The sequence below is a fragment of the Haematobia irritans genome, chromosome 3 (assembly GCF_050003625.1).
Source record: "Haematobia irritans isolate KBUSLIRL chromosome 3, ASM5000362v1, whole genome shotgun sequence".
NCBI lineage: Eukaryota > Metazoa > Arthropoda > Insecta > Diptera > Muscidae > Haematobia > Haematobia irritans.
Genome location: NC_134399.1, coordinates 132,560,001 through 132,632,089, shown reverse-complemented (window position 1 = coordinate 132,632,089; position 72,089 = coordinate 132,560,001). Strand labels below are relative to the sequence as shown.

General features: G+C 30.9%; 1 protein-coding gene across 1 annotated transcript; it reads right to left on the bottom strand.

The window, feature by feature from the left end:
• Positions 1-23,169: 23,169 nt before the first annotated feature.
• On the bottom strand, positions 23,170-61,071 carry LOC142228008 (putative cytochrome P450 313a4). The gene is made up of 8 exons (XM_075298276.1): positions 60,870-61,071; positions 44,098-44,298; positions 43,847-44,035; positions 33,129-33,198; positions 24,434-24,566; positions 24,177-24,329; positions 23,673-24,108; positions 23,170-23,590 (listed from the first exon to the last, which is right to left on the bottom strand). The coding sequence occupies exons 1-8, from the start codon at positions 61,021-61,023 to the stop codon at positions 23,421-23,423; spliced, it is 1,506 nt and encodes a 501-aa protein (XP_075154391.1). The 5' UTR covers positions 61,024-61,071; the 3' UTR covers positions 23,170-23,420.
• Positions 61,072-72,089: the final 11,018 nt, after the last annotated feature.

Here is a 72,089-nt window from a genome sequence, read left to right as displayed (position 1 = left end):
TGAAATTTTTATATGAAAAACTTCTTTTGCCCATATCTCCTAAACTAAGCGTCCTAGAGCGAAAAGGACTTTAATTCGTGACCACCCCCAAAAAATTGAAAAATCCACCCAAAACCAAAAAAATTTTAGATTTCGATTTGAAACTTGGCACAAATAGTTGTTATTGATGTAGGTCGGATGGTATTGCAAATGGACCATATCGGACCACATTTACGTATAGCCCCCATATAAACCGACCCCCAGATTTGCTTGCGGAACCCCTTCGCAAAATTCAACCGATCCGGCTGAAATTTGGTACGTGGTGTTGGTATATAGTTTCTAACAACTGTGCACAAATTGGTCCATATCGGTCCATAATTATATATAGCCCCCATGTAAACCAATCCCCATATTTGAACTCCGGAGCCTCTAAGAGAAGAAAATTTCATCCGACCCGGTTGAAATTTGGTACGTAGTGTTAGTATATGGTCTCTGACAACCATGCCAAATAGCCGATCCCCAATCACACAAAAGTTTATCCATATCTGTTCATAATCATGGTTGCCACTCGAGCCAAAAATAATCTACCATTTCTATAGAAAATTTTGTCAAAATTTTATTTCTGTAGAAAATTTTGTCAAAATGTTATTTCTATAGAAAATTTTGTCAAAATTTTATTGCTATAGAAGATTTTGTCAAAATTTTATTTCTATAGAAAATGTTGTCAAAATTTTATTTCTGTAGAATATTTTTCAAAATTTTATTTCTATAGCAAATTTTGTCAAAATTTTATTGCTATAGAAAATTTTGTAAAAATTTTATTTCTATAGAAAATTTTGTCAAAATTTTATTTCTATAGAAAATGTTGCCAAAATTTTATTGCTATAGAAAATTTTATCAAAATTTTATTTCTCTAGCAAATTTTGTCAAAATTTTAATTCTACAGAAAATTTTGTCAAAATTTTATTGCTATAGAAAATTTTATCAAAATTTTATTTCTATTGAAAATTTTGTCAAAATTTTATTGCTGTAGAAAATTTTGTCAAAATTTTATTGCTATAAAAATTTTTGTCAAACTGAATTATATACGTATACAACGTATGGACTACCTTGCAATTTAGAAGACGGTGTTAGGAAGTTTTAAGATACCTTGCCATCTGCAAGTGTTACCGCAACCCAAGCAATCCGATTGTGGATAACAGTCTTCAGTAGAAGTTTCTACGCAATCCATGGTGGAGGGTACATCAGCTTCGGCCTGGCCGTACTTACAGCCGTATATAATTGTTTTTATTTAGTTTTGTGATTTAATGATTAGAAATAATAATACAATGAAATTGAATTCTTGATTTTTATTTACGTTTTGCTTTTATGTATATCCATGGAAATATTTCAATAAAACTATTTAATAAAAATGTTAAACAGTTTAGAAAAAAAATACATTTGATTTCAAGAAAGCAAAAAACGAATACTTTTGTGAGTCACTGTACTTGTTTTCATTCATCTTCCTCCTCTCTGTTGTACCATTTGGATTTGGAATTCCATTTTGACTACAAAAATATATAAATTGATGAGTTAAATAACCTAACCGTTAAAATATAAAATTCATTCATAACATCGATCGTTCACATTAAAAAAATCAGGTTTGGAAGATATTGTCATACGCTAGAATTTGTTATGTTGTTGGGAATGTCTGGTGGGGGGAATCACTTAAAATTCGGTCTAGAGACTCATTTACAATAAATTTAGAAAAATAAAATCGCATATATATGTATACAATTTTTATTGTTTTTTTATTGCTTAGATGTTATTAAAAATATTGGAAATATTTAAATCAAATGACCTTGCGTGAAATTTTGCAAATATGCATTTATTATTTATCGGTCAATAGATATGTATTAAAGGTATAAGACATTTTGAGTCATTTTTACAAGTTTTTGAATTGGCATTGACAACAGCGTGGTCAGAATTGTTTCACCAAAAACCGCTAGATTTTCCCAAAAAATAGCTTAAAAAAGCTAAAAAAGCTAGGAAAAGGCTAGATTATTTTGTATCAAATGTCACATTTTTCATTGAAATTTAACAGATTTATTTCACTTAAAATGAATATTAATTTAATTGTATTTATTTTGATTCTACTTCTGTGAGACTGCAACAATATCTAAGTTATATCATTAGAAAATATTAATATGTTTCTTAGAATGGTGATGGGGGTATAATAAGTTTGTCATTCCGTTTGTAGCACATAGAAATGTCGATTTCCGTCTATATAAAGTATATATATTCTTGATCAGGGAGAAATTCTAAGACGATATAAGCATGTCCGTCTGTCTGTCTGTTGTAATCACGCTAAAGCCTTCAATAATGGCGCTACCATCCTAAAATTTGGCACAGATTCGTTTTTTGTTTGCAGGCAGATCAAGTTCGAAGATGGGCTATATCGGTCCAAGTTTTGATATAGTCCCCATATAAACCGATTTCCCGATTTGGGGTCTTGGGCTTATAAAAACCGCAGTTTTTATCCAATTTACCTGAAATTGAAAATGTAGAGGTATTCTAGGACCTTAAAGAAGTGTGCCGAAAATGGAGAGTATCGGTCCATGTTTTGATATAGCCCCCATATAAACCGATCTCCCGATTTTACTTCTTGGGCTTCTAAAATCCGTAGTTTTTACCCAATTTGCCTAAAATTGGAAATCTGGAGGTATTCTAGGACCTTAAAGAAGTGTGCCGAAAATGGTGAGTATCGGTCCATGTTTTGATATAGCCCCCATACAGACCGATCTCCCGATTTTACTTCTTGGGCTTCTAGAATCCGTAGTTTTTATCCAATTTGCCTGAAATTGAAAATCTAGAGGTATTCTAGGACCTTAAAGTGGTGTGCCGAAAATGGTGAGTATCGGTCCATGTTTTGATATAGCTCCCATATAGACCGATCTCCCGATTTTATTTCTAGGGCTTCTAGAATCCGTAGTTTTTACCCAATTTACATAAAATTGGAAATCTGTAGGTATTCTAAGACCTTAAAGAAGTGTGCCGAAATTGGTGATTATCGAACCATGTTTTGATATAGCCCCTATATAAACCGATCTCCCCGATTTTACTTCTTGGGCTTCTAGAATCCTTAGTTTGCCTGAAATCGGAAATCTAGTGGTATTCCAGGACCATAAAGGGGTGTGCCGAATATATTGAGTATCGGTACAGTTTTTGATGTAGCCCTCTTATAAACCGGCCCTCCGATTTGGGGTCTACATTCTAGAACAGAGCTTCCCAAATTGGGGTACCACACACACAAAAATTTTTTTTTCTGATTCAATCACGAAATTAATTGATCCAATTAATTTTTTAATTGAAATGTCTTCAATCACGAAAATGATAGTATCAATCACAGTTTTAATTGGGCATAGAAAAAATTCTTGATTAAAATATTAATTGATGTCATTAGCAATTTTCAATTAATTTTTTAATTGATTCAATTAAAAATTTAATTGATTTTGAATGCAAACCCCAATTAATTTTTTATTTAAAAAGGTAACTATTTTCAATTACTTTCTGAATTGGTTTAGAGTTTTTATTTGGATTAAGAAATGTTCATCACTTTTTTTAACTGACTTAGTCTTCCGAATTTGATTAAAAAGTTAATTGTATCAATTAATTTTTTAATTAAAAATTTTAAAATTTTCAATCATTGACTTAATTAACTTTATGTTCTATCTTGATTAAAAAGTTAATTGTATCAATTAATTTATTAATTGAAAAAATATTCAACTTCAATTAACTTTTTAATTGGAAATATTTTGGTGATATTTTTTTCTGTGCATGGTTCCAGGGGGGGGGGGGGCTTACCAAAATTGATAAGTTTTTATACCCTCCATCATAGGATGGGGGTTTTATTAACTTTGTCATTCCGTTTGTAACACATCGAAATATTGTTCTAAGACCCCATAAAGTATATATATTCTGGGTCGTGGTGAAATTCTGAGTCGATCTAAGCATGTCCGTCCGTCCGTCCGTCCGTCTGTTGAAATCACGCTAACTTCCGAACGAAACAAGCTATTGACTTGAAACTTGGCACAAGTAGTTGTTATCGATGTAGGTCGGATGGTATTGAAAATGGGTCATATCGGTCCACTTTTACGTATAGCCCCCATATAAAGGGACCCTCAGATTTGGCTTGTGGAGCCTCTAACAGAAGCATATTTCATCCGATCCGGTATATGGTATATGGTGTTGGTATACGGTCTCTAACAATCATGGAAAAATTGGTCCACATCGGTCCATAATTATATATAGCCCCCATATAAACCGATCCCCAGATTTGGCTTGCGGAGCCTCAAAGAGAAGAAAATTTCATCCGATCCGGCTGAAATTTGGTACATGATGTTGGTATATGGTCTCTAACAACCGTGCAAAAATTGGTCCACATCGGTCTATAATTATATATGGCGCCCATATAAACCGATCCCCAGATTTGGGTTGCGGAGCCTCAAAGAGAAGCAAATTTCATACGATCCGCCTGAAATTTGGTACATGATATTGGTATATGGTCTCTAACAACCATGCAAAAATTGGTTCATATCCGTTCATAATTATATATAGCCCCCATATAAACCGATCCCCAGATTTGGCTTGCAAAGTCTCCAAGAGAAGCAAATTTCATCCAATCCGGTTGTAATTTGGAACATGGTGTTAGTATAGGATCTTTAACAACCGTGCCAGAATTGGTCCATATCGGTCCATTATTATATATAGCCCCCATATAAAACATTCTCCAGATTTGATCTCCGGAGCCTCTTGGAGGAGCAAAAATCATCCGATCCGGTTCAAATTAGGCACGTGGTGTTAGTATATGGTCGCTAACAACCATACCAAAATTGGTCCAATCACTCAAAAATTGGCCCATATCGGTTCATAATCATGGTTGCCACTAGAGCCAAAAATAATCTACCAAAATTTTATTTCTATAGAAAATTTTGTCAAAATTTTATTTCTTTAGAAAATTTTGTCAAAATTTTATTTCTAGAGAAAATTTTGTTAAAATTTTATTCGGTTCATAATAGAATTTTCATCATTGTAAAAATTTTATTTCTATAGAAAATTTTATCAAAATTTTATTTCTATAGAAAATTTTGTTCAAATTTTATTCGGTACATAATCATGGTTGCCACTCGAGCCAAAAATAACCTACCAAGATTTTATTTCTATAGAAAATTTTGTCAAAAGTTTATTTCTATAGAAAATATTGTGAAAATTTTATTTCTATAGAAAATTTTGTTAAAATTTTATTTCTGTAGAAAATGTTGTCAAAATTGTATGTCTACTTTGTCAAACTGAATTATATACGTATTGGATCGATCTTTTTTGATTTAATATATACCACGTATGGACTTACATCCAATTTAGAAGATGGTGTTAGGAGGTTTTATGATACCTTGCCATCGGCAAGCGTTACCGCAACTTAAGTAATTCGATTGTGGATGGCAGTGTTTAGATGACGTTTCTACGCAATCCATGATGGAGGGTACAAAAGCTTCGGCCTGGCCGAACTTACGGCCGTATATACTTGTTTTTTTTTTTTTTTTTGGGAGGGGGGCGAGGCAACTTGGGTTTGGAAGCTCTGTTCTAGATCTACAATTAAATGTTCTGAATACTGTGTGTATCCTTCCATGTTTTGCTATAGCCCCCATTACACCGAACTCCCGTTTTAACTCTTAGGGTTTCTAGAAATTGTAGTTTTTTTCCGATTTGCCACAAATTGCAAATATACTGGCATTTTACACCCATAACAAGTGTATATGATTCAATTTTATCGGTCCATTTGGTAAGGCCTCCATATAGACCGATTTCACTTATTGAGGGTATAGAAGGCGCACTGATCATAAAAATTGCTTGAAACTGAATGCAAAATTTCCAGATTTTACTTCTCTTAATCATTTAAATAATTGGGATGAAAATCTACCGATTTTAGATTTCAAATCTAGGCGTTATTTCATAATTTTCTTGCACACTTACACGAGATGTTTATGATTCCTCTAAAATCCAAACATAAATGTTTGTTATAAATCCAGAATCTTATGTAGACTTCATAGGTAGAATTTTTCTGCAATTTATCTTCGGACGAAAGATATATATGGGAGCTGTATCTAAATCTAAACGGCTGATATTTTGCACATTTTACGAGAGCCGCAAACCATTTGGCTGTACGAAATTTTAAGATAATAAATTGATAAATACGTCAATTATGACCAGATCGGTGATAAATAAATATATCTAAATCTGAACCGATTTTTTTCAAAATCAATAGCGATTGTCTTTGAGCCAAACTAAAACTCTGTGCCAAATTTGAGGACGATCGGACTTAAACTACGACCTGTACTTTGTACACAAAGTTACATATACAGACAGACGGAAAGACAGACAGACGGGCAACGCTAAATCGACTGACAATTTATTTCTAAGACGAACGGTATACTAAACAATGGGTCTCAGATTTTTTCTTCTTGGCGTTACATACAAATGTACAAACATATTATACCCTGTACCACAGTAGTTGTGAAGGGTATAAACAAATCAAACGAAAATCATATATGTAATTGCATGTATGCGTTTTCGGTAATGACAGCAAAAAACAAAGTCACACACAAAAAGCTAAGAAATAGTTCTCACTTATAAACATAAATTTGCAAGCCGAAAAACACAACCCCAACAATGTAAACCTAACAGTGTATGTGTGCCACTTACGTTGATAAATACGATTACTTAGGTGAAAAGGGAGAGGAATCCAAATCTCCACTCGAAACTCTCACCCTCTCTTTCGACAAAAAAGTTTGAGAGAATTTGTAATTTTTTGTTTGCAAAAACTCAAACCCAACAATATAAATCGAACAGTGTTTGTGTGCCACCATCGTTGATTGATGCCAGGGATGGAAAATGCAGTACTATAGTACTATTTTCAATACTTTTTCACCCTGCTCAGTACCGTAGTACCCCCGCGAATGATGTAGTACCTTTTGTGTAGACATTTTTGAGCCGATATCAGATTTATGGTACAATAGTTTTGGCAAAATATTTTAATATTTTGAGAAAGTCTTTAACAAAGTCTAAGGCTATGGTCACACTTGACCAAAATGAGTGTCAAACATTTTTCTAGAAATATTTTCAAAATAGCTGGATACGGTTTTTGGAAAATAATCCAACCGAGATGTAATATATCCAATATGAGCTAAAAATGTTTGCTGGTTTTTCTGTGGCGACGGATTCTTTTTTGATTTCGGTCAAATATTTGCCCAGTGTGACCAAAGCATAATAGTCTCTTACAAATTTTGCAAAACAGACAAGTTCATGCGGGAAGAAAATCTCGATTTTGTAAACGCCATAGAACGATATTTCTTGAATTTGAAGAATGTTTTAGTAGAAAAAAGCATTTGATTCTATATTACGCTTCCACACGAACACTTTCTAGATAAGAAGTTATCGATCGCGTACTAAAATAATGCAAACCATTACAGTCACGGTCGAAACTTGAGACAAAAATAATCTACCAACACTTGCAGAAAATCTTATCAAATACTACCAAAAAATATTATTTTCCAAAAATATATTTCTTCAGAAAGTTTTATGAAAATTGTATTTCTACAGAAAAATTTTCAAAATTTTATATCTATCGAAAATTTTGTCAAAATTTATTTCTATAGAAAATTTTGTCAAGATTTTATATCCATAGAAAATTTTGTCAAAATTTAGTTCTATAGAAAATTTTGTCAAAATTTTATTTTTATAGAAATTTTTTTGTCAAAATTTTATTTTTATTGAAATTTTTTTCAAAATTTTATTTTTATTGAAATTTTTTTCAAAATTTTATTTTTATTAAAAATGTTGTCAAAAAAATTTTTTATAGAAGATTTTGTCAAAATTTTATTTTTATTGAAAATTTTGTCAACATTTTATATCTATCGAATTTTTGTCAAAATTTAATATCTATAGAAATTTTCTTCAAAATTTTATCTCTATAGAAAATTTTGTCGAAATTTTATTTCTATGGAAAATTTTGTCAAAATGTTATTTTTATAAAAAAAATTGTCAACATTTTATTTCTATAGAAATAAAAATTCTACCAATCTACCAAACAGTAGAATTCTACTAACAATGCTACGGTAGTCTTTGTAGGCGGATATAAAACTAAAACAAAAAAATATTTAAAATTGGGGTAAACTCAACAAAATTTTATTTTCTTTATAATTCAGTCTAAGGGAGCTCTTGTTAATAATCTTCCAATGGAATTTTAGTTGATTTTGGTGAAAAGTACTTTTTCTCTCAAAAAAATACCTTTTTGGTACTTTCTTTAAAATTGTATTTTCCATCCCTGATTGATGCAATTACTTAGGTGAAGAGAGAGAGGGATCCAAATCTCCACGCGAAACTCTCTTCCTCTCTTTCGAAAAAAAAAAGTTTGAGAGAATTTATAATTTTTTGTTTGCAAAAACACAAACCCAACAATATAAATCGAACAGTGATTGTGTGCCACCTTCGTTGATTGATGCAATTACTTAGGTGAAGAGAGAGGGATCCAAATCTCCACGCGAAACTCTCTACCTCTCTTTCGACAAAAAAGTTTGAGAGAATTTGTAACTTTTTGTTTGCAAAAACACAAATCCAACAATACAAATCGAACACTGTATGTGTGCCACCAATTTTACTTAGGTGAAAAGAGAGGGATCCAAATCTCCACGCGAAACTCACTACCTCTCTTTCGACAAAAAAGTTTGAGAGAATTTGTAATTTTTTTTGCGAAAGCAATATCAATTAAATAGCCACTTCTTTTTAAATATAATTCATAAAAATATAAATTGAAAGAGAGCTAGATGAATTGAATACAATCTTAACTCAGGTATTCATTTCCTCAAATATCCCTTCACCAAATGCAAATCAAAATAAAACTAACAGTTTGTGTGCTACCAACAATGTTATGTACATTTACCTGTAAGAAAAGGGAAAGGGGATCTATATCACCTTTAGTTAACAGGATTGTCTTTGGTTTTAGTTTTTTGTTTGTATTGTTGTATTTGGTTTGAGTGTTCTTAAGAGCAATCATTCTAAATAAAAATAACAACAATTTGTTTCAAAGCCACGACAACAGAATTTAATGAAATGAGTTTCATAGGAAGGAAAAAGGAAAAAAGTGGTACAAAGCCAGAGTATTAAAAAAGACACACATGTCAATTAATTTAAATAAATAAAAGACTTACCCAAAAGTCTGCTGAAGGTTTTAGCTTTCACATGTGCAATATTTATTATTATGTTATTTCATGTGTTCCCACTGGTATCGTATGTAATACGTTCTTTTTAAAATAGGCAATGGCTATTACAGTTTAATATCCCGCTCTTGTTTATCTTTACCACTAACTTTATTTATTAATAATTTTTTTAAACACAACAACAAAAACCACATATTTTTTTCTTTTAAACTCAAAATATAAAAATACATATACTACGAATTTTTCCTCAATAAAATTTTTTGGCATTTATGAAAACATTTCACCGATCACTAACGCACGAGTAAACCGAATTATGCGATTGAAAAAACCGTACTGACAATGCAATTACATTTTTCGTTCTTGGATACCACGAAAAACCCACCCTACATAGTAAAAACAAAGAGTGAGAGAGAGAAGGGGGACAAAATCACTATTGAGGTAAATCTGTCTTTTCTCCAAAAATGCCTTGCCCAAATGGCGATTCTAATTTGCTCTTGCTCTCTTTACTTTGCAAATTGGTTATTTCATGGTATCCAATAGCGAAAAATTCTTTGCATCATCAGTTCGGTTTTTTACATTGCGTTGCTCGGTTCGCTCGTGTCGTGGTGATCCGGGATATGTTTTCATATTTGAGTTTAAGTGTCAAAAGAGATATTGCTATTGAGTGGACAATCGTTATCAAATAGAATTTACAAACTCACCAAATGTTTTTAATCGTAAGGGGGGTAGAGAGAGTCTTCGTGTTTATTATTTGAATGAATGAGATTGGGATCCCCTTTCCGTCTTCACTATTGTTATTATGGAAGACAACAGACACACACACACACTGTTAGTTTTGTATTGTTGCGATTGTGTTTTTAGGCATGCAAATTGATTTGGTTTCTTGTCATTTCTTATTTTATGTGAGTTTGGTTTTAAGCTATACATGTGTAATTACATACATGCATACACAAATATGATATTCGCTTAAAACAAGTCTAGTACATTGTGGAAACTGTACTCGCAAAGGTGAAAAAAGTGTTTTTTATTTATATCGGATTGTACTCCACGAAAGGTAGTGACTTTTAAATGTGTGAATGTATTTTTCCAAGTATATTTGCGTCGTATGCTCTTCGTTGGTATACATATTAACTATTAGAATTTGCTCAAGTATATTTTTGATTATAGACCATTGGTGAACGGCTATTATCATTGCATTGAGCAGACATATGGGTAAGTCTTTGATTTATTTTAATTTCTTCCATTTGAATTAATTTACATGTGTATCTTTTTTAATATTCTGACTTACTACCGTTTTTTTTCCTGGTCTCCTATGAAACTTACTTCATTGAATACCGTTGTAGTTGTATGGTATTGAGTTTGTTGTTATTCAAAATGATTTTTCATAATAAAACCTTATAACTAAAACCAAATCACAGTTGCTCCTCGAGCCAAAAATAATCTACCAAAATTTAGAGAAAAATTTTCCAAAATACTACCAAACAAAAAAATCTTATTTTGCAAAATTTTATTTCAATAGAAAATTTTTTAAAAATTTTATTTCTATAGAAAATTTTGTCAAAATTGTATTTCTATAGAAAAATGTTGTCAAAATTGTATTTCTATTGAAAATTATGTTAAAATTTTATTTCTATAGAAAATTTTGTCAAAATTTCATTTCTATAGAAAATTTTGTCAACATTTCAGTTCTATAGAAAATTTGGTCAAAATTTTATTTCTTTAGAAAATGTTGTCAAAATTTTATTGCTATTGACAATTTTGTAAAAATTTTCTTTCTACAGAAAATTTTGTCAAAATTTTATTTCTATAGAAAATTTTGTCAAAATTTCATTTCTATAGAAAATTTTGTCAACATTTAATATCTATAGAAAATTTGGTCAAAATTTTATTTCTTTGGAAAATGTTGTCAAGATTTTATTTCTTTAGAAAATTTTGTCAAAATTTTATTTCTATAGAAAATTTCGTCAAAATGTTATTTCTATAGAAAATTTTGTCCAAATTTTTCTTCTATAAATCTTGTTTTGCACAATTTTATTTCAATAGAATTTTTTTTTTAAATTTTATTTCTATAGAAAATTTTGTCAAAATTGTATTTCTATAGAAAATGTTGTCAAAATTGTATTTCTATAGAAAATTTTGTCAGAATTTTATTTCTATCTAAAATTTAGTCAAAATGATATTTCTATAGAAAATTTTGTCAAAATTTTTTTCTATAGAAAAATTTTCAAGATTTTATTTCTATAGAAAATTTTGTCAAAATTTTATTTCTATGGAAAATTTTGTCAAAATTTTATTTCTATAGAAAATTTGGTCAAAATTTTATTTCTTTAGAAAATGTTGTCAATATTTTATTTCTTTAGAAAATGTTGTCAAAATTTTATTTCTTTAGAAAATGTTGTCAAAATTTTATTTCTTTAGAAAATTTTGTCAAAATTTTATTTCTATAGAAAATTTCGTCAAAATTTTGACAAAATTTTTTTCTATAGAAAATTTTGCCAAAATTTTATTTCTATAAATTTTATTGCTATTGACAAATTTGTAAAAATTTTCTTTCTACACAAAATTTTGTCAAAATTTTAGTGCTATAGAAAATTTTGTCAAAATTTTCTTTCTATAGAAAATTTTTTTCACAATTTTATTTCTATAGAAAATTGTTTCATAACCTTATTTCTATAGAAAATTTTTTCATAACCTTATTTCTATAGAAAATTTTGTCAAAATTGTATTTCTATAGAAAATGTTGTCAAAATGTTATTTCTATAGAAAATGTTGTCCAATTTTTTCTTCAATACATCTTGTTTTGAAAAATTTTATTTCAATGGAATTTTTTTCTTCAAAATTTTATTTCTATAGAAAATTTTGTCAAAATTGTATTCCTATAGAAAATGTTGTCAAAATTGTATTTCTATAGAAAATTTTGTCAGAATTTTATTTCTATATAAAATTTTGTCAAAATGATATTTTTATAGAAAATTTTGTCAAAATTTTATTTCTGTAGAAAATTTTGTCTAAATTTTATTTCTATAGAAAATTTCGTCAAAATTTTGACAAAATTTTGTTCTATAGAAAATTTTGCCAAAATTGTATTTCTATAAATTTTATTGCTATTGACAATTTTGAAAAATTTTCTTTCTACAGAAAATATTGTCAAAATTTTATTACTATACAAAATTTTGTCAAAATTTTCTTTCTGTAGAAAATTTTTTTCACAATTTTATTTCTATAGAAAATTTTATTGACAAAATTTTATTTCTATAGAAAATTTTTTCATAACCTTATTTCTATAGGAAATTTTTTCAAAATTTTATTTCTATAGAAAATTTTGTCAAAATGTTATTTCTATAGAAAATGTTGTCCAAATTTTTCTTCTATAAATCTTGTTTTGCAAAATTTTACTTCAATAGATTTTTTTTCAAAATTTTATTTCTATAGAAAATTTTGTCAAAAGTGTATTTCTATAGAAAATGTTGTCAAAATTGTATTTCTATAGAAAATTTTGTCAGAATTTTATTTCTATATAAAATTTTGTCAAAATGATATTTCTATAGAAAATTTTGTCAAAATTTTATTTCTGTAGAAAATTTTGTCTAAATTTTCTTTCTATAGAAAATTTTGTCAAAATTTTCTTTATATAGAAAATTTTTTCAAAGTTTTATTTCTATAGAAAATTTTGTCAAAAATTTTATTTCTATAGAAAATTTTGTCAAAATTTCAGTTCTATAGAAAATTTGGTCAAAATTTTATTTCTTTAGAAAATTTTGTCAAAATTTTATTTCTATAGAAAATTTCGTCAAAATGTTATTTCTATAGAAAATTTCGTCAAAATTCTTTTTCTATAGAAAATTTTGCCAAAGTTTTATTTCTATAAATTTTATTGCTATTGACAATTTTGTAAAAATTTTCTTTCTACAGAAAATTTTGTAAAAATTTTCTTTCTACAGAAAATTTTGTCAAAATTTTATTGCTATAGAAAATTTTGTCAAAATTTTCTTTCTATAGAAATTTTTTTTTTCAAAATTTTGTTGACAAAATTTTATTTCTATAGAAAATTTTTTCATAACTTTATTTCTATGGAAAATTTTTTCAAAACTTTATTTTTATTGAAAATTTTGCCAAACTTTTAACTCTATAGAAGATTTTGCCAAATTGCTTTTCTATAAAAAATTTAAAAATCTACCAAAACTTTATGGATTCTACCAAACAGTGAAACATCTACCATTTGTAGTAGAATTCTACCAAACGTGGTTTCAAGCCGCTTCTTTCTGCATGTTATATAAAAATGAAGAAACTTATAACTCTTACAAGTACTAACGTATTTGAATATATGTAGTCGAATAACGGCAAATTAGTAATTGGGGAAAAGCTAAAAAAATGCTAAACAAAAGTATTGCGGCTAAATCCAGAAAATAAATACTAAATCTAGGTGCAGATATGTTAAAATGACCACACTGCACCCAACATAGTAAAGAGATAGAGAAATAGGACAGAATCACTATTGCAGTAAATCTGCCTTTTCTCCAAACATCCATTCCCCAAATGGCGATTGTGACCACTTGCTCTCTTTCCATTGCAGATTTTCATGGTATCCAAGAGCGAACAATTCTTTGCATCGTCAGTTTGTGTTTTTACATTGCGATGTTCGGTCGACTCGTGCCGTGGTGATCCGGGAAATAATTTCATATTTCAGTTTAAGTGCCAAAAGGGATATTGTTATTGAGGAAAAATTCATTATCAAATAGAATTTACAAATTCTCCTAATGTTTTTTATTTTTTTTTATCGAAAGAGAGAGAGAGAAAGAATTTCCGTGTTTATTATTTCAATTGAAGAAGATTGGGATCCCCTTTCCCTCTTCTCTATTGTTATTATGTCAGGCAACGATGGAGACACACACACACGCTGTTCGTTTTGTATTATTGCGATTGTGTTTTTAGGCATGCAAATTGATTACTCGTCTTTTCTGATTTGTATGTGAGTTTGGTTTTAAGCTATCGTTTACATACACAATACATGCATACACAAATATGATTTTCGCTCAAAACAAGTCTAGTACATTGTGGAAACTGTACTCGCTATAGTGGAAGTGTGTTTTTATTTTTATCGGATTTTACTCCATTAAAGGTAGTGACCTTTAAATGTGCGAAGGCATTTATCCAAGTGCAGTATTTGCGGCGTATGCATGCTATTCGTTGGTATACATATTTACTATTAGGAATTGTTCAAGTATGATTATTTACCATAGGTGAACGGCAACAGTCAATGCATTGAGCAGACATTTGGGTAAGTCTTTGATATATTTTAATTTGTTTTATTTGAATTAATTTACATGTGTGTCTTTTTTAATACTCTTACACTGAAAAAATAGTGAACCCGCCAGGAAAGAAAATTTCAGTTAATTTTAGAAAAAATTGATTAATTGTAGACAATTTTAACTAAACTGTATTATAAACGCAGATGTCACGCCGATTTCACAAAAATAAGCAATCCATTTTCGACAAATTCAGGAACATTAGAACAAAATATTATTTTTCACTTATTAACGAAAATTTGATAGTTTGAAGAAAAAAAATTGGAGTCCAAAATTGCAAAAATGTCGTTAGTGTCATACGAAGTTCATGATGGGCGCATTTTTGATAAAATTTACAAATATTAAGGAATTCTGAACTATTTTGTGGGAGATACGAATTTAGTTCATCTTTATACTTTATTTGTGTATAATTTTTTCCTCTGCTTTAGTTAAGTTAACTTAGGTACCCCAAAAAATTATTAAATCAGCTTTAGTGAAATATAGGGCTCACTTTTTTGTGAGTGCGCTCAGTCCGTTTTTGTCAAAATTTTATTTCTATAGTAGCTTTTGAAAAAAAACCAGTAAGGAAAGTCTAAAGTCGGGCGGGGCCGACTATATTATACCCTGCACCACTTTGTAGATCTAAATTTTCGATACCATATCACATCCGTCAAATGTGTTGTGGGCTACATATAAAGGTTTGTCCCAAATACATACATTTAAATATCACTCGATCTGGACAGAATTTGATAGACTTCTACAAAATCTATAGACTCAAAATTTAAGTCGGCTAATGCACTAGGATGGAACACAATGTTAGTAAAAAATAAATATGGGAAACATTTAAATCTGAAGCAATTTTAAGGAAACTTCGAAAAAGTTTATTTATGATTTATCGCTCGATATATATGTATTAGAAGTTTAGGAAAATTAGAGTCATTTTTACAACTTTTCGACTAAGCAGTGGCGATTTTACAAGGAAAATTTTGGTATTTTCACCATTTTTGTCGAAATCAGAAAAACATATATATGGGAGCTATATCTAAATCTGAACCGATTTCAACCAAATTTGGCACGCATAGCTACAATGCTAATTCTACTCCCTGTGCAAAATTTCAACTAAATCGGAGTTAAAAATTGGCCTCTGTGGTCATATGAGTGTAAATCGTGCGAAAGCTATATATGGGAGATATATCTAAATCTGAACCGATGTCAACCAAATTTGGGACGCATAGCTATAATGCTAATTCTACTCCCTGTGCAAAATTTCAACTAAATCGGAGTTAAAAATTGTCCTCTGTGGTCATATGAGTGTAAATCGGGCGAAAGCTATATATGGGAGATATATCTAAATCTGAACCGATTTCAACCAAATTTGGCACGTATAGCTACAATGCTAATTCTACTCCCTGTGCAAAATTTCAACTAAATCGGAGCAAAAAATTTGCCTCTGTGGGCAAATGAGTGTAAATCGGGCGAAAGCTATATATGGGAGCTATATCTAAATCTGAACCGATTTGGCTGATATTTTGCAAGTTTTTCGAGACTCATAAAATATTCGGATCTACGGAATTTGAGGAAGATCGGTTGATATACACGCCAATTATGACCAGATCGGTGAAAAATATATATGGCAGCTATATCTAAATCTGAACCGATTTTTTCCAAAATCAATAGGGATCGTCCTTGAGCCGACACAGGATCCTATACCAAATTTTGGGACAATCGGACTAAAACTGCGAGCTGTACTTTGCACACAAAAATACATCAACAGACAGACAGACAGACAGACAGACGGACAGACAGACAGACAGACAGACAGACGGACATCGCTAAATCGACTCAGAATTTAATTCTAAGACGATCGGTATACTAAACGATGGGTCTCAGACTTTTCCTTCTTGGCGTTACATACAAATGCACAAACTTATTATACCCTGTACCACAGTAGTGGTGAAGGGTATAAAAATTCTATAGAAACTTTTGTAAAGATGTTATTTCTATAGAAAATTTTGTCAAAATGTTATTTCTAAAGAATATTTTGTTGAAAGTTTATTTTTATAGAAAAATTTGTTAAAATTTTATTTCTATAGAAAAATTCTATAGAAAATTTTATTTCTATAGAAAATTTTGCAAATTTTTTTTTTTGCTATAGAAAATTTTGCAAATTTTCTTTTTCTGTAGAAAATTTTGCAAACATGTTATTACTATAGAAAATATTAGTTCGATTGGATTTTATTTTTATAGAAAATTTTGTCAAAATTTTATTTCTAAAGAAAATGTCAAAGATTTATTTCCATAGAAAATGTTGCCAAAGTTTTATTTCTATATACAATTTTATCAAAATTTTATTTCTAAAGAAAATTTTGTCAATATTTTATTTCTAAAGAAAATTTTGTCAAATTTTTTTTTCTATAGAAAATTTTGTTGAAATTTTATTTCCATAAAAATTTTTAGTTCTATTGGATTTTATTTCCATAAAAAATTTTGTCAAAATTTTATTTCTAGAAAATGTTGTCAAAGTTTTATTTTTATAGAAAATGTTGTGAAAATTTTATTTCTGTGGAAAATTTTATCAAAATTTTATTTCTATGGAAAATTTTGTCAAAATTGTATTTCTATAGAAAATTGTGCCAAAATTTTGTCAAAATTTTATTTCGAAAGAAAATTTTGTCAATATTTTATTTCTATAAAAAGTTTGTTTTTATAGAAAATTTTGTTGAAATTTTATTTTTATAAAAAATTTTAGTTCTATTGGATTTTATTTCCATAGAAAATTTTGTCAAAATTTTATTTCTAGAAAATTTTGTCAAAGTTTTATTTTTATAGAAAATGTTGTGAAAGTTTTATTTCTGTAGAAAATTTTATCAAAATTTTATGTCTATAGAAAATTTTGTCAAAATAGTATTTCTATAGAAAATTGTGCCAAAATTTTATTTCTATAGAAAATTTTGCCAACATTTTATTTCTGTAGAAAATTTTGTCGAAAGTTTATTTCTATAGAATCGATTGTTGTTTTGTTGTTTCTATAGAAAATTTATTTCTATGGAAAATTTTGTTAAAATTAAATTTTAATTCTATAGAAAATTTTGTCAAAATGTTATTTCTATCGCAAATTTCGTCAACATTTTATTTCTCTAGAAAATTTTGTCAAAATTTTATTTCCATAGTAAATTTTGTCAAAATTTTATTTCTGTAGAAAATTGTGCCAAAATTTTATTTCTATACAAAATATACAAAATAGAAAATCTTGACAAAATTTTATTTCTATAGAACATCTTGCCAAAATTTTATTTCAATAGACAATTTTGCCAAAATTTTAGTTCTCTAGAAAATTTTGTCAAAATTTTATTTCCATAGCAAATTTTGTCAAAAATTTATTTCTATATAAAATCTTGACAAAATTTTATTTCTATAGAAAATTTTGTCAAAATTTTGTTTCAATAGACAATTTTGTCGAAATTGTATTTCTATAGAAACTTTTCTCAAAATTTTATTTCTATGGAAAATTTTCTCAAAATTTTATTCTATAGAAAATTTTGTTTCTATAGAAAATTTATTTCTATGGAAAATTTTGTTAAAATTAAATTTTATTTCTATAGAAAATTTTGTCAAAATTTTATTTCTATCGCAAATTTCGTCAACATTTTATTTCTCTACAAAATGTTGTCAAAATTATATTTCCATAGCAAATTTTGTCAAAATTTTATTTCTATAGAAAATTGTGCCAAAATTTTATTTCTATAGAAAATTTTGTCAAAATTTTATTTCTATCGCAAATTTCGTTAACATTTTATTTCTCTACCAAATGTTGTCAAAATTATATTTCCATAGCAAATTTTGTCAAAATTTTATTTCTATAGAAAATTGTGCCAAAATTTTATTTCTATAGAAAATTTTGTCAAAATTTTATTTCTATCGCAAATTTCGTCAACATTTTATTTCTCTACAAAATGTTGTCAAAATTTTATTTCCATAGCAAATTTTGTCAAAATTTTATTTGTATAGAAAATTGTGCCAAAATTTTATTTCTATAGAAAATTTTGTCAAAATTTTATTTCTATAGAAAATTTTGTCAAAATTTTATTTCTCTAGAAAATTTTGTCAAAATTTTATTTCCATAGCAAATTATGTCAAAATTTTATTTCTATAGAAAATTGTGCCAACATTTTATTTCTATAGAAAATGTTGTCAAAATTTTATTTCTATCGCAAATCTCGTCAACATTTTATTTCTCTAGAAAATTTTGTCAAAATTTTATTTCCATAGCAAATTTTGTCAAAATTTTATTTCTATAGAAAATTGTGCCAACATTTTATTTCTATAGAAAATTTTGTCAAAATTTTACTTCTATCGCAAATTTCGTCAACATTTTATTTCTCTAGAAAATTTTGTCAAAATTTTATTTCCATAGCAAATTTTGTCAAAATTTTATTTCTATAGAAAATTGTGCCAACATTTTATTTCTATAGAAAATTGTGCCAAAATTTTATCTCTATAGAAAATTTTGCCTAAATTTTATTTCTATAGAAAATTTCGTCAAAATTTTATTTCTATAGAAAATGTTGTCAAAATTGTATTTCTATAGAAAATGTTGTCAAAATTGCATTTCTATAGAAAATTGTGCCAATATTTATTTCTATAGAAAATTGTGCAAAATTTTATTTCTATACAAAATATTGCCAACATTTTATTTCAATAGATAATTTTGCCAAAATTTTATTTCTATAGAAAATCTTGACAAAATTTTATTTCTATAGAAAATTTTGCCAAAATTTTGTTTCTATAGACAATTTTGTCGAAATGATATTTCTATAGAAAATTTTGCCAAAATTTTATATCTATACAAAAATTTTGAAGTACCTCTTAGCAAGAGAGAATATTTTGTAAAATCTACTAAATCATCAGAAACTCTACCAAACTACCAAACAGAATAAAAATTGCCATTTTTGGTAGAATTCTACTAAATCGTGGCAACCGTGATTCCAATTTGTATTTCTATATCTTCAATGTTAAAAGAGGACATTTAATTTATAATACTTTTGCAATATAATTTATCAACACTCCCAAACTATTTTGTTATATATACCCATCAAAACAATAACTAACTCTGTATGTTGTCAAGTGTATGTATGTTGTCAAGTGATGGAGAGATATAGTTGTTAGATACCATATACTAACACCATGTACCAAATTTCAGCCGGATCGGATGAAATTTGCTTCTCTTAGAGGCTCCGCAAGCCAAATCGTGATATCGGTTTATATGGGGGCTATATATTATTATGGACCGATATGGACCAATTTTTGTATGGTTGTTAGAGACCACACCCTTACAAAAAATCGCTTCTGTAACATATACTCCCAAACATATTTTGCTTCAAGCATATACATTTTTGGGTATTGCCCAAACATTTATATGTTTGATCTCTTCCAATATATAATATGTTTGAAAGCATATTGGTCTAAACAATATATGTTTAGATAGTCTAAGTTCCAAACATTTTGTATTTTTGCATCCAAATTCAATAATGTTGTCTTCCAAAAAACAATATGTTATTATCTGACCATATAATATGTTTGGAAGCATTTTGCACCCAAAAATATTATATGCTTAAAAAAATTCTCCCAAACAATATTGTGCTCAAAATTTTATTTATTTATTTATATATTTACAATCATAATGAATTATGAAAATAAACAGGTAATATAGGTGCTAACAACATAGGTTTTCGACCTGAATGCTCAAAATTTTGTTTCTGCCTAATTGTATATTCCCCCACATCTTTCTCACTTCCACGAGATTTTTTAGTTCTTAGCACTTTTTTCTGTAATACAAACATTGTAGAAGGAATTATTCAATTTTATGATTTTTTTTATTTTAATTTTACCTTTTGCCGGACGGGGATTCGAACAGCGGACCACACAGTTTGTAAGGATCAAAGAAGTAGTAGATCAATTGCCCAAGGAAAAATAAAATGTTAATTTTGTAATAACAAGCAACAACCACCAACTTAATTCAATATCGCTCCCTGTCAAATAGCGCTCCAAGCTACTAAACACATATATGTTTATAGGCTATTTCTAAATTAATATATGTTTGCATCCAAGCATATTATATTTACAAACATTTTATGTCCCAAACATAATATGTTCTAACATATTAACATATATGTCCCAAACATGTTATGCTAGTTTATGAACATTATATGCTTGCACTCAAAAATGTTGTGTTTAAAAATTTGTGTTCCAAATATATAATGTTTATAGCCAAACATATGAAAAACAGTATTTTTCAACCGTGCATATACTAACACCATGTACTAAATTTCAGCTGGATCGGATGAAATTTGCTTCTCTTAGAGGCCTCGCAAGCCAAATTTGGGGGTCCGTTTATATGGAGGCTATACGAAAAAGTGGACCGATATGGCCCATTTGCAATACCATCCGACCTACATCAATAACAACTACTTGTGCCAAGTTTCAAGTCGATTGCTTGTTTCGTTCGGAAGTTAGCGTGATTTCAACAGACGGACGGACGGACATGCTCAGATCGACTCAGAATTTCACCACGACCCAGAATATATACACTTTATGGGGTCTTAGAGCAATATTTCGATGTGTTACAAACGGAATGACAAAGTTAATATACCCCCCATCCTATGGTGGAGGGTATAAAAATATTTTTAAAAAACTAACTATTCTCTTTCATTGATAGGCTCCTCCAAGAGGCTACGCAAACCAAGTCAGGACAATAAGGTGGGTGGTCAAGCAACTCGTATTTTAATTCGTTGATTTTAGCCATTGTTAAAACACTCTTGTGCGCTGGTGCATTGTCTTGATGAAAAAATATTTTTTTTGTTTTGTAAGCCAGGACGTTTTTCTCGAATTTGTACATTTAATTGATCCCAAATGTTGCAATAGTACGCTGAATTTATTGTTTTACCCTTTTGCAGATACTCAATCAATAAAAACCCTTTGAAGTCCCAAAAAACCGTTGCCTTAACCTTACCACACGCTCACAAAAAATCGCTTCTGTAACATATACTCCCAAACATATTTTGCTTCAAGCATATATATTTTTGGGTATTGCCCAAACATTTATATGTTTGATCTCTTCCAATATATAATATGTTTGAAAGCATATTGGTCTAAACAATATATGTTTGGGTAGTCTAAGTTCCAAACATTTTGTATTTTTGCATCCAAATTCAATAATGTTGTCTTCCAAAAAACAATATGTTATTATCTGACCATATAATATGTTTGGAAGCATTTTGCACCCAAAAATATTATATGCTTAAAAAAATTCTCCCAAACAATATTGTGCTCAAAATTTTATTTATTTATTTATATATTTACAATCATAATGAATTATGAAAATAAACAGGTAATATAGGTGCTAACAACATAGGTTTTCGACCTGAATGCTCAAAATTTTGTTTCTGCCCAATTGTATATTCCCCGAAATCTTTCTCACTTCCACGAGATTTTTTAGTTCTTAGCACCTTTTTCTCTAATACAAACATTGTAGAAGAAATTATTCAATTTTATGATTTTTTTTATTTTAATTTTACCTTTTGCCGGACGGGGATTCGAACAGCGGACCACACAGTTTGTAAGGATCAAAGAAGTAGCTGATCAAGTGCCCAAGGAAAAATAAAATGGTAATTTTGTAATAACAAGCAACAACCACCAATTTAATTCAATATCGCTCCCTGTTAAATAGCGCTCCAAGCTACTAAACACATATATGTTTATAGGCTATTTCTAAATTAATATATGTTTGCATCCAAGCATATTATATTTACAAACATTTTATGTCCCAAACATAATATGTTCTAACATATTAACATATATGTCCCAAACATGTTATGCTAGTTTATGAACATTATATGCTTGCACTCAAAAATATTGTGTTTAAAAAATTGTGTTCCAAACATATAATGTTTATAGCCAAACATATGAAAAACAGTCTTTTTCATCCGTGCAGACGATTGAATTGGTTTTGCCTTCTTTTGGGCACTTCCTGCAGCTTCAGTCCATTGTTTGGATTGTTCTTTTGTCTCTGGAGTATAGTCCAAATCTCATCAACAGTTATGAAACGACGCTTAAAATCCATTTTGTTTCGCTTAAAACGATCCAAACAAGCTTGAGAAATGTTCATTCTTATGCGTTTTTGATCGACTGTAGTTCTTCATGCAAAATTAAATGGACTCGATCATTTGAGATGCCCATGATATTAGCTATTTCACGCACTTTTATTCGTCGATCATTCAATACCATATAATGCACTTTGGCTACAATTTCTGTTGTTGTTGCTGTTTTTGGACGTCCACTACGTGGATCACGCTTAAATTCAGCAACCCATTTTTTTTACTGTTGCATATGAAGGAACACTTTCACCTAACACATTCACCATATCATTATGAATTTCTTGTCCGGATAAACCTTTTGTATGTAAATATTTAATGACAGCACGCATTTCTAATTTTTTTTCCATTGTAAAAAAATTGCGGATGTGTCTTTTGCTAGAAAAGCGTTGGACTAAGTGTATTGAAGTTTCAGGAGATTATATTGAAAAATAAAAATATTTTTGAAAAACTTCTCTTTCGTTGATAGGCTAAGAAGTTTCCGAACCGCCCTCGTACTTTGAATTTTATATATGTATATAGATGAAGGTTATTGTATTTGGCTATGGAAATTATCATTAGTTTACATATTATTTAATAAATAAAAGTCTTAAATATAATAATGAAATATAATCGTATATAAATTCTCGTTTGGGGACTAATGCGATGAGATTTGAGTTTCACAGTTTATGTTTTCATTATCGTCCTTGGAACAAAAGAGTCGACAAGACAGATCACAAGAATGAATTATTTCGATTTATTTTACTTAAAGGGTCTTAAGTTTTTCTTCCTCTTCTCTGTACTGTCACAACTGGATGATTCAGTAATTGTAATACAACATGATTTTCAAAATGGATATCTTCCAGTTTTGCTGTGGTGGAAAATTTATAGCGCTTCAGTAATCTGGCCAATGTGACCTTAATATTAATTTCGGCATATTTCATTCCTAAAACACACACATACACACAAAATAGAAAATCAATTATTTCCCATTAGAATAGTGGTGGTTTACTTTAAATCGCATTTACCTATGCAAAAACGATTGCCTTTTGTAAATGGTAAAAAAGCATAAGGATGTCTCGTCTCATTATTGCCGGGCAAAAAATGATCTGGATTAAATTTATCCGCATCATCACCCCATATCTCTTTGTTATGGTGGAGGTTGTAGATGTCGAGCATAATATTAAGACCTTCGGGCAATGTAACACCACTACTAAGTTTCAGGTTTCCACCTTCTACCTTGCGACCTACTTGTGGTATCACTGGCCAAAGTCGCATGGCCTCATTTGCAATCATCCCCAGGTATGGAAATTTATTTAAGTGATCATAGGTCACCATAAAGTCTCCTTCGTCATCATCGGGAAATACTTCACAAATTTCCTCATAGGCTTGTTGCTGGATCTCCGGATGCATTGCTAGTAAAAGTAAAATATTATAAGTGGTGGATGAGCTCGTTTCGAAGGCCTACAAAATAAAATCATCGAAAAAATTAGGAGAATTTTGAAAATATCTCGGAACGTTATTCAACCTACACCAAATAAACAATGTCGTAGCACTCCCAACCCTTCATTTTCGCTGAGTTTTTTTTCTTTTATGGCTCCATCTATGGTTTGTAACAAAATATTTGGTATATTATTCACGAAACTGGGATCTCTTCCACGACGTTCTTTGTAATGGTGAATGCTCTGAAATTTCATAAAAAATTTTTTTATCAAAAAAAAAAAACAAAACAAAGCCAATCAGATAGAAATATATTCAATTTTTTTTTTTTATAAATCATTGTACTTACCTCCATCAAATAGCCGTTCAAATACTCTAGGAAGGCCCAACATTCTTTGTATATCGTCGTTTGCGCCAATACTCGTGAAATTCGTAGTAAATAAATAAAATTGCTGGTAAATTCCGAAGAGTATTCCAATGCACTGTCCAAGAAGAAAACACAGATGTACATTTACAAAAAAAACAAAAATGGTTCATTAAAAGTTTCCTAAGATTAAATTCGGCCGGGCCGAATATTAAATATCCACCACAATGAATCAAAGACAAAAGTTTACTTTGCAAACTCTTCGTCGTAGCGGGTTGTTAAAAAATTTATAGAATTTCAAATAGATTTAATGACAGATACTCTCCCAAGCAGATAGATTCAAATGGTAAATTTAAAGTTTCTACATCGTATGCTAGATGTATACGAACCATTTGTGCTTGAATTTTAGTGTAATCTTAAACATTTCGTCTAATCGTGTGAGACAAAATAAACCCTTTCACATGATATCTAAATCCTATAAATTTTTATTCGCATGAGTACGAGGAGTGAAGTTGTATTTATAAACGAACATTTACTTCTGGTTTACATGAAAGTGAACCCGCTTCAATGTTTTTATATCCTCCACCATAGGATGAGGGGTATATTAACTTTGTCATTCCGTTTGTAACACATTGAAATATTTCTCTAAGACCCCATAAAGTATATATATTCTGGGTCGTGGTGAAATTCTGAGTCGATCTGAGCATGCCCGTCCGTCTGTTGAAATCACGCTAAATTCCGAACGAAACAAGCTATCGACTTGAAACTTGGCACACGTAGTTGTTATTGATGTAGGTCGGGTGGTATTGCAAATGGGCCATATCAGACCACTTTCACGTATAGCCCCCATATCAACCGACGCTCAGATTTGGTTTGCGGAGCCTCTTGGAGGAGAAAAATTCATCCGATCCGGATAATTATATATAGCCCCCATGTAAACCGATCACCAGATTTGACCTCCGGAACCTCTTGGACAACCAAAATTCATCTGATTCTGATGAAATTTGATACGTGGTGTTAATATATGGCCCCAAATACCCATGCAAAAATTGGTCGAAAATGGTCCATAATTATATATAGCCCCCATATAAACCGATCACCAGATTCGATCTCCGGAACCTCTTGGACGACCATAATTCATCTGATTCAGATGAAATTTGATACGTGGTGTTAATATATGGCCTCAAATACCCATGCAAAATTGGTCCATCTCGGTCCATAATTATATATAGCCCCCATATAAACCGATACCCAGATTTGACCTCCGGAGCCTCATGGATGAGCAAAATTCATCCGATTCGGTTGAAATTTGGTACATGACGTTTGTATATGGTATCTAACAACCATGCAAAAATTGGTTCACATCGGTCCATAATTATATACAGCCACCATATAAACTGATACCCAGATTTGACCTCCGGAGCCTCATGGACGACCAAAATTCATCTGATTCAGATGAAATTAGATACGTGGTGTTAATATATGGCCTCAAATACCCATGCAAAAATTGGTCGAAATTGGTCCATAATTATATATAGCCCCCATAAAAACCGATCTCCAGATATGACCTCCGGAACCCCTTGGAAGAGCAAAATTCACCCGATCCGGTTGAAATTTGATACGAGGTGTTAGTATATGGTATCTTACACCCATGCAAAATTGGTCCATCTCGGTCCTTAATCTATACAGCCCCAATATAAACCGATACCCAGATTTGACCTCCGGAGCCTCATGGATGAGCAAAATTCATCCGATTCTGTTGAAATATGGTACATGACGTTAGTATATGGTCTCTAACACCCATGCAAAAATTGGTCCATCTCGGTCCATAATTCTATGTAGCCCCCATATAAACCGATACCCATATTTGACCTCCGGAGCCTCATGGATGAGCAAAATTCATCCGATTCGTTTAAAATTTGGTACGTGGTGTTAGAATATGGTATCTAACAACCATGCAAAAATTGGTCCATATCGGTCCATAATTATATATAGCCCCCATATAAACCGATACCCATATTTGACCTCCGGAGCCTTATGGATGAGCAAAATTCATCCGATTCTGTTGAAATTTGGTACATGACGTTAGTTATGGTCTTTAACAACCATACAAAAATTGGTTCACATCGGTCCATAATTATATACAGCCCCCATATAAACCAATACCCAGATTTGACCTCCGGAGCCTCATCTTATTTCTATAGAAAATTTCGTCAAAATTTTATTACTATAAAAAAATTTTTTCAAAATTTTATTACCATATCAAATTTTGTCAAGATTTTATTTCTATAGAAAACTAGCGTAACCCGGCCCGCTTCGCTGCGCCTTCCGAAGCGTATTTGGAGGAACATTTTGCGTTAACTTAGTCAACTATATCCTTCGTGCTGAATACAAATTCGAAAAGATTTCAATTCTTTTAAACAAAACGGACTACTTGATTTTTCGTTTATAGGTACAAATACGGCGGGAGAGGGTGTGCCCTTTCCTCCAAATTTTTTTAATAATGTTCTGTATTCAAGTAGTTGGACAATCTTGTATATTTCTTGTGAATTTTAAGTGTGGTTTGTCAAGGAAAGGTATCCTTCTCCTCAACATATCTGAAAATTAAGCACTCTGTTATAACATACAAAGAATTACTGTGTCCCATCCAATAAATCGGAAAAAGCAAAAGTAGTAAAAAATTTTACCACATTAACATTTGCTAAAATGTTGGAAAATGATGCACCCTATACGTTGGCTGCCAATTTCATGTAAATTTAAGTTCTTTACTAAAAAGAAGTCTGGCAGAAGCCTGTGCAAAAATCATAAAATTATGTACCGAGTTCCCATTTACGGACAACCCTCTACTTTCAACTTAAGAAAAAAAAAAACGGACAAAAGGGAACCCACTCTTTACTAAAAAGAAGTCTGGCAGAAGCCTGTGCAAAAATCAAAAATTATGTACCGAGTTCCCATTTTCGGACAACCCTCTACTTTCAATTTAAGAAAAAAAAAACGGACAAAAGGGAACCCTCCCCCACCTTCGCTCCACTCCGACCTGATATCGGACTATCACGTACCCTATATTAATTTCGCAACTACTCAATGGTTCCTATAAATTCTATCGAAGTAAATCGACAAAGTTTATTTCAATTTTCCCCTTCCCTAACCAGATATCGAAAAATCATATACTAATTTAAAAATCATGTATAAATTTAATCACCTCCTCCCACGTTCCCTGTAAATTTCAAGTAAATCGGCGATGTTTAAATTTTGCTCTATTGTTTTAAAGGGACGTCACTTTCCCCGATACAATATCGACAAACACCGTAGTGAATAGCACCACTAACCTTCCCTGAAAATTCTTGAAACTTTCCTTCAAGTGTGGGGCAAGGAAGGTTGCCTCTTCGTTCATAACCTTCCCCCACTGCTTTTGTAAATTTCAAGAAAACTTAAATTTGTTTTGCAGTTTTAGAGGAGGGCCTCCTCCCCGACCAAATGTCGAAAAGCGTATCTTTTGTAAACGTCCCAGAAAATGTCAAGCAAATTATAAGCGTCCCAGAAAATGTCAAGCAAATTATAAGCCTAAAGGGGCGGCCTCTCTTCCGTCCAAATATCACAAAATCAGGTATCAACTATTACGGTTGACGGAGGTTACGATCTCTCCAAAGTGCTCTGTAAATTTCAAGTAACTCGGTAAAGTTTAATTGTTTCTCTGCATGTACTTAAGAGAACACTGTTAGAAAAAAATGTTTTTCATATGTTCCGATATAAACAAAATGTGTTTCGGGCACAATTTTTAAACACAATATATTTAAGTGCCAACATGTAATGTTCCTAAACTAACACTAAATGTTTGGGACACATATGTTAATATGTTAAAATATATTATGTTTGGGGTATGAATAGTTCATAAAAATAATATGTGTGAATGTAAACATATATAAATTTACAAATTTCGAGCAAACATATATATGTTTACAATTTCTGTGAAATGGTTGTATGTTGTTTCGGAAAACTGCTTTATGATAAGGCCAAAAATTTTATATGCTTAAGTCTAAATATTATTTAATTTGAATATTAGAATGAGTATTCGGAGTAAAGAGAATAGACATTCGGAACCAAGAGCATAGAGATTTGAAAAAAACAGCATGTGTTTTCGCCTTGAGAGGAGAATTTTATGTATGTGGGGACTGTACATTTTTAATAACCCACATTTCGAAGTTTCATTATAAAAATTTAATATAGTATAAATGTCTAAATTGCAAAAAAAAATTGGTTCGGTCGGAGCAGGAATTGAACCCACGACCCTTTGCATGCAAGGCAGGCATGCTAACCACTGCTCCACGTGGGCAACAAGTGTATGTTTCTTTTAAATAATGTTATGTTTGCATGGGCTCGTGGGCGCTGCAAAGTATGCTATATAAATGTAACTTGTAACGATAATTGTCTACTGGTGACTATAAATACTACATAGCCCAGTGGATAGTGTGTTGGCTTACAAACTGTATGGGCCTCGGTTCGATTCTCCGCCCAGGCGAAAGGTAAAATTAAAAAAAAAAATATAAAATTGAATAATTTCTTCAACATTATTTGTATTACAGAAAAAGGTGCCAAGAACTAAAAATTTCGTGGAAGTGAAAATTATGTGAGGGAATGATCACAATCTTCTTTGGGGAAAATTCTTTCAAGCATATAATATTTTTGGGCTCAAAATGCTTCCAAACATATAATATGTCCACATAAAACAAACATATTAATATTTCGGCAGTATCCAATAATATATGTGCTTCCTGCAAAATATGTTTGGAACATATGTTAAAGAAATGATTTTTTTTGAGGGTGAAGCGGATGTCTCCCTATGCCCTTTTATTTTTATTAAAAAATCAGGAACCTGATATAAATTTCATAACCTCACCCATTTTTTCCGTAAAATTTCAGTCGGGGGAGTTTAGTTTTGTTTTCACTGTACTTTAAAAAAAAGTCGGGCAAAGGGGTGGTCCCCCTCCCCGACCAAATATCGAAAAATAATGTAGCGGATTTTTGTCTAGATGCCAACCCCAACATTCAATGAAAATTTCAAGCAAATCGCATAATTTTGTTCCAAGTTTCAAAAAGTAGAGCAAGGGGGAGGTCCCCCTCCCCATCCACATATGAAATCGTCGGGTACCCCATATTAATTCCATAACCTCATCACATGTTCTCTGTAAATCTCAGATAATTTAGAGAATTTTAGTTTTTTCACTGTACTTTAAAAAAAGTCGAACAAAGGGGAGGCCCCCCTCCGCCACAAATATCGAAATATAAAGTAGCGGATCTTTGTCTAGATGCCAACCCCAACCTTCAATGAAAATTTCAAGCAAATCGGTCAACTTTGGTCCAAATTTCAAAAAGTCCGACAAAGGGGAGGTCCCCCTCCGCGACCAGGTGTCAAAAAATGAGGTACCCTATTTTCACCACATGAGTGCCCCCCACGATCTCTGAAAGATTCAAGTAAATCGGTTCAGCCGTTTTCGCGCCAACCCGGAACATACAAATAAACAAACAAACAAACAAACAAATAAACAAACATAATTTGAATTTTATATATATAGATTTTATCAAACTGAATTATATACGTATTTAATCGGCCTTTTTATACCCTTCACCACTACTGTGCTACAGGGTATAATAAGTTTGTGCAGTTGTATGTAACGCCAAGAAATAGTGGTCATAGACCCATCTCTTAGTATACCGATCGGCTTAGAATTAAATTCTGAGTCGATTTAGCGATGTCCGTCTGTCTGTCTGTCCGTCCGTCTGTCTGTATATGTAATTTTGTGCACAAAGTACAGGTCGCAGTTTAAGTCCGATCGTCCTCAAATTTGACATAACGTCTTTCATCGGGTAGAAGACAATCGCTATTGATTTTGGAAAAAATCGGTTCAGATTTAGATATAGCTGCCATATATAGTTATCACCGATTTGATCATAATTCACGTATTTATGAACCGACGTTCTTCAAATTTTGTACATCTGAATGTTTTGTCTGTCCCGTATAAACTGCCAAATATCAGCTAAATCGGTTCACATTTATATATAGCTCCCATATATATCTTTCGTCTGATTTGGGCTTATATGGCGCCAAAAGCGAGAGTTTTGCCCTGATTTGCTTCAAATTTTGCACAACGAGTACGTTTAATGGTATCGTTAATTGTGCCAAATTTAGTTGAAATTGGTTCAGATTTAGATATAGCTCCCCTATATATCTTTCGTCCGATTTTGGCTTATAAGGCTTCAAAAGCCAGAGTTTTGCCCTGATTTGATTATAATTTTGTACAAGGAGTATGTTTAATAGTATCGTTAAGTGTGCTTAATTTGGTTAAAATCGGTTCCGATTTAGATATAGCTCCCATATATATCTTTCGTACGATTTGGATTTATATGGCCTCAAAAGCCAGAGTTTTGCCCTGAGTTGCTTGATTGATTTTGCACAAGGAGTACGTTTTATAGTATCGTTAATTGTTCAAAATTTAGTTGAAGTCGGTTCAGCTTTAGGTATAGCTCCCATATATATCATTCGCCCGATTTGGTCTAATATGCCCACAGAGGCAAAAGTGCTACTCTGATTTACGTGAAATTTTGCAGAGGGAGTAGAATTGAACTTGAAACTTTGCACAAGCAGTAGAATTAAGGTTCTGCATATGCGTGTTTATTTTGGTTGAAATCGGTTCAGATTTTGATATAGTTCCCATATATATCTTTCGCTCGATTTTCCGTCATATGACCACAGAGGTCAAAGTTGTTATCCGATTTACGTGAAATTTTGCTCAGGGAGTAGATTCAACATAGTAACTATGCATGTGCAATTTGATTGCAATCGGTTCAGATTTCGATATAGATGCCATATATATGTTTTTCCTATTTAGACAAAACTGGCCGAAATACCTAAATTTTCCTTATAAAATCGCCACTGCTAAGTCGAAAACTTATCAAAATGACTCAAATTTTCCTATTACTCTATTACACATCTTTCGACCGATAAATCATAAATACACTTTTGCAAAGTTGCCTCAAAATTGGTTCATATTTAAATGTTTCCTATATTTTTTTACTAACATTGTGTTCCACCTCAGCGCATTAGCCGACTTAAATGTAAAATCTATAAGTATTGCAGAACTCTGTACAGATCTGCTCAGATATACAGAATATATGTGTATGGATTCATATAGCATCCAACACATTGGACGGATTTGATATGGTATCGAAAATGTGGACTTACAAAGTGGTGAAGGGTATAATATAGTCGGCCCCGCCCGACTTTAGACTTTCCTTACTTGTTTTATTTAATACGGGGGTATGGACTAACTTACAATTGAGAAGACGGTGTTAAGAAGTTTTAAGATGCCTTGCCATCGGCAAGTGTTACCGCAACCCAAGTAATTCGATTGTGGATGACAGCCTTTAGTACAAGTTTCTATGCAATCCATGGTGGAGGGTATATAAGATTCGGCATGGCCGAACTTACGGCCGTATATACTTGTTGATATTTAGTCCGCGTTCTCAATAAATGATTTCACAATTGCAAAAAAAAAAAAAAATCATACCCAAGCTGAGTAAAATTATAAATTAGCACTTGTGTCTTTATATGTTATATTTGCACCTTATTGTATGCCATGGAATAAAGAGGGGCAATTACTAAATTTAAATATTGAAGATGCGATGTGCTCCTTTGTTATACCCTGCGCCACACTGTGGAAAAGGGTATTATAAATTAATGCATATGTTTGCAACACCCAGAAGAAGACTAGATAGACATATGGTGTCTTTGGCAATATTGCTCAGGGCCGACCCCTGAGTCGATCTAGCCATGTCCGTTGGAAAAAATAAAAAAAATCTGAAAAAATAGTTTTTATATGAATATCGATTTACTAGAGACGTACAGTAGAAAAATTGTCTCAAAATTGTGTGTTTTTTATTTATTGTTAAGAAATGTTATGAAAATACATTTTAGGGCCCAGCAATATGGAAAATATTTATATCTTATTTAGATAAGAGCTTCTGCTTTAAAACATCATCGAGAAATAAATCGAAACTAAGTGGGGAGTGAGAGTTTGGAGTCGTTTTCGAATGTCATCTGTCGTGGTCATCGGTAGTGAAAGGGTTGAAAAAAACAATTTGTCCCTAATAAACTTATTTTTGACCATAGTGGCCTCATTGATTAACCGATCTTACTCAAATTTAGCACAAGGTAACCTTCTGTGGTTTCAACTAAACCCGTCTGTCGATGAAATGAAATTTCCCAATTTGTTATATTTTTGGAATAATTATGCACGCAATGAAATACTATTGGAATTTGGTGAACAAATGCTTCTTCGTGACTATGATAACACTTCGTATCAGCTATTTGTGAACAATACGAACAATGAACTAACATATGTTATTTAAATTGAGCCAACGTAACAGTTTCCTAAATACATTTTAAGATATACAAACTTTGTGAAAATTGCCTTTATGCTATTCCCCATCAAATTATAATAAAATTTGCAACAAAGATGTATAATTTGATGCCTTTCTTTACTGATTTAGTTTTCACTTTAGTGAAAAAATTACGATTTTAGCGGCTTAACTCAAAACTTAATACCCACCTTTAGGTAAATTTTTTTGGATAAAATTCTCTTCGTATGTACAAACACTAAATCCATCAATGTTAAATACTTACTCGGAAATTTTCTTAGCAGATGCCGTGATATCCATGTTGGCTTTATCCGCATCTCTACCAATTATTGTCTCTACATGTAATAAATGAAATTTATTTAATACAATAAGTGGTTTGAAATTTTTGAATTTGTGTTGAAACATATACAGAAAAACAATTAACTCATTTTGTGTGAATATTGATATTAGCCCAATGCGTTGTTGAAACGAGAAACATTTAATGACGTTGAATTCTATTGAGCCACCGAATACGAAATGTCAACTATAAGCACCCACCAACAAAAAAAAATGAAAATTGTTCCACAAACATTTCGTTTTAAGAGCATCCCGGGATTGTCCATCCATTTTTTTTCCCCACCTCCGATGAAGTTCTTTTGGAGCAAATACTGAATTTCGCGGTTTAACGTGAACATTTAAATTTTGGACGATTAAATGTCTCAAATCGTCCAAAATTAGACCAAAATTCGTACCAGCGGACCATTTTTCCAAATTGAATTTATATCATTTAATAGTTGAAAATTTTCCAATATTTTACTTCGATAAAAAATTTTGCCAAATTTTTATTTTTATTTATTTCTATATTTTATTTTATAGAAAATTTTGTCAAAATGTTATTTCTGTAGAACATTTTTTTCAAAATTTAATTTCTATAGAAAATTTTGTCGAAATTATAATTTCTATAGAAAATTTTGTAAAAAATTAATTTCTATAGAAAATTTTGTAAAAATTCTATTTTTGTAGATAATTTTGTCGACATTTTATTTCTATAGAAAATTTTGTCAAAATTTTATTTCTATAGAAAATTTTGTCAAAATTTTATTACTATAGAAAATTTTGTCAATATTTTATTTCTATAGAAAATTTTGTCAAAATTTTATTTCTATAGAAAATTTTGTCACAATTTTATTTCTTAGCAAATTTTGTCAAAATTTTATTTCTATAGAAAATTTTGTCAAAATTTTATTTCTATAGAAAATTTTGTCAAAATTTTATTTCTATAGAAAGTTTTCGCAATATTTTGTTTCTATATAAATTATTGAAAAAATTTTCTTCCTATACAAAATTTTTACATAATTTTGTATCTATACCAAGTTTTTTTTAAGTTTATTTCTGTACAAAATTTGGCAAAATTGTATTATTACAGAAAATTTTGTCAAAATTGTATTTCTATTGAAATTTTTGTCAAAATTATATTTTATAGAAAATTTTGTGAAAATGTTATTTCTGTAGAAAATTTTGTCAAATTTTTATTTTATAGAAAATTTTGTCAAAATTTTATTTCTGTAGAAAATTTTGTCAAAATTTTATTTCTGTAGAAAATTTTGTCAAAATTTTATTTCTGTAGAAAATTTTGTCAACATTGTAGTTCTATAGAAAATTTTGTCAATTTTTTTTTGTAGATAATTTTGTCAAAATTTAATTTCTATAGAAAATTTTGTCAAAATTTAATTTCTATAGAAAATTTTTGTCGAAATTTTAGTTCTATAGAACATTTTGTCAAAACTTTATTTCTATAGAAAATGTTGTCACAATTTTACTTCCATTAAAAATGTCGTCAAAATTTTATTTCTATAAGAAATTTTGTCAAAATTTTATTTCTATAGAAAATTTTGTCAAAATGTTATTTCTGTAGAAAATTTTGTCAACATTTTATTTTTCAGACAATGTTGTCAACATTGTAGTTCTACAGAAAATATTGTCAAAAATTTTTTTTTGTAGATAATTTTGTCAAAATTTAATTTCTATAGAAAATTTTGTGGAAATTTAATTTCTATAGAAAATTTTTGTCAAAATTTGAGTTCTATAGAACATTTTGTCAAAACTTTATTTCTATAGAAAATTTTGTCACAATTTTACTTCCATTAAAAATGTCGTCAAAATTTTATTTCTATAGAAAATTTTGTCAAAATTTTATTTCTATAGAAAATTTTGTCAAAATGTTATTTCAGTAGAAAATTTTGTCAAAATTTTAGTTCTACAAAAAATTTTTTCAAAATTTTATTTCTATATAAATTTTTGACAAAATTTTCTTTCTATACGAAATTTTTACATAATTTTGTATATAAATTTTATTATTATAAAAGATTTTGTCAAAATTGTATTACTATAGAACAGTTTGGTAAAATTTTCTTTCTATTGAAATTTTTGTCAACATTTTATTTCTATAGAAAATTTTGTCAACATTTTTTTTTTATAGAAAATTTGTCAAAATTTTATTTCTGTAGAAAATTTTGTCAACATTTTATTTCTAAAGAAAATTTTGTCAAAATTAAATTTCTATAGAAAATTTTTGTGAGAATTGTATTTCTACAGAAAAATTTGTCACAATTTATTACTATAGAATATTTTGACAAAATTATATTTCTATAGAGACTTGTCATACTTTAATTTCTGTAGAAAATGTTGTCAACGTTTTATTTTTGTAGATAATTTTGTCAAAATTTAATTTCTATAGAAAAATTTTGTCAAAATTGAATTGATATAGAAAATTTTGTGGAAATTTTAATTTCTATAGAAGATTTTTGTCAAAATTTAATTCCTATAGAACATTTTGTCAAAACTTTATTTCTATAGAAAATTTTGTCACAATTTTACTTCTAGAAAAAATGTCGTCAAAATTTTATTTCTATGGAGAATCTTGTCAAATTTTATTTCTATAGAAAATTTTGTCAAAATTTTATTTTTATAGAAAATTTTGTCAAAATTTTATTTTCATAGAAAATTTTTTCAAATTTTAATTCTTCCAGAAAGTTTTCGCAAAATTTTATTTCTACATAAATTTTTGACAAAATTTTCTTCCTATACAAAATTTTTACATAATTTCAACAATTTTATTTCCATTGAAAATTTGTTCAAAATTGTATTTCTGTAGAAAAGTTTGTTAAAATTTCATTTCTATTGAAATGTTTGTCAAAATTTTATTTCTATAGAAGATACTGTCAACCTTTAATTTTATAGAAATTTTTGTGAAAATGTTATTTTTTGTAGAAAATTTTGTCAAAATTTTATTTCTGTAGAAAATTTTGTCAACATTTTTTTTCTATAGAAAATTTTGTCAAAATTTATATTCTATAAAAAATTTTTGTCAAAATTTTGTTTCTACAGAAAGTTTTGTCACAATTTTACTTCTATAGAAAATGTTGACAAAATTGTATTTCTATAGACAATTTTGACAAAATTTTATTCCTATAGAAAATTTTGTCAAAATTTAAATTCGATAGAAAATTTTGTCACAGTTTTACTTCTCTAGAAAATGTTGACAAAATTTTATTCCTATAGAAAATTGTATTGTAATTTCTGTAGAAAATTTTGTCAAAATTTTATTTTTGTAGATAATTTTGTCAACATTTTATTTCTGTACAAATTTTAGCAAAATTTTATTTCTATAGAAAAGTTTGTTAAAATTCTATTTCTATAGAAAAGTTTGTTAAAATTGTATTTGTATTTGTCAAAATTTTATTTCTACAGAAAATGTTGGTTGGTCCATCGGACCAAATTTAAATTTGGTCCGACCATCGGACCAAATTTAAAAATTTATATTGTTTTTGGCCAATTTTGGTCCTGTGTACAACATAAAAACAATCTTTTAGAAAAATATTTGATAAAATATTTTCCGCTGGTGAGATTTTAATCTGTGTCTTTTAATTTTTCATTCATACTAGGGGGAAGTAGTGAGAACTAGCACTACTTCCGGATCACAACCTGGGGATCCACACTTTTGTGTTTTTATACCCTCCACCATAGGATGGGGGGTATATTAACTTTGTCATTCCGTTTGTAACAAATCGAAATATTGCTCTGAGACCCCATAAAGTATATATATTCTGGGTCGTGGTGAAATTCTGAGTCGATCTAAGCATGTCCGTCCGTCCGTCCGTCTGTCCGTCCGTCCATCTGTCCGGCTGTCCGTCCGTCTGTGGAAATCACGCTAACTTCCGAACGAAACTAGCTATCGACTTGAAACTTGGCACAAGTAGTTGTTATTGATGTAGGTCGGATGGTATTGAAAATGGGCCATATCGGACCACGTTTACGTATAGCCCCCATATAAACCGATCCCCAAATTTGGCTTGGGGAGCCTCCCGGAGCAGCAAAATTCATCCGATCCGGTTGAAATTTGGTACGTGGTCTTAGTATACGGTCTCTAACAACCATGCAAAAATTGGTCCATATCGGTCCATAAATATATATAGCCCCCATATAAACCGATCCCCAGATTTGACCTCCGGAGACTTTTGGAGGAGCAAAATTCATCCGATCCGGTTGAAATTTGGTACCTGATGTTAGTTTACGGCCTCCAATAACCATGCAAAAATTGGTCCATATCGGTCCATAATTATATATAGCCCCCATATAAACCGATCCCCAGATTTGACCTCCGGAGCCTCTTGGAAGAGCAAAATTCATCCGATCCAGTTGAAATTTGGTACATGGTGTTAGTATATGGTCTCTAACAACCATGCAAAAATTGGTCCATATCGGTCCATAATTATATATAGTTCCCATATAAACCGTCCCCAGATTTGACGTCCGGAACCTCTTGGAGGAGCAAAAGTCATCCGATACGGTTGAAATTTGGTACATTTTGTCAATATATGGCCTCTAACAGCCATGTAAAAATTGGTCCATATCGGTCTTTAGTTATATAGCCGATGACTTATTACACAAAAATTGGTCCATATCGCCAAAAACAATCTACCAAAACTTTATTTCCATAGAAAATTTTGTCAAATTTTATTACTATAGAAAGTTTTGTCAAAATTTCATTTCTATAGAAAGTTTTGTCAAAAGTTTATTTCTATACAAATGTTTGTCAAAATTTTATTTCCATAGAAAATTTTGTCAAAATTTTATTTCTATAGAAAATTTTGTAATCTACCAAAACTTTATTTCCATAGAAAATTTTGTCAAATTTTATTACTATAGAAAGTTTTGTTAAAATTTCATTTCTATAGAAAGTTTTATCAAAAGTTTATTTCTATAGAAATGTTTGTCAAAATTTTATTTCTATAGAAAATTTTGTAAAAAAAATTTTTCTGTAGAAAATTTTGTCAACATTTTATTTCTATACAAAATTTTGTCAAAATTTCATTTCTATACAAAATTTTGTCAACATTTTATTTCTATAGAAATTTTTGTCAAAATTGTATTGCTATTGAAAATTTTGTCAACATTTTATTTCTATACAAAATTTTGTCAAAATTTCATTTCTATACAAAATTTTGTCAACATTTTATTTCTATAGAAAATTTTGTCAAGTTTTTATTTCTATAGACAATTTTGTCAAATTTTTATTTCTATAGAAAATTTTGTCAAAATTTTATTTCTATAGAAAATTTGTCAAGGTTTCATTTCTATAGAAAATTTTGTCAAAATTTTATTTCTATAGAAAATTTTGTCAAACTAGATTATATACGTATTTAATCGGCCTTTTTTTGTTTAATATATACCCCGTATGGGCTAACTTACAATTTAGAAGACAGTGTTAAAAAGTTTTACGATACCTTGCCATCGGCAAGTGTTATCACAACCCAAGTAATTCGATTGTGGATGACAGCCTTTAGTAGAAGTTCCTACGCAATCCATGGTGGAGGGTACATAAGATTCGGCCTGGCCGAACTTACGGCCATATATACTTGTTTTTTTTTTTGAAGCTCTTCTAAAAGCACGACTTTAAAAGCACTCCCAAAAATGTTCTCCCAAAGATGTTCTCTATTTTATCTATACAGGAAGTTCTTTTCATTCAATTTTTTAAAACTCGTGTCGCCAAAAAAGTAATGAAAATGTTCTTTTTGGATCCGGAAGTGGTGCAAAATTGACGCAGAATCGATGAATTTAACATGGCCTTGTCATAGCACGGAAGGCCTCCATTTCAACAGCCGTTGCACTTAATTTGCATCACTTCTTTAGGTGTGATCCGAATTCAAAATTTTGGATGTAAATTAAAAAAATCTGTGATATTTTATGAAATAAATAATTTTTATAATTTTTTACCCTGCTCCACACTGTGGAACAGGGTATTATAAGTTAGTGCATATGTTTGCAACACCCAGAAGGAGACGAGATAGACACATGGTGTCTTTGGCAAAAATGCTCAGGGTGGGTTCCTGAGTCGATATAGCCATGTCCGTCTGTCCGTCTGTCCGTGAACACATTTTTGTAATCAAAGTCTAGGTCGCAGTTTTAGTCCAATCGACTTCAAATTTGGCACAAGTATGTGTTTTGGTTCAGAATAGATCCCTATTGATTTTGGAAGAAATCGGTTCAGATTTAGATATAGCTCCCATATATATATTTCGCCCGATATGGACTTATATGGCCCCAGAAGCCAGAGTTTTACCTTAATTTGCTTAAAATTTTGCACAAGAAGAACAATTAGTACTATAGTCAAGTGTGCGAAATTTTATTGAAATCGGTTCAGATTTAGATATAGCTCCCATATATATCTTTCGCCCGATATGCACTAATATGGACCCAGCAGCCAGAGTTTTATACCGATTTGCTTGAAATTTTGTATTAGCATAACACTTAGTCGTATAGTCAAGTGTGCAAAATTTGATTGAAATCGGTTCAGATTTAGATATAGCTCCCATATATATCTTTCGCCCGATATGGACTTATATGGCCCCAGAAGCCAGATTTTTGGCCGAATTTGGTTGAAATTTTGCACTAGGAGTACAATTAGTAGTATAGTCAAGTGTGCAAAATTTGATTGAAATCGGTTCAGATTTAGATATAGCTCCCATATATATCTTTCGCCCGATATGGTCCTAAAAGCTAGAGTTTTGACCCAATTTGGTTGAAATTTTGCACAGGGAGTGGATTTAGCATTGTACCTATGCGTGCCAAATTTGGTTGAAATCGATTCAGATTTAGATATAGCTCCCATATATATCTTTCGCCCGATATGCACTAATATGGACCCAGCAGCCAGAGTTTTATACCGATTTGCTTGAAATTTTGTATTAGCATAACACTTAGTCGTATAGTCAAGTGTGCCAAATTTGGTTGAAATCGATTCAGATTTAGATATAGCTCCCATATATGTCATTCGCCCGATATGCACTTATATGGACCCAGAAGCCAGAGTGTTATCCCGATTAGCTTGAAATTTTGCACAAGGAGCACAATTGGCAGTATAGTCATGTGTGCCAAATTTGGTTGAAATCGGTTCAGATGTAGATATAGCTTCCATATATATTTTTCGCCCGATATGGACTTATATGGCCCCAGAAGCCCGAGTTTTGGCCCAATTTGGTTGAAATTTTGCACAGGGAGTAGATTTAGCATTCTAGCTATGCGTGCCAAATTTGATTGAAATCGGTTCAGATTTATATATAGCTCCTATATATAGCTTTCGCCCGATTTACACTCATATGACCACAGAGGCCAATTTTTAACTCCGATTTAGTTGAAATTTTGCACAGAGAGTAGAATTGGCATTGTAGCTATGCGTGCCAAATTTGGTTGAAATCGGTTCAGATTTAGATATAGCTCCCATATATATGTGGTTCTGATTTCGACAAAAATGGTCAAAATACCAACATTTTCCTTGTAAAATCGCCACTGCTTAGTCGCAAAGTTGTAAAAATGACTCTAATTTGCCTAAACTTCTAATACATATATATCGAGCGATAAATCATAAATAAACTTTTGCAAAGTTTCCTTAAAATTGCTTCAGATTTAAATGTTTCCCATATTTATACCCTGCTCCACACTGTGGAACAGGGTATTATAAGTTAGTGCATATGTTTGCAACACCCAGAAGGAGACGAGATAGACACATGGTGTCTTTGGCAAAAATGCTCAGGGTGGGTTCCTGAGTCGATATAGCGATGTCCGTCTGTCCGTCTGTCCGTGAACACATTTTTGTAATCAAAGTCTAGGTCGCAGTTTTAGTCCAATCGACTTCAAATTTGGCACAGGTATGTGTTTTGGCTCAGAATAGATCCCTATTGATTTTGGAAGAAATCGGTTCAGATTTAGATATAGCTCCCATATATATATATTTCGCCCGATATGGACTTACATGGCCCCAGAAGCCAGAGTTTTACCCTAATTTGCTTAAAATTTTGCACAAGAAGAACAATTAGTGCTATAGTCAAGTGTGCCAAATTTTATTGAAATCGGTTCAGATTTAGATATAGCTCCCATATATATCTTTCGCCCGATATGGACTAATATGGTCCTAAAAGCTAAAGTTTTGACCCAATTTGGTTGAAATTTTGTACAGGGAGTAGATTTAGCATTCTGGCTATGCGTGCCAAATTTCATTGAAATCGGTTCAGATTTATATATAGCTCCCATATATAGCTTTCGCCCGATTTACACTCATATGACCACAGAGGCCAATTTTTTGCTCCGATTTAGTTGACATTTTGCACAAGGAGTAGATTTAGCATTGTAGCTATGTGTACCAAATTTGGTTGAAATCGATTCAGATTTAGATATAGCTCCCATATATATCTTTCGCCCGATATGCACTTATATGGACCCAGAAGACAGAATTTTATCCCGATTAGCTTGAAATTTTGCACAAGGAGCACAATTGGTAGTATAGTCATGTGTGCCAAATTTGATTGAAATCGGTTCAGATTTAGCTATAGCTTCCATATATATTTTTCGCCCGATATGGACTTATATGGCCCAGAAGCCTGACTTTTGGCCCAATTTGGTTTAAATTTTGCACAGGGAGTAGATTTAGAATTCTAGCTATGCGTGCCAAATTTGGTTGAAATCGGTTAAGATTTAGATATAGCTCCCATATATATGTTTTTCTGATTTCGACAAAAATGGTCAAAATACCAAAATTTTCCTTGTAAAATCGCCACTGCTTAGTCGAAAAGTTGTAAAACTCACTCTAATTTTCCTAAACTTGTAATACATATATATCGAGCGATAAATCATAAATAAACTTTTGCGAAGTTTCCTTAAAATTGCTTCAGATTTAAATGTTTCCCATATTTTTTTACTAAAATTGTGTTCCACCCTAGTGCATTAGCCAACATAAATTTTGAGTCTATAGATTTTGTAAAAGTCTATCAAATTCTGTCCAAATCAAGTGATATTTAAATGTATGTATTTGGGGCGAACCTTTATATAGCACCCAACACATTTGACGGATGTGATATGGTATCGAAAATTTAGATCTACAAAGTGGTGCAGGGTATAATATAGTCGGTCCCGCCCTACTTTAGACTTTCCTTACTTGTTTTTTACTAACATTGTGTTCCACCCTAGTGCATTAGCCGACTTAAATTTTGAGTCTATAGATTTTGTAGAAGTCTATCAAATTCTTCCAGATCGAGTGATATTTAAATGTATGTATTTAGGACAAACCTTTATATATAGCCCCAAACACATTTGACGGATGTGATATGGTATCGAAAATTTAGATCTACAAAGTGGTGCAGGGTATAATATAGTCGGCCCCGCCCGACTTTAGACTTTCCTTACTGGTTTATAATTATTAATGAATTCTAACGCTTGTCGGAAACGTTTGACCTCAAATATTTTCAAAAATTCACAATTTTTTCCGATTGGATTTAGCATTTTTGCCGACAAAATTTAAATACCTATTTGAAACAAAAAAAGTTAAAATTATCGATTAAAAGTATGAAAAAACCAAGTTAATAAAAAATTGAATTAAAAGAACTTCCTGGGTAGTTAAAATAAAGAACATAATTGGGAGTGCATTTTCTGGAAGTGCTTTTAAAGTGGTGCCTTTGGAAGAACTTGCAAATTTTTTTGCTGGGTTTTAATGCATTCTTACGCTTGTGTGGAACGTTTGACATCGTATATTTTAAAAACTTCGCAATTTTTCTAGAATGGATTTGGCATTTTTTTTTTCGGTAAAATTTAAATAATTTTTGCCATTTTATTAATTTTTAACATATTTTGAACCTATTTGAAACAAAAAATTTACACATTTCCGCTACAAATATGAAAAAGGTGAGTTATAAAAAAATTGACTTAAAAGATCTTTCTGTGCAGCTAAAATAAAGAACTTCGTTGGGATGAAATTTTTTGCTTTTAAAGTTGTGCCTTTAGAAAAACTTCAAAATTTTTTTTGCTGCGTAGATTAACAAGAGATTAAAAATTAATCCGTTTGCACTAAATTTTTATCACTTCTTAAAGTGTGATCTGTATTGGGTTTTTTGGAATGTGAATTAAAAAAAAATTTTTGATATTTTGCCAAATAAATAATTTTTATAATTTTTATGATTTTTCAAGCATTTTAACGTGTGGCCTCAAATACTATCAAAAATTCACAATTTTTCTAGAATGGATTTAGTATTTTTTCGACCGAATTGTATCGTTCACTTAATTTGAAACAAACAATTATAATTACTCATTAAAAATATAAAAAAAAAATTAATTGAAAGATCTTCCTGTGTAGTTAAAACGAAGAACATCTTTGGGAGGATATTTTTGGAAGTGCCTTTGGAATAATTTCCAATTTTTTTTGCTGGGTTACTTAGACAATGCTAAGAAGTTTTAAAGGTATCTTAAAGCGGTTGGTGTTAACACAGCCCGAGTAATTCGATTATGGATGACTGTCTTTAGTAGCTATTTCTACGCAATCCATGGTGGAGGTTACAAAAGATTCGTTTCCATTGTTGCAATAGTTTCAATTAATTATTTAATTGGATCAATTGATTTTGTGATTGAAAATAAAAACAAATATGTTTTTCTGTGTACTTGTAAATCTTTCTTACTCACCAAAAGCAGTTCTTAGAGTGTATTCACGTATGGCATATAAAAGTGGAGTTTTGCTATTATTTTCAATGTACTCATCGATCGTATCGAACAGAAAATATAATTTCTCATTGAATGTCGGTATGAATGATTGCATATTTGAAGTTTTAAATGAACCATTTGCAACTTTTCGTTGTCGATTCCAATACTCTCCTATATTGAAAATAAAAGTCATTTCACTATTCTTCACAATTGCTTCTAAATTTGAATTTTACCTTGTGATGTAATTAATCCATCGCCCATTGCATTAGCCAGTCCTTTATATACAACATCCGGTTTACTTATGCAAAGTTTTGAAGTGAGAATATCCTTAAGTACTTCCGGGTCACTAGTCACCAAGAAAATATGTGGTCCTGAATATTCAATTGTGTTTTTCCCATATTTGGCCACAATTTCAATAAAACCATCCAGAATCACTGTATTAGAAAAAATTGCAAACAAAATAGAAAAATGTAACGTAATAAACCGAAAGATTGATGGAACGGGAAGAGGTTTATCCCAGTGGTAAAAATTCAAACCACTTATGAAAAGATCGATTATGTTTTTGCGATATTTGGAAGATAATGTAAATAACCCGCAAAAAAAGCGTCGCTTAAAAAGTAGTGAAAATGCTCTGTTTGGATCCGGAAGTGATGCTAAATTGGCGCAGCAACGATGAATTTAATATGGGTTTGTCATAGCTCGGATGTCCACCATTTCAACAGCCGTTGCACTGAATTTGCATCACTTCTAAAGGTGCCATCCAAATTCAATGTTTTGGATATGAATTAAAAAAGTTTGTGATATTTTGCCAAATAAATAATTTTAATAATTTTTAATGCATTATGGGGCTTGGCTGAAACCTTTGACCTCAATATTTTCAAAAATTCGCTATTTTTCTAGAATGGATTTGACATTTTTTTTTACAAAATTTAAATAATTTGTACCATTTAATTAATTCTTACTTTACTTGCTAACCCAGCAAAAAATTTGGAAGTTCTTCCAAAGGCACAACTTTAAAAGGACTTCCAGAAGATGTACTCCCAATGATGTTCTTTTTTTTAACTACCCAGGAAGTTATTTTAATTCAATTTTTTATAAATTGTTTTTTTTTTCAGACTTTCAATGTAGAATTTTATTTATTTGTTTTTGTTTCAAATAGGTAAAAAAAAGAGTAAGAATTCATAAAATGGAACAAATCATTTAAATTTTGTCGTAAAAAATGCTAAATCCAGTCTGAAAAAATTGTGCATTTTTGAAAATATTTGAGGTCAAACGTTGCCGACAAGCGTTAGAATCCATTAAAAATTATAAAAAAATATAAAAAATATTTATTTGACAAAATATCACAGAATATTTTAATTTACATTCAAAATTGAATTCAGATCACACCTAAAGAAGTGATGCAAATTCAGTGCAACGGCTGTTGAAATGGATGACTTACGTCCTAAGACAAGCCCATGTTCAATTAATCGCTTCCGGATCCAAAAACAACTTTTTCATTACTTTTTTTAGCGGCGCTTTTCTTGCTGGGATATTGGTATACATAGCGGTAAAGGGTATAATATAGTCGGTCCCGCTCGACTTTAGACTTTCCTTACTTGTCTAGAATGGACATTTTTGACATTTGACATTTTTTTTTTACAAAATTTAAATAATTTGTACCATTTTATTAATTCTTACTTTACTTACTAACGAAACCTACTTTTTAAAACGAAGAATTTAAAACTACACATTAAAAATATGAAAAAAGCGAGTTATAAAGAATTTAATTAAAATAACTTCCTGTGTAGTTGAAATGAAGAACATCTTTGGGAGAACATTTTTGGAAGTTCTTTTAAAATTGTGCCTTTAGAATAACTTCCACATTTTTATACCCTCCACCATGGGATGGTGGTATATTAACTATACCATTCCGTTTGTAACACATCGAAATATTGGTCTAAGACCCCATAAAGTATATATATATATACTAGGTCGTGGTGAAATTCTGAGTCGATCTAAGCATGTCCGTCCGTCCGTCTGTTGAAATCACGCTAACATCCGAACGAATCAAGCTATCGACTTGAAACTTGGCACAAGTAGCAGTTATTGATATAGGTCAGATGGTATTGCAAATGGACCATATCGGTCCACTTTTACGTATAGCCCCATATAAACGGACCCCCAAATTTGGCTTGCTGAGCCTCTTAGAAATGCAAATTTCATTCGATCTGGCTGAAATTTGGTACTATATGGTGTTTAACAACCATGCAAAAACTGGTCTACATCGGTCCATAATTCTATATAGCCCCCATATAAACCGATCCATAGATTTGGCTTGCGGAGCCTCAAAGAGAAGCAAATTTCATCCGATCCGGCTGAAATTTGGTACATGGTGTTGGTTCTATAGAAATAAAATTTTGACAAAATTTTCTATAGAAATAATATTTTGACAAAATCTATATATATAAAATTCAATCTATGTTTGTTTGTTTGTTTGTATGAACCGAGTTGGCTCCGAAACGGCTGAACCGATTTACTTGAAACTTTCAGAGATCATAGGGGACGTTCATGTGGTGAAAATAGGGTACCTCATTTTTTGACACCTGGTCGCGGAGGGGGACCTCCCCTTTGTCGGACTTTTTGAAAATTGGACCAAAGTTGACCGATTTGCTTGAAATTTTCATTGAAGGTTGGGGTTGGCAACTAGACAAAGATCCGCTACTTTATATTTCGATATTTGGTGGCGGAGGGGGACCTCCCCTTTGTTCGACTTTTTTTAAAGTACAGTGAAAAAACTAAAATTCTCTAAATTATCTGAGATTTAAAGAGAACATGCGGTGAGGTTATAGAATTAATATGGGGTACCTGACGATTTCATATGCGGAAGGGGAGGGGGCCTCCCCTTGCCTTACTTTTTGAAACTTGGAACAAAATTATGCGATTTGCATGAAATTTTCATTGAATGTTGGGGTTGGCATCTAGACAAAAATCCGCTACATTATTTTTCGATATTTGGTCGGGGAGGGAGGCCACACCTTTGCCCGACTTTTTTGAAAACAAAAAAAACAGTGAAAACAAAACTAAACTCCCCCGACTGAAATTTTACGGAAATATGGGTGAGGTTATGAAATTTATATCAGGTTCCTGATTTTTTAATAAAAATAAAAGGGCATAGGGAGACATCCGCTTCTCTTAAGTACATACAGAGAAACAATTAAACTTTACCGAGTTACTTGAAATTTACAGAGGACTGGGGAGAGATCGTAACCTCTGTCAACCGTAATAGTTGATACCTGATTTTGTGATTTTTGGACGGAAGAGAGGCCGCCCCTTTAAGGCTTATAATTTGCTTGACATTTTCTGGGACGTTTACAAAAGATACGCTTTTCGACATTTGGTCGGGGAGGAGGTCCTCCTCTAAAACTGCAAAAAAATGGCTCTATTAACTATGTTCCTTAATCTATATCTGTCCATAAAGCTCGAAAAATAATTGTATAATTAGATATAATGCATTTGGACGTCAATTGTATGTTTCGGTATCAGGCTAACATGAAATATAAAAAAATTTAAGTTTCTTGAAATTTACAAAGGAAGCGGATGAAAAGGTTATAAATGAAGAGGCAACCTTCATTGCCCCACACTTGAAGGAAAGTTTCAAGAATTTTCAGGGAAGGTTAGGGTGCTATTCACTACGGTGTTTGTCGATATTGTATCGGGGAAAGTGACGTCCCAAAAATTAAACATCTCCGATCTACTTGAAATTTACAGGGAACGTGGGAGGAGGTGATGAAATGTATACATGATTTTTAAATTAATATATGATTTTTCGATATCTGGTTGGGGAAGGGGAAAATTGAAATAAACTTTGTCGATTTACTTCGATAGAATTTATAGGGACCATTGAGTAGTTGCGAAATTAATATAGGGAACGTGATAGTCCGATATCAGGTCAGAGTGGAGCGAAGGTGGGGAAAGAGTTCCCTTTTGTCGGTTTTTTCTCTTAAATTGAAAGTGGAGGGTTGTCCGTAAATGGGAACTCGGTATTTAATTTTATGATTTTTGCACAGGCTTCTTTCTTCCAGACTTCTTATTAGTAAAGAGAGGGTTCCCTTTTGTCCGTTTTTTTTTTCTTAAGTTAAAAGAAGAGGGTTGTCCGTAAATGGGAACTTGGTACTTAATTTTATGATTTTTGCACAGGCTTCTGCCAGACTTCTTTTTAGTAAAGAACTTAAATTTACATGAAATTGGCAGCCAATGTAGAGGGTGCATTATTTTCCAACATTTTAGCAAATGTTAATGTGGTAAAATTTTTTACTACTTTTGCTTTTCCGATTTATTGGATGGGAAACAGTAATTCTTTGTATGTTATTATAATATAATGCTTAATTTTCAGATATGTTGAGGAGAAGGATACCTTTCCTTGACAAACCACACTTAAAATTCACAAGAAATATAGAAGAAGGTACAACCTCTCCCGCCGTATTTGTACCTATAAACGGAAAATCAAGTAGTCCGATTTGTTTAACAGAATTCAAATCTTTTCGAATTTGTTTTCAGCACGAAGGATATAGTTGACTAAGTTAACGCAAAATGTTCCTCAAAATACGCTTCGGAAGGCGCAGCGAAGCGGGCCGGATTACGCTAGTGTTCTATAAAAACAAGTATATACAGCACTAAGTTCGGCCGGGCCGAATCCTAAATACCCACCACCATGAACCAAATATTAGGGTTTCCTTTGAAATTGCAGGAGGGCTTGAAGACTTGAGGACACTTCCCGAAGATAAATTTAAAGATTTCACCTATGAGGACTATATCAGATTCTGGATTTATAAGAACCATTTTTGTTTGAGTTTTAGAAGAATCATTAACATCTCTTGTAAGTGTGTAAGAAAATTATAAAATAACGTCTTGCTTTGAAATCTTAAATCTGTAGATTTTCAACCGAGAAGTATCTGAAATCTGAAAATGTTACATTGAGTTTCAAGCAATTTTCATGATCAGTGCGCCTTCTATACCCTCAAGAAATGAAGTCGGTCTATATGGAGGCATTACCAAAAGGACCGATAAAAACTTAATCCGATACACGTTTTTGTGAGCCTCACCATTTGTGGCACACCTCTTTATGGTCCTCAAATACCTATAAATTTTCAATTTCAGACAAATTGTATATAAACTACGGATTCTATAAGCCCAAGACCCCAAATCTGGAGGTCGTTTTATATGGGGACCATACCAATACATAGACCGATACTCACAATTTTTGGCACACGTATTTGTGGTCCTACAATTCCTCTAGATTTCCAATTTCCGATAAATTGAATAAAAACTGCGGTTTCTATAAGCCCAAGAAGTAAAATCGGGAGAACGGTCTATATGGGGGCTATACCAATATATGGGCCGATACTCACCATTTTCGGCACACCTCTTTATGGTCCTAAAATACCACTAGATTTCCAATTTCAGGCAAATAGGATAAAAACTTCGGATTCTAGAAGCCCACGAATTAAAATCGGGAAATCGGTCTATATGGGGGCTATACCAAATATGGACCGATACTCACCATTTTCGGCACACCTCTTTATGATTCTAAAATACCACTAGATTTCCAATTACAGACAAATTGGATAAAAACTACGGTTTCTATAAGCCCAAGACCCTTAATCGGGAGGTCCTTTTATATGGGGACCATACCAAAACATGGACCGATACTCACAATTTTTGGCATACGTATTTGTGGTCCTACAATACTTCTAGATTTCCAATTTCAGGTAAATTGAATAAAAACTGCGGTTTCTATAAGTCCAAGAACTAAAATCGGGAGATCGATCTATATGGGGGCTATACCAAAACATGGACCGATACTCACCATTTTTGGCACACCCCTTTATGGTCATAAAATACCTCTAGATTTCAAATTTCAGGCAAATTGGATAAAAACTACGATTTCTATAAGCCCAAGACCCCTAATCGGGAGGTCGGTTTATATGGGGACTATATCAAAACTTGGACCGATATAGCCCATCTTCGAACTTGACCTGCCTGCAAACAAAATACGAGTTTGTGCAAAATTTCAGCGCGATTGCTTCATTATTGAAGACTGTAGCGTGATTACAACAGACAGACAGACAGACGGACAGACGGACATCGTTATATCGTCTTAGAATTTCTCCCTGATCAAGAATATATATACTTTATATAGTCGGAAATCGATATTTCGATATGTTACAAACGCAATGACAAACTTATTATCCCCCCGTCACCATTCTATGGTGGTGGGTATAATAAAATTTTGACAAAAAATTCTATAGAAATAATATTTTGATTAAATATTCTATGAAAATAAAATTTTGATAAAATGTTCTATGAAAATAAAATTTTGACAAAATATTCTATGAAAATAAATTTTTGCAACATTTTGTATAGAAATTTTGACAATATTTTCTATAGAAATAAAATTTTGACAAAATTTTCTATAGAAATTAAATTTTGACAAAATTTTCTATAAAAATAAAATTTTGACACAAAATTGCTATAGAAATAAATTTTTTTAAACAAAATTTTCTATAGAAATAGAATTTTTTAACAAAATTTTCTATAGAAATAGAATTTTTTAACAAAATTTTCTATAGAAATAGAATTTTGACAAAATTTTCTATACACATTAAATTTTGACAAAATTTTCTATAGACATTAAATTTTCACAAAAAATTTCTATAGAAATACAATTTTGACAAAATTTTCTATGAAAATAAAATTTTGACAAAATTTTCTATGAAAATAAAATTTTGACAAAATTTTCTATGAAAATAAAATTTTGACGAAATTTTCTATGAAAATAAAATTTTGACAAAATTTTCTATAGAAATAAATTTTTTTAACAAAATTTTCTAAAGAAATAGAATTTTGACAAAATTTTTTATAGAAATAGAATTTTGACAAAATTTTTTATGGAAATTAAATTTTGACAAAATTTTCTATAAAAATAAAATTTTGACAAAAAATTGCTATGGAAATACATTTTTTTAAACAAAATTTTCTATAGAAATAGAATTTTTTAACAAAATTTTCTATAGAAATAGAATTTTGACAATATTTTCTATAGAAATAAAATTTTGACAACATTTTCTATACACATTAAATTTTGACAAAATTTTCTATAGACATTAAATTTTCCCAAAAATTTCTAGAGAAATAAAATTTTGACAAAATTTTTCATGAAAATAAAATTTTGACGAAATTTTCTATGAAAATAAAATTTTGATAAAATTTTCTATAGAAATAAATTTTTTTAACAAAATTTTCGATAGAAATAGAGTTTTGACAAAATTTTTTATAGAAATAGATTTTTTTATAGAAATAAAATTTTGACAATATTTTGTGTATTTATACATTTTTTGACAAAATTTTCTATAGAAAAAAATTTTAAAAACTTTTTCTGTATTTTATAATGTTAACAAAATTTTCTATAAATTCAATATAAAACATTTCTTTTGAATAAAACAAAATTTTTTATATACTAACCACTTTATTCTTCAAATTTTGGTGGTAGATTATTTTTGGCACGAGTGGTAACCGTGATACTAATACTGTTGATGTGAAATGAGGTATAGCTCCTACTTCTCCGAAATTTCTAGCAAAAAATTCTTTTTTGCTGGCTCTAAACGTGTAAGCGAACTGCTTCTAACAGGTTGGCTGATAAGTCCCCGGTCTGACATAAAGATGGCGTCGGCAGAGGCCTTAAAGATATCAAAGGAACGTGGTCATATCATTCATCAATATTTGGATATGCGGAAGCTATGAGCAAAATGGGTGCCGCGCGAGCTCACATTTGACCAAAAACAACAACGTGTTGATGATTCTGATCGGTGTTTGCAGCTGTTAACTCGTAATACACCCGAGTTTTTCCGTCGATATGTTACAATGGATGAAACATGGCTCCATCACTACACTCCTGAGTCCAATCGACAGTCGCTTGAGTGGACAGCGACCGGTGAACCGTCTCCGAAGCGTGGAAAGACTCAAAAGTCCGCTGGCAAAGTAATGGCCTCTGTTATTTGGGATGCGCATGGAATAATTTTTATCGATTATCTTGAGAAGGGAAAACCATCAGCCGTGACTATTATATGGCGTTATTGGAGCGTTTAAAGGTCGAAATCGCGGCAAAACGGAAGAAGAAAAAAGTGTTGTTCCACCAAGACAACGCACCGTGCCACAAGTCATTGAGAACGATGGCAAAAATTCCAGAATTGGGCTTCGAGTTGTTTCTCTACCCACCGTATTCTCCAGATCTGGCCACCAGCGACTTTTTCTAGTTCTCAGACCTCAAAAGAATGCTCGCAGGGAAAAAATTTGGCTGCAATGAAGAGGTGATCGCCGAAACTGAGGCCTATTTTGTGGCAAAACCGAAGGAGTACTAACAAAATGGTATCAAAAAATTAGAAGGTCTTTATAATCGTTGTATCGCTCTTGAAGGGAACTATGTTGAATAATAAAAACGAATTTTGACAAAAAAATGTGTTTTTTCTTTGTTAGACCGGGGACTTATCAGCCAATCTGTTATTCAAAATTTTTTAACGGAGTTAATATCGTCATTTTTTGAGGCAAAAATCGGAAAATCGACATTTGCTATTTTTTGAGTAAAAAACCGTCAAAATGCCAATAAATCGGCAAAATTGGCAGCCCTGCTCCCAATATCAGGCATTTTTGTTCAGATTGAGATAAAGCTCCCATAAACATGTAATTTTCTTACACGGATGAAAAAGACTGTTTTTCATATGTTTGGCTATAAACATTACATGTTTGGAACACAAATTTTTAAACACAATATTTTTGAGTGCAAGCATATAATGTTCATAAACTAGCATAACAAGTTTGGGACATATATGTTAATATGTTAGAACATATTATGTTTGGGACATAAAATGTTTGTAAATATAATATGCTTGGATGCAAACATATATTAATTTAGAAATAGCCTATAAACATATATGTGTTTAGTAGCTTGGAGCGCTATTTAACAGGGAGCGATATTGAATTAAGTTGGTGGTTGTTGCTTGTTATTACAAAATTAACATTTTATTTTTCCTTGGGCAATTGATCAGCTACTTCTTTGATCCTTACAAACTGTGTGGTCCGCTGTTCGAATCCCCGTCCGGCAAAAGGTAAAATTAAAATAAAAATAAAAAAAATCATAAAATTGAATAATTTCTTCTACAATGTTTGTATTCAAGAAAAAGGTGCTAAGAACTAAAAAATCTCGTGGAAGTGAGAAAGATGTCGGGGAATATACAAATGGGCAGAAACAAAATTTTGAGCATTCAGGTCGAAAACCTATGTTGTTAGCACCTATATTACCTGTTTATTTTCATAATTCATTATGATTGTAAATATATAAATAAATAAATAAAATTTTGAGCATAGTATTGTTTGGGAAAATTTTTTTTGAGCATATAATATTTTTGGGTGCAGAATGCTTCCAAACATATTATATGTTCACATAGTAACATATTGTTTTATTGAATTTGGATGCAAAAATACAAAATGTTTGGAACTTAGACTACCCCAACATATATTGTTTAGACCAATATGCTTTCAAACATATTATATATTGAAAGAGATCAAACATATAAATGTTTGGTCAATACCCAAAAATATATATGCTTGAAGCAAAATATGTTTGGGAGTATATGTTACAGAAGCGATTTTTTGTGAGCGTGTAAATAAGGAAGTACGCACTGAAAAAAATATTTACGTGATATTAAAGATTACGCAAACTAAATTTTAGGATGCGGAATTTACAAAATATTATGGACAAATTTTCGTTAAAATAATGCAATTTTATTTAAATTTAAGTTTATAATCTTTGCTTCAAAATTTTTATACCCTAAACCACATAGTGGTTTGGGTATAATAAGTTTGATCGGCCAAAAAATGTGCCTACCAGAAATATTGATTTTAGACCTTATAAAATATATACCGATCGACTCAGAATCACCTCCTGAGTCGATCTAGCGCTTGGTGTCCGTTCGTCCGTCTGTCCATGTATTTGTTGTTCACAGGATTCCGTTCGCAATTATTAACCGATTTTGATGAAATTTGGTACAGAGAGTTTTTTTGGGCACAAGGACGAACGCTATTGAATTTGGAAGAAATCGGATCAAATTTAGATATAGCTCCCATATATATGTATCGCCCGATTTCGACAAATGGGGTCACGTTGCGCGTTTTTGCAAACGCATCGTCACCAAATTTGGCAAAAGGTAATATTTTCCATCGCCCTGCAAGTCTGCAAAATTTCATCCAAATCGGTTCAGATTTAGCTATAGCTCTCATATATATGTACCAACCGATTTTTCTAAATTTGGCCATAAAACCCTTATTTATCAACCGATCTTACCCAAATTTGGCTAAATGTAGTCTTCTATAGCACTAACTATATGTGCAAAAAATCATCGAAATCGGTTCAGATTTAGATATAGCTCCCATATAAATGTATAGCCCGATTTTCCCAAATTTGGCCATAGAACCCTTATTTATTAACCGATCTTACTAAAAGTTTGCTAGATTCAGTCGCCTATAGTACTAACTATATGTGCAAAATTTCATCGAAATCGGTTCAGATTTAGCTATAGCTCCTATATATGTATCGCCCGATTTAGAAAAATTTGCCCCTAATAACATTATGTTTGATCATAGAAGCCTTATTTCTTAACTGATCTTAGTCAAATTGTGCACAAGGTATCCTTTTGTGGCATTAATCAAACCCGCAAAATATTATGCAAATTGGTTCAGATTTACATATAGCTTCCATACATATGCATCGCTCGATTTTCCCAAATTTGACCATAATACTTTTATTTATAAACCAATGTTACTCAAATTTCACATTTTGATGTACTAGCCTATCGTATTTATACGTACTTGTAGCTCTTACATAAGAATATTGCTCGATTTTTACAAATTTGGATTTATTATCCACACTAATTGAGCGATTTTCTCTTTTTTAATAATGGGCTCAATATTAGTGGCATACTAACTCCGTAAGTGCAATACCGACTACAGCCAGTGTAGCTAGAAGTACACCCTCACAAAAAATCGCTTCTGTAACATATACTCCCAAACATATTTTGCTTCAAGCATATACATTTTTGGGTATTGCCCAAACATTTATATGTTTGATCTCTACCAATATATAATATGTTTGAAACCATATTGGTCTAAACAATATATGTTTGGGTAGTCTAAGTTCCAAACATTTTGTATTTTTGCATCCAAATTCAATAATGTTGTCTTCCAAAAAACAATATGTTATTATGTGACCATATAATATGTTTGGAAGCATTTTGCACCCAAAAATAGTATATGCTTAAAAAAATTCTCCCAAACAATATTGTGCTCAAAATTTTATTTATTTATTTATATATTTACAATCATAATGAATTATGAAAATAAACAGGTAATATAGGTGCTAACAACATAGGTTTTCGACCTGAATGCTCAAAATTTTGTTTCTGCCCAATTGTATATTCCCCGACATCTTTCTCACTTCCACGAGATTTTTTAGTTCTTAGCACCTTTTTCTGTAATACAAACATTGTAGAAGAAATTATTCAATTTTATGATTTTTTTTATTTTTATTTTAATTTTACCTTTTGCCGGACGGGGATTCGAACAGCGGACCACGCAGTTTGTAAGGATCAAAGAAGTAGCTGATCAATTGCCCAAGGAAAAATAAAATGTTAATTTTGTAATAACAAGCAACAACCACCAACTTAATTCAATATCGCTCCCTGTTAAATAGCGCTCCAAGGTACTAAACACATATATGTTTATAGGCTATTTCTAAATTAATATATGTTTGCATCCAAGCATATTATATTTACAAACATTTTATGTCCCAAACATAATATGTTCTAACATATTAACATATATGTCCCAAACATGTTATGCTAGTTTATGAACATTATATGCTTGCACTCAAAAATATTGTGTTTAAAAATTTGTGTTCCAAACATATAATGTTTATAGCCAAACATATGAAAAACAGTCTTTTTCATCCGTGTAGGAGAAATTCCCTATATGTAGGTTTTTTTCTAATAATTAGCGTCTTGTAGGGACGTAGGGCCACAAAGTAGGGACATTTTCACTCAACACAATTTGTAATAATTTTTACATTTTGGTGGCTCTAGATGAGGAAATTAGAAGCCGGCAAGGGTTGACCTTTAACAATGTGTGGTAACAACAGTTACCACTCGTGCCAAAAAAAATTCTAACAAAATTTGAAGATTACCACAAATCTACCAAACAAATATTTCTATAGAAATTTTTGTTAAAACTTTATTTCTATAGAAAATTTTGCCAAAATTGTATTTCTATAGAAATTTTTTTTCAAAATATTATTTCTATAAAAAATTTTCTCAAAATTTTATTTCTATAGATTTTATTATCAAAATGTTATTTCTTTTTTTGTCCTTGTAGGGTAAACCGAACATTTTCCCTGGCAACACTGACTATGAGCTATAGTCAGATTGAGACAAAGCACCCATAAACATGTACACCTTAATTTTCTTAAATATGCAACAGCGGTTTATCTCCCAGACCTATATCAATGTTACCCCACAAATGCTTATGATTACTAATTCAGTAAGGGTGGTTTAGGGTATGATATAGTCGGCCCCGCCCGACTTTCTACTTTACTTACTTGTTTTAATAATGGGCTCAATATTAGTGGCATACTAACTCCGTAGGGGCAATATCAACACAGCCAGTGTTGCTAGAAGTAGGGAAAAATTCCCTATATGTAGGGTTTTTCTAATATTTAGCGTTTTGTAGGGACGTAGGGCAACAATGTAGGACATTTTCACTCAACACAATTTGTAAAAATATTTACATTTTGGTGGCTCTAGAGGAGGAAATAAGAAGCCGGCAAGGCTTGATCTTTAACAATGTGTGGTAAACTTTATTCCTGTAGAAAATTTTGTCAAAATTGTATTTCTATAGAAATTTTTTTCAAAATATTGTTTCTATAAAAATTTTTCTCAAAATTTTATTTCTGAGGAATTTTTTCTCAAAATTTTATTTCTATAGAATTTATTGTCAAAATTTTATTTCTATAGAAAAATTTCTCACAAAAATTTGTTTATAGAAACTTTTTCCAAAATTTTATTTTTATAGAGATTTAACAAAAAAGATTACTAATTTGGGTAGAATTCTACCAACTGTGGCAACCGTGACGGTAATACAAATTTATATTCTAAGTTATATACGTTGCATATTCATGTTTTAAGATAATACAGTAATCCCTCGATTTACGTCGTCTCGGTTTACGTTGTTTCGATTTACGTCGCCATTCGATTTACGTCTTCGATTTTTTGCCCACTTTATCAGAAACGCCTTCCATAAGTAAAATAAGTATGAACATCATTATGACATCGAAACATTTTTTTCTGAAATTCTTACCGAAATTACTGAATTACTTTTATTTTTGAAGTTTTTTATTATGTACACGCACATACATACATAAATGGACTTAGGAGTAAGTATGAGCAATTTTTAATTCGGTTTACGTCGTTTCGATTAACGTCGTCAAATTCCGGAACCAATCACGACGTAAATCGAGGGATTACTGTAAAGTATTTAGAACCATTTTTGTTTTGAAAAATTTTTTAAATTTAACGAAAAATATAGTAAGGAAAATTGTTTTGGAATGTATGGGAAAGAAGGGAACTTTTTTTGTCCTTGTAGGGTAAACCGAACATTTTCCCTGACAACACTGACTATGAGCTATAGTCAGATTGACACAAAGCACCCATAGACATGTACCCCTTAATTTTCTTAAATATGCAACAGCGGTTTATCTCCCAGACCTCTATGTTACCCCACAAATGCTTATGATTACTAATTCTGTAATGGTGGTTTAGGGTATGATATAGTCGGCCCCGCCCGACTTTCTACTTTACTTACTTGTTTTCATTAAATTTAGGACACAAATTATGTAAATTTGCGTCCCTCCGTTAAAGTTGCATGTCTTTGAACTAAAGTTAATTTTCCTTAAAGTAAAGAAATACATTTTTGATTTAAAGAAATAGTCCTTAAATTAACTGAAATATTGAAACTTTAGATTTAAGATAAAAACGTTTCAAATATAGGCTAAGACTTATTTTTAGGATTTAGCGCCTTTGGTTTAAAGTTTTTTTTTTTTTTTGAATTAAAAAAACATTTTTCACTTTGATGTATTCGTTATAATTAGGATTTTTGGCATTTGTTTGTACTTGAGTACCTTTATTAATAAACTGCGAAAAGCGAATGAAAATTTTAAAATGAGATCTGTATCCTAATTTTAATTTTATTGGTCCTAAGCCAATAGGTCGCTAAAAAATTTCTTTATTTTAAAGAAGCCGCATCTTTGGCTCGGAATCAATACCAAAATCCTTAAGGAAAGGTCAAAATCTTTGGATCCAAGTAAACTTTTTTTTGAGTGCGGTTTATTTCCCAAATCTCTTTCAATGACACACCACAAATGCTTATGTTTATTAATTCAGTGCGGATGGTATAGGGCATGATATAGTCGGCCCCGCCCAACTTTCTATTTTACTCACTTAATTTCATTAATTTTTTTAACAGTTGTAACCTTTCTTGTAATTTGCCTTCATTTAATTTTTTATACCCTTCACCACTACTGTGGTACAGGGTATAATAAGTTTGTGTATTTGTATGTAACGCCAAGAAGGAGTAATCAACATTTGAGTATACGTATCGGCTTAGAATTAAATTCTGAGTCGATTTAGAGATGTCCGTCTGTCTGTCTGTTCATGTATTTTTGTGTGCAAAGTACAGCTCGCAGTTTTAGTACGATTGTCCTAAAATTTGGTATAGGGCCCTGTTTCGGCTCAAAGACGATCCCTATTGATTTTGGAAAAACTCGGTTTAGATTTAGATATAGCTGCCATATATATTTTTCACCGATCTGGTCATAATTGGCGTGTATATCAACCGATCTTTCTCAAATTCCGTACATCCGAATATTTTATGGGTCTTGGAAAACTTGCAAAATATCAGCCAAATCGGTTCAGATTTAGATATAGCTCCCATATATAGCTTACGCCCGATTTACACTCATTTGCCCACAGAGGCCAATTTTTTGCTCTGATTTAGTTGAAATTTTGCATAGGGCGTAGAATTAGCATTGTAACTATGTGTGTCAAATTTGGTTGAAATCGGTTCAGATTTGGATGTATCTCCCACATATATAGCTTTCGCCCGATTTACACTCATATGACCACAGAGGCCAATTTTTAACTCCGATTTAGTTGAAATTTTGCACGGGGAGTAGAATTAGCATTGTAGCTATGCGTGCCAAATTTGGTTGAAATCGGTTCAGATTTGGATATATCTCCTATATATAGCTTTCGCCCGATTTACACTCATATGACCACAGAGGCCAATTTTTTGCTCCGATTTAGTTGAAATTTTGCACGGGGAGTAGAATTAGCATTGTAGCTATGCGTGCCAAATTTGGTTGAAATCGGTTCAGATTTAGATAAAGCTCCCATATATATGTTTTTCTGATTTCGACAAAAATGGTCAAAATACCAACATTTTCCTTGTAAAATCGCCACTGCTTAGTCGAAAAGTTGTAAAAATGACTCTAATTTTCCTAAACTTCTAATACATACAGTCTGTCAAGAAAGTCTTTTGACATTGCCAACTATTTCAAATCCAAAAAAAAAATTGAAATATTAAATATTTTATTAAATTTTTAATACTGTGTACGTATGTATACTTTGCAAAATACATAATAAAATATTATTTTAAAATTTCATTATATTTAATTTTGGAACAAAACATAATTTTGATCCCATTGTCAAAACACTTTCTTGACAAACTGTATATATCGAGCGATAAATCATAAATAAACTTTTGCGAAGTTTCCTTAAAATTGCTTCAGATTTAAATGTTTCCCTTATTTGTTTTTACTAACATTATGTTCCACCCTAGTGCATTAGCCGACTTAAATTTTGAGTCTATAGATTTTGTAGAAGTCTATCAAATTCTGTCCAGATCGAATGATATTTAAATGTATGTATTTGGGACAAACCTTTATATGTAGCCCACAACACATTTGACGGATGTGATATGGTATCGAAAATTTAGATCTACAAAGTGGTGCAGGGTATAATATGGTCGGCCCCGCCCGACTTTTGTATATACGTACACCAGAGTTGGGCAAATAGGGTAGACTGTTTCATATTTTAGACCCATTTTCAATGGGATTTTCCTCCAATTGACTGGATAGTTTCCTCAGAGAATACAAATATGGCCAAAATTCTCACACTTTACACAAAAGTCTGTGATGATTTCCCCATATCTTAGCCATATCCTACACACTGCAATGCCAAAATTTCCACAGAACGGATGAGTTTTAAATGAGGCTCCAAGTCGCCCGACTAGACCAAATAATATATCACAACCCACACTTGACCACATATCTTGGCGAGATCTAACCAATATCCTTGTAAAATCGCCACTGCTGAGTAGCAAAAATTGTAAATATTACTCTAATTGTCCTATATCTCGAATACATATGTATCGCCTGAAAAATCATTAATCCCTTTTGTACAATTGCATTAAAATTTCTCTCGCTTCATATTTCCCATATTTTTTACTAACATTGTATTTCATCCCAGGGCGTTAGCCGATTTAAATTTTAATTCTAGAGTTTTTGTAGAAGTACAAAAAATTGTTTCCATTAAAAGTATTTGTATCTGAAAATGCAAACTTTTATATAGCTATAGTGGTGAAGGGTATAATATAGTCGGCTCCGCCCGTCTTTAGACTTTACTTACTTGTTTGTTTTTGCTTAAATCAAAATAAAATGTTAACATTTTTAACACAGTCTATGGTAGCACTGGGAAGAGGCGATTCTAATATTTTAAAATTTATCTCTCTATTTTCAACACACACACACAAACATCGATTGTGATCGCATGACAGTTTCGATTATTCACTTCCAATTCCAATTTACCTTTAGATCCCCACAAAGGTCCAAATCCCAAAATGATTTGATATTTCTTATATGGAAAATGCTTGATTAATGCAATGGCATGGCGATCTGACCAACGTTTATAGATCCACGTGTATATTAGAATGACTAAAAGGCAATACCAATAAGAAATCATTTTTTGATACCGTCACTGTATATAGAATAATATCCTCGAAATCACTAAAGAATGGGTCCAAGTGGTGAGAAATATTTATAGATACTACATTTGGCAAACCTTTAATTTATGAATATGAATATTTATTTTTGTTTTAATATTCAAACATATTTCCATATATTTGTACGGTTTAATAGAAATATTATTCAGTCGCTCGATGGTTTATTAAATAAGGGCGGTTTGAGCAGTCTAAAATAAACGTGGGTTCTCGCAGATATTCACAGAAGGGGATGAACACAAGAATTCGAATATCTAGCGACATAAGGATATAAACACAACCTTAGCGAATATAATTGGACGAAAACTTATTTATGCGTATTTCTTAGAAGAATTCAAATGCGACAAATCTCATCTCATGACACCTAATATCAGGTGTAGAAAATCGAAATCCATTCAAACCAGAGTTGAAATTATAGACTTTAGTTATAAATGCAATAAAATTTTGAGATAATTTTCTATAGAAATATTTTGAAAAAAATTTTGTGAACATTTTATTTCTATAGAAAATTATCTCAAAATTTTATTTCTATTTGTCAAAATTTTTTTGTTTTGTTATTGTTGGTTTTGTTATTTAATCATTGTTGTTGTTTTTTTAATTTCAGCTTAAAACCATGCATTGACTAAACTACAAGTGTAGCTTAACCAACAAAGGAAAAGAATGTTTTTTTTTCTATAGAAATAAAATTTTGTCAGAATTTTTCACAAAATTTTCATTATTTTATTTCTATAGAAAATTTAGTTAACATTTTATTTCTCTAGAAAAAAATTGTGACAAATAGAAATAAATTTTTGAGAAAATTTTCTATAGAAACAAAATTTGCATAAAATATTCTATAGAAATAAAATTTTGACTAAATTTAGAAATAAAATATTGACAAAGTTTTATGTAGAAATAAAATTTTGACAAAATTTTCTATAAAAATAAAATTGTTAAACTCAGTTTAACAGTTGCGTTTTTTTATATAAATTTGGCATTTTCATGAATTAATTACTTGAAATACACTTGTATACTTCTGAATTAATTAATTTTAAGCTAACGTATCTATTAATATTAACATTGAATTTATTCATATTGGCAACGCTATAAGCAAAGAAAATCTTTTATATATTAGTACTATAAGCCTATTTGTCTCGCTTCAACTTTCTTCTTAACTCCTTTTTTTTAATACTCTCTCTAATGGTTAATTGTCAGCTTACATGACTATACTCGGTCACTTTGAATTCTGTCCTCCAGCCGGTAAGCAGCTCAACACACCAATAAATTGTACATTACATGAAATCTGAATTAATTAATTTTAAGCCATTCTTTTATTTCTTTCTTGACAACTTTTACGTTTCCTGAGCTGCACTAAATTACATACAGTCCACTTACAGAAGGTTGATCAGGAAATTGTACAAAAATCTTGACAAAATTTTCTATAGAAATAAAATTTTTACAAAATTTTCTATAGAAATATAATATTGAAAAATTTGTGAAAAATTTAAAAAAAAATTAATTTCTATAGAAAACAATTTTTGACAAATAGACATAAAATTTTGAGAAAATTTTCTATAGGAATAACATTTCACCAAATCTTCTATAGAAATAAAATATTGACAAAACTTTCTATAGAAATAACATTTTGACAAACTTTTCAATAGAAATAAAATATTGACAACATTTTATGTAGAAATAAAATTTTTACGAAATTTTCTATAGAAATAAAATTTTGGCAAAGTTTTCTATAGAAATAAAATAACGAAAATTTTGTGAACAATTTTGACAAAATTTTATTTCTATAGAAAAAAAAAATTTTTTTGACAAATAGAAATAAAAATTTGAGAAAATTTTCTATAGGAATAACATTTTTACAAAATCTTCTATAGAAATAAAATTTTTGGCAAAATTTCCTATAAAACTAAAATTTTAAAAAAATTGTTTATAGAAATAATTTTAACATTTTTCTATAGAGATAAAATTTTGAGCAAATATTCTATAGAAATAAAATTTTGAGAAAAATTTCTATAGAAATAAAATTTTGAAATAAAATTTTGACAAAATTTTCTATAGAAATAAAATTTTGACAACATTTTCTATAGAAATAAAATTTTGACAAAATTTTCTATAGAAATAAAATTTTGGCAAAATTTTCAAAGTTTTGACAAAATTTTCTATAGAAATAAAATAATGAAAATTTTGTGAAAAATTCTGACAAAATTTTAGTTCTATAGAAAAAAAACATTCAATTTTGTGAACAATTTTGACAAAATTTTATTTCTATAGAAAAAATAACATTTTTACAAAATCTTCTACAGAAATAAAATTTTGGCAAAATTTCCTATAAAACTAAAATTTAAAAAAAAATTGTTTATAGAAATACATTTTTTTTTAAAAATTTTCTATAGAAATAAAATTTTGAGAACATTTTCTATACAAATAATAAAATTTTGAGAAAAATTTCTATAGAAATAAAATTTTGACAAAATTTACTATAGGAATAAAATGGAAATTTTGTGAAAAATTTTGACAAAATTTTATTTCTATAAAAAAATTTTTTTGTCAAATAGAAATAAAATTTTGAGAACATTTTCTATAGGAATAACATTTTTACAAAATCTTCTATAGAAATAAAATTTTGAGAAAATTTTCTATAGAAATAAAATGTTCACAAAATTTTCTGTAGAAATAAAATTGTGAGAAAATTTTCTATAGTAATAAAATAATGAAAATTTTGTGAAAAATTTTCACCAAATTTTATTTCTATTGAAAAAAAAATATAGAAATAAAATATTGACAATATTTTACGTAGAAATAAAATTTTGACAAAATTTTCTATAGAAATAAAATTTTGACAAAATTTTTCATAGAAATAAAATATTGAAAAATTTGTAAAAGAAATTGACAAAATTTTATTTCTATAGAAAAAAAAAATTTGAAAATAGAAATAAAATTTAGAGAAAACTTTCTAAAGAAATTAAGTTTTCAGTAGAAGTAAAATTTAGAGGAAATTTTCAATAGAAATAAAATTTTCTATAGAAATAAAATTGTCTATAGAAATAAAATGTTGACAAAATTTTCTATAGAAATAAAATTTTGACAAATTTCTCTATAGAATAAAATTTTGACAAAATTTTCTATAGAAATAAAATTTTGTCAAAATTTTTCATAGAAATAAAATATTGAAAAATTTGTAAAAGAAATTGACAAAATTTTATTTCTATAGAAAAAAAAAATTTTTTTTGAAAATAGAAATAAAATTTAGAGAAAACTTTCTAAAGAAATTAAGTTTTCAGTAGAAGTAAAATTTAGAGGAAATTTTCAATAGAAATAAAATTTTCTATAGAAATAAAATGTTGACAAAATTTTCTATAGAAATAAAATTTTGACAAATTTCTCTATAGAATACAATTTTGATAAAATTTTCTATAGAAATAACAGGATCGTTAGATGTTCCAGAAATAAAGTCCGGGTGGCCAGTTATATTGCGAATATAGGACAACTGTGAACTCTCTTCGAGCAGATCATTGAACATGGCCAGGCCGTCGACAAACAACGAATCTTTGCCAAACTTTAATAGCAAAGCTCATTATTGAGGACTCTAGAGTAATTAAAAGAGACGTACATACATCTGTCTGTCCGTCTTGGTTAGATAAGCTTAGAATTTCGATATGTTACCAACCGAATGACAAACTTTATATATCCCCATGGTATGGTTAGATTTAAATAAACTCAATTATTTAAGTAATTATGTATGTATATTAAAATGTTTATTTGAAATTTTAATTATTTTGTTTTTTATTCGATCTTTTTTTGGTTAAATAATATTCTAAATTTTTACCAAGCTTGAGATCTTTTTATTTTATTATTTATTTATTCAATTCATCAGTCCTGATATTTCGCAATTTTTGCAGAATTGCTTCCTCGAAGCTACATGATATCTAAGACAATTACTATACACAATAAATTCTTATTAGAGCTGCCCTCGTCAGCTTTCTCTATTGCAATAGAAATTTTTTTTTTTCTATTTCAATAGAGAATTTTTGGTGTATAGTAATTGACTTATATATCATGTACCTCGGAGGAAGCAATTCAGTGAAAATTGCGAAATATCAGGACTGATGAATTGAATAAATAAATATGTTAATAAAACAAAAAGATCTCAAGCTTGGCAAAAATATAGAATATTGTTTATTTGAAATTCAATATTCCCAAATGAAAGTAAGAAAAACAAAAGCTTGAATATAAAAATAAATATTTATTTATTTTTGATTTAAATCGAACTTGTAGTTCATCGTGCGACACACGCTTTTATTGTACATTTCTATTAAATATTGACGTAAATTTAAACAAAAAGTGAAAATCCAACAATGCATCGATGATAAATAATTTGAAATGGAAAGTATTTTATTCCAACTTGAACATTCATTAATAATTCATTATACAATTGGTCAAAAGCTATGAAGTCTTCGTCATGCCAGTTTGCAATTCAATAGATGTAGAATAGCAGGAGACCGATTATAAATATATCATTCATCAGAAACTTTCCATAGTTGTTATTGTTTTAATAATCTCAGACAAATCGTCGTTAAATTGTCGAGAAAAAAAAAACATGTAAGTAAAGTGTAAAGTTGGGCGGAGCCGACTATATTATACCCTTCACCATTATGCAGACCAAAATTTGTGTTAGCATCTCTATCAAGGTTTATAGTCCCATATAAAAAAATCCATATACATATATATATATATATATATATATATATATATATATATATATATATATATATATATATATATATATATATATATATATATATATATATATATATATATATATATATATATATATATATATATATATATATATATATATATATATATATATATATATATATAAAGTGTAAAGTCGGGCGGGCCCGAATAAAAGTAATTATTTGGTATTTTTAAAAAACAACCGGACATGCGACAGCACTTCTTACTTTATTGAGTTAAAAATGGACACAAACAGTTTGCTTATTTTAATCATTAATCTAAACTTGAATTTGCTGTATTCCCTTTACACGTGTTGTTTACTCAGCATTTCTCACAGTGAAATGCAATACTCGTCGTTGGCATATTAAATGCATTTATGAGAATACATTCAACCAAACGTTCACATGCCAACTAAGCAGATCATGTTGCAATATGAGGTGATGTCTGGACAGTGGTTCAATGAAATATATTTGGTTTTAACTCCTCCCCGTTTAAATTTCATACGTCCCGTATGAACATTGATTTGCACAAAAAATTTTCCTCAGAAAAACTGGATGTTATTTAGACTTGTAAATCTTTTATTCCCTTTTGAAGGTGTTGGCTTGTCCTCGATATCGATTTGCTCTTCATTATTTCCTGTGTTGCTTGCATCTTTATACCCTTCACCACTACTGTGGTACAGGGTATAATAAGTTTGTGCATTTGTATGTAACGCCAAGAAGGAGTAATCAACATTTGAGTATACGTATCGGCTTAGAATTAAATTCTGAGTCGATTTAGAGATGTCCGTCTGTCTGTCTGTTCATGTATTTTTGTGTGCAAAGTACAGCTCGCAGTTTTAGTACGATTGTCCTAAAATTTGGTATAGGGCCCTGTTTCGGCTCAAAGACGATCCCTATTGATTTTGGAAAAACTCGGTTTAGATTTAGATATAGCTGCCATATATATTTTTCACCGATCTGGTCATAATTGGCGTGTATATCAACCGATCTTTCTCAAATTCCGTACATCCGAATATTTTATGGGTCTTGGAAAACTTGCAAAATATCAGCCAAATCGGTTCAGATTTAGATATAGCTCCCATATATAGCTTACGCCCGATTTACACTCATTTGCCCACAGAGGCCAATTTTTTGCTCTGATTTAGTTGAAATTTTGCATAGGGAGTATAATTAGCATTGTAGCTATGCGTGCCAAATTTGGTTGAAATCGGTTCAGATTTAGATATAGCTCCCATATATATGTTTTTCTGATTTCGACAAAAATGGTCAAAATACCAAGATTTTCCTTGTAAAATCGCCACTGCTTAGTCGAAAAGTTGTAAAAATTACTCTAATTTTCCTAAACTTCTAATGCATATATATCGAGCGATAAATCATAAATAAAATTTTGCTAAGTTTTCTTAAAATTGCTCCAGATTTAAATGTTTTTCATATTTTTTTACTAACATTGTGTTCCACCCTAGTCTATTAGCCGACTTAAATTTTGAATCTATAGAGTTTGTAAAAGTCTGTCAAATTCTGTCCAAATCGAGTGATATTTAAATGTATGTATTTGGGACAAACCTTTATATATAGCACCCAACACATTTGACAGATGTGATATGGTATCGAAAATTTAGATCTATAAAGTGGTGCAGGGTATAATATAGTCGGCCCCGCCCGACTTTAGACTTTCCTTACTTGTTTCTTTATACCCTCCACCATAGGATGGGGGGTATATTAACTTTGTCATAACGTTTGTAACACATCGAAATATTGATCTAAGACCCCATAAAGTATATATATTCTGGGTCGTGGTGAAATTCTGAGTCGATCTGAGCATGTCCGTCCGTCCGTCTGTTGAAATCACGCTAACTTCCGAACGAAACAAGCTATCGACTTGAAACTTGGCACAAGTAGTTGTTATTGATGTAGGTCGGATGGTATTGCAAATGGGCCATATCGGTCCACTTTTACGTATAGCCCCCATATAAATGGACCCAAAATTTGGCTTGCGAGGCCTCTAAGAGAAGCAAGTTTCATCCGATCCGGCTGAAATTTGGTACATGGTGTTAGTATATGGTCTCTAACAATCATGCAAAAATTGGTCCATATCGGTCCATAATTATATATAGCCCCCATATAAACTGATCCCCCGATTTGGCTTGCAGAGCCTCTAAGAGAAGCAAATTTTATCCGATCCGGCTGAAACTTGGTACATGGTGGAAGTACATGGTCTCTAACAACCATGCAAAAATTGGTCTACATCGGTCCATAATTATATATAGCCCCCATATAAACCGATCCCCCGATTTGGCTTGCAGAGCCTCTAAGAGAAACAAATTTCATCCGATCCGGCTGAAATTTGGTGCATGATGTTAATATATGGTCTCTAATGACCATGCAAAAATTGGTCCATATCGGTCTATAATTATATATAGCCCCCATATAAACCGATCACCAGATTTGACCTCCAGAGCCTGTAAGAGAAGCAAATTTTATCCGATCCGGCTGAAATTTGGTACATGGTGTTAGTATATGGTTTCTAACAACCATGCAAAAATTGGTCCACATCGGTCCATAATTATATATAGCCCCCATATAAACCGATCCCCCGATTTGGCTTGCGAGGCCGCTAAGAGAAGCAAATTTCATCCGATCCGGCTGAAATTTTGTACGTGATGTTAGTATATGGTCTATAACAACCATGCAAAAATTGGTCCACATCGGTTTATAATTATATATAGCCCCCATATAAACCGATCACCACATTTTACCTCCGGAACCTCTTGGAAGACCAAAATTCATCTGATTCAGTTGAAATTTGGTTCGTGGTGTTAATATATGGCCTCAAACTCCCATGCAAAAATTGGTCGATATCGGTCCATAATTATATATATGCCCCATATAAACCGATCCCCAGATTTGACCTCCAGAGCCCCTTGGAAGAGCAAAATTCTTGCCATTCGGTTGATATTTGGTACGTGATGTTAGTATATGGTATCCAACAACCATGCAGGAATTGGTTCCTATCAATCCATAATTATATATAGCTCTCATATAAACCGATCCCCAGATTTAACCTCCGGTGCCTTTTGGAGAAGCAAAATTCATCCGATCTGCTTGAAATTTGGTACGTGGTGGTAGTATATGATATTTAACAACCATGCCAAAAGTGGTCCATATAAGTCCATGATCGTACATAGCCCCATATAAACCGATCCCGAGATTTGGTTTTGGAACCTCTTGGAGGAGCAAATTTCATCCGAGTGAGTTGAAATTTGGTACATTGTGCTAGTATATGGTCGTTAACAACCATGCCTAACTAGGTCCATATCGGTCTATAGTTATATATGGCCCTCAGATAAATCGATCTCCAATCACACAAAGATTGGTTCATATCAAGTTCATAATTGTATATAGCCCCCATATAAGCGACCCCCATATTTAAATTCTGGCTCTCTACGTACAAAAAGTCCATATCGATTCGTAATTATTTGTAGACTTAACTATACATAACTTTTTTGTCTAATATATACCATGTATGGACTAAATCACAGTCTTTCGTAGAAGTTTCTACGCAATCCATGGTGGTGGGTACATAAGATTCGGCCTGGCCGAACTTGCGGCCGTATGTACTTGTTACAACTTGAACATTCATTAATAATTCATTATAACATTGGTCAAAAGCTATGAAGTCTTCGTCGGGTGGTATATTAGCTTAGTTATTCCGTTTCTAACACATCGAAATATTGCTCCCCATAAAGTATATATATCCTAGGTCGTGGTGAAATTCTGAGTCTATCGAAGCCTGTCCGTCCGTCTGTTGAAATCACGCTAACTTCCGAACGAAACAAGCTATCGACTTGAAACTTGGCACAAGTAGTTGTCATTTATGTAGGTCAGACGGTATTGCAAATGGGCCATATCGGTCCACTTTTATGTATAGGCGCCATATAAACGGACCTCCAGATTTGGCTTGCGGAGCCTCAAAGAGAACCAAATTTCACCCCATCATGCTGAAATTTGGTACATGGTGTTGGTATATGGTCTCTAACAACCATGCAAAAAGTGGTCGACATCGATCCATAATTATATATAGCCCCCATATAAACCGTTCTCCAGATTTGACCTCTGGAGCGTCTTGGAAGAGGAAAATTCTTCCGATCCGATTCAAATTAGGAACGTCGTGTTAGTATATGGCCGCTAACAACCATACCAAAATTGGATCGGTCTATAGTTCTATATAGCCGATCTCCAATCACACAAAAATTGGTTCATAATCATGGTTGCCACTCGAGCCAAAAATAATCTACCAAAATTTTATTTCTATAGAAAATATTGTTAAAAGTTTAGTTCTATAGAAAATTTTTGTTAAAATTTTATTTCTACACACAAAAAAAATTTCACGAAAATTTGTCCAATTAAAATTTTAATTGAGTTTTAAAAAATATTGAATTAAAAATTTAATTGATTCAACTTTATTAATTTTTTTAATTGAAACAAAAACCAATCACAACAAGTATATACGGCCGTAAGTTCGGCCAGGCCGAAGCTTATGTACCCTCCACCATGGATTGCGTAGAAACTTCTACTGTAGACTGTCATCCACAATCGAATTACTTGGGTTGCGGTAACACTTGCCGATGGCAAGGTATCTTAAAACTTTCTAACACCGTAATTTATACCACATAGTCCATACGTGGTATATATTAAACTAAAAAAGGCCGATTACATACGCATATAATTAAGTTTAAATTTTCTATAGAAATAAAATTTTGACAAAATTTTGAAAAATAAAATTTTGACAAAATGTTCTATAGAAAGAAATAAATTTTGACAAAATTTTCTATAGAAATAAAATTTTGACAAAATTTTCTATAGTAATAAAATTTTGACAATGTTTTCTATAAAAATAAAATTTTGTTAAATTATTTTTGGCTCGAATGGCAACCATGATTATGAACCGATAAGGACCAATTTTTGTGTAATTGGGGATCGCCTATATATAACTATAGACCGAAAATCTGGGGATCGATTTATATGGGGGTTATATACACAGAGAATACAGATTGGTTGTCATAATCGAATTTAATGCCAACCTCATGTTGGAAGTTGCAGCAACTATCTGTTGGCAGTTGTGTCACCTAACTAATTCGATCGACACAATCGAATGATGGGAGATGCAACTAATACCAATTCTGGTGTTGGTTGTGTGAAATAGGTTATGGGTGACTTTGTTATTCGATTGTACCACCCAACCACATTCATACACCCTATCGAATTGAAAAGTAGATACATATATTTTATTAAATTACAAATTATAGGTTTATTATTATTTAGAGCATAATACAGAAGCACAAAAAATGATTATATGTTAGACGGCATACCCGGCCAAAGGGAAGTACATATCCCACAAGAGATTGAAATTTGCGAACGAAAATCTTTGACTTTTCATCATTACCCATGACACAAACACCTCCTCAATGAAAAATTTGATGAACAGTTCAACGAATGATATAGCCTTTAAAACGCCTTCAAAATAAAATCCGAATCAAGTTAGTGCCCATAACCCACCGTAGTATGCTTTACGGTCCAAAAACTAAACTTGATTTCCTCAGGCCGCATTTGATGATTTCATTGATCCCTGAAATTCGAAATTTTATTTTGTGTCCTTAAGCATAAACAGTTCAGCTACAAACCATTGTTTGTTATTCGGTTTCAGTCAGAAAAAAAAATTTTGTGTGTATAGAAAATTTTGTCAAATTTTATTTTTTGTCAAAAATTTTGTTAAAATTTTATTTCTGTAGAAAATTTTGTCAAAATTTTATTTCTAAAGAAAATTGTGTCAAAATTTTATTTCTATAAAAAATTTTTTTGAAAATTTTATTTCTTTAGAAAATTTTGTTAAAAATTTATTTCTGTAGAAAATTTGGTCAAAATTTTATGTCTATAGAAAATTTTGTCAAACTGAATTATATACGTATTTGATCAATCTTTTTTGATTTAATATATACCACGTATGGACTTACATACAATTTAGAAGACGGTGTTAGGAGGTTTTAAGATACCATGCCATCGGCAAGAGTTACCGCAACTTAAGTAATTCGATTGTGGATGACAGTCTTCAGTAGAAGTTTCTACGCAATCCATGGTGGAGGGTACATAAGCTTCGGCCTGGCCGAACTTACGGCCCTATATACTCGTTGTTTTTATACCCACCACCATAGGATGGGGGGTATATTAACTTTGTCATTCCGTTTGTAACACATCGAAATATTGCTCTAAGACCCCATAAAGTATATATATTCTGGGTC

Bases quoted from the DNA above. Each gene is read 5' to 3' on its own strand.
- LOC142228008 (XM_075298276.1), bottom strand. From the start codon at position 61,023: ATGATTTCTTATTGGTATTGCCTTTTAGTCATTCTAATATACACGTGG. The intron at 24,330-24,433 runs GTAAGTACAATG...ATGAAATTTCAG, and splicing joins TGAACGGCTATTTGATGGAG to AGCATTCACCATTACAAAGA. The intron at 24,109-24,176 runs GTAGGTTGAATA...TTTATTTTGTAG, and splicing joins TACGACATTGTTTATTTGGT to GCCTTCGAAACGAGCTCATC.